The following is a 60,948-nucleotide window of genomic DNA, read 5'->3' on the forward strand; positions in this document are numbered from 1 at the left end:
AAGTGCGTACGCTGACAATTTCAGTGCAAACACTGAAAGGCTTCAAGTGTCTTTTTAGAAGATCATGTAACATGATTGAATGGGAATTGCAGTTTAAGTTTGTTTGGAGTTGATGCGCAAAAATAGTTTAGTGTTAGTTGACCTGTAGGCAGCGAAAGCAGTGGAATCGTCAGTTTAAGTGTAATTTGAAGAGTAGGAGATGAAAGTTGAAATGTCGGTCAAACTGTAAACGATGAAGGCGATTAAAATGTCAGTTGGAGCAGAAAAGGTTTGAGGTGTGAGATAGTTGATGGTTAATTCAATTCAATTTGTATTTATACTATCAAATTATAACAATAGTTATCTCAGAACACTTTACAGATAGAGTAGGTCTAGACCACACTCTATAATTTACAAAGACCCAACAATTCGCAATACGCAAGAAGTGACAGCAGGTGACATTTTAAACTAATTTGGGGAATAGTAAATAAATGCAAAGTAATGTTCATCGTGTTGGGCTACCAACTGTATCAAGTTACAGTAGATTTTTTTATGGTTGCTTTTTTATACCAGATTGAAAGGAATGGAATCAAGTGGTTGTCTTGAAAGTATGGAATCAAAATTAATGTCTATAAAGGGTCAGCAATACTGTTAAGGATTTGGAAAGTATGGGATTTGTAGTCAAGGGCCTATGCAAAACAACATACACAATTAGTGCAGAATGCATCTACTGTATTGAAGAAAAAACAGTTCACCTCTGCAAGATGCTTTACAACAGTGGTTCCCAACTTTTTTGCCTTGTGACTAGTGTTGGGTACCGAAACCCTGTTCCACTATGGAACCGGTTCCAACACAACCGGACGCAAATTTCAGTTCCTCATTTCGGTTCCACTTATGTGTCGACTGAAATATTTTCCCTCTGTCGCTCCGAAACAGACATACAAATATCACACTTTCTCTATAGTCTGCCGTTAGCTAGCTACCGTAAATGTAGGCTACTTTTAAAATGGCCGAAACCTACGTAAAGGCATATTAACCATTCACTTTTCAGTTTCTCAAGAATCGGTTTAGGAATCGGAATCGTTTTAAAAATACCGGTTCGGCATCGGAATCGTAAAAATCCAAACGATACCCAACCCTACTTGTGACCCCTTAAAATGAGCCATTGTCTACCAGCGACCCCCATCACGTTACATTGTGTCAATGTGTTGTGAGCAGTTCCAGAGCAGAGTGCTGTTTTTCTGCCCAGATTTTTTTTAATCAAATAACTTTCAGAGACCTAAAGCGGTAAAAGTATCCAGTTTTTACAAGAAATATGCAACGTTAAATAAATGTCAGAAAAAAAAAAAAATTAAACTAAAAATGTTGGGTGGAAAATGGCGGAAAATGGCATTATTTCCACTGGGGATGGGGGGGGCGTCTGCATCACTTTTACACTTTCAGGATGATTTTTTTTTTTTACTATGATTGCTCTAAACACTGCCCTCTTACTGTACTGTCCAGCCATCGCATGTCCAAATGAGCGAAGATCTGAGTTGATGAAAAAAGAAGGTTCATACACACATCTGAGTCGCCTTCAGTTATTATCCTGCAATCAATGCAAGGAGCTTCAACCAGCAGCGTTGAGTGTTTCGCAGGCTTTTTCTCCCTGGGTTCCAGCTCTCAGACATACAGGCTGGTGAAGGTTGTTGGGGCTGTATAGAGCCTGAAAGGAATACCAGACCTAAGACACTACTCAGGGCTTATTTACACTTAATATCGCCTAAAAAAAGACACTAAAATTAAACATAAGTCAAAGACAAGATCGTAAAGCACAACGCTCGTAAAGATGCCAATTATATAATTATATCATATCAAATATCAGTTCTGAATTTTGGAATTCAGAATCAGAATCAGAATCAGAATCAGAAAAGCGTTATTGCCAAGTACGTTTTTTACACATGGTGCATGTCACACATTCTCAAAATAAGTTAAACAAACAGGTTAAACAGAACAAACAATATAAGTATGAATATAGATATATACACACAGAATGTATTAAAAATAATAAGTAAGAATTAAGATAAAAAGAGCAGAACTGAAATTGTTGGGTCTTTGTAAATTATAGAGTGTGGTGTAGACCTACTCTATCTGTAAAGTGTCTTTAGATAACTCTTCTTATGATTTGATACTATGAATAAAATTGAATTGAATTGAATTCTGTAAGGAAACTAGAAAGTATTTAGGATAGCATAGCATTTTTTGGTATACTACTACCATAATTATGAAAAGCACAATAACCAATTTTATCTTACTTTATGAGCTAGATTATTTAAATGCATATAAATGGAGATAATAAATAGCAGATGTAGAATGTAAATAGCATATACTGTAAGTTTGGTGTTTTTTTCTACCACACAGCACTACAACGTGAGTCTGTGCCCTCAGCCATCACACATCGTCCCCTGGGCGAACACCTACCTGATGCCAGAACCTAAGAGTTGTAAAGAGGCTTTAAAGGAACAACAAGCACTACCCCACCCTTAGCCCAACCCCTCAAAACCGGCAGGTCTCGGCGTCCATCCATCCCATGATTCATTCTCCAGCTCTGTCATCTGTGACTGGTGACGCACCCTGCTGCCCGGGGCATAATGAAACCTCTTACAGAGATTGCAGCTGCACCGACACTCTTCACCATCTGATCCTGTGCTCTGGTATCATCTTCATCTCTCAACTGTGCAAAAGTGCCCCTCTGGACCCCTTAATGGCAACCTTGTTCACACGTGTGCCCTCACCCTTGGCTCAGACCAGCCAACCTCTCATGCCATGCTAATTTAATCCAAAAACACTTCCTATAGCAGCCTGTTAATGTCAAAGTGGATTTCCTCTGCGTTCTCCGTAACCCAGAAAAGAGCACCACCCTGCCACTTTGCCAGGAACCTTCCTCGGTTTAGTGTTCCCCAACAAACGGCAAATATGCTTCAAAACCAATAAACCTACCCCTGATATTTATTAGGCTGTTATTTAAGAATTCCCTCCCTACTCCACGCCAAATGGAGACGCAAATGCATGCATGCATGCAAGTGTATGCACACACGCACACACACACACACGCAGGTGGTCACACACCTTTCGTCAGACATATTAGTAATTCTAATGAGGAGCAGAAGATTAAAGAGTTGCGTTGTCTTGGGTGTTACAGTACCCGTCTAGTTTTACCATGAGGACCAGAGGTCAAGAAGAGGAACACGGAGGGAGTAAATTGAGAACATTTCTTGATTAAAGGCCTCTGGAACAGCTAACCTTTGACTGCACACAGACTTGTCAGTGCTCTGACTGCATATGCTGCCGGGCCTGGGTCATTTTTTTGTGTGTTAGAAACCTTCACTAGCACCTGGAAAGAAAAGAGGATAAAGGGGGATATTCAGGGAGTCACATTGCTCGCCCAAACATCTGGGGACAAACTGGTAAAATCAGCAGCCAGCTTGGCAGCAGCAGTTATTGTTTGGCTCATATAACTGTGTAGAATGACATCGGCATCTACAGACTCCTCTGTGTTTGTATGGAAATAACAGGCACACATTGAGCATTACATTCCCTCCTTCATATCCCTGTTGATGCTTTCAGAGTTTGGTCATTTTTTTTGGTTGTGGCTAAATGTAATGTAAAAAAAAAAAAAAAAGAATACATATCCTGAGGAGTACATCATTGCACTTACATCAAAATATATTAAAAGGTTAAAACACTGTGAATTTAAGTCTAGATTTTAATCTTGCCTTAAGCTGGCAGAAATGTTAAAAAACAATTTCCATTTTCCGTCCGACTTTATGAGGCGCATCGCCACCTTTTCCTCTCATTCAATCAAGCCACTGTCTCCTCAAGTCCTCAGACCCCACAACTCTCTTACCCCCACCCAGCAGTTGGCTTATCAATCCTCCCTCAACTCCGTCACCAATCTCTCAGTGAAAATCTCCTTTTTTATGCCAGTTGTTTCCTCGACTGCCAGCGTGTTTGCTAAGAACCTGCAAAAGCTCCTCCTTTCCTGCCGGGTTAGTCGGAGGCTAATAAAACTGTCTTGGTCAGTCATAAGACACCCTGAGAGGGGGGGGTAGCAGGGTCACGGCTCAGAACAGGCTCAGTCAGAACTTACTGGCTCAGCCGAGGGGAGAGTCTCGTTTTTTCAGACCTCCAAACCTGGAGGATGATAAATGGCATTTAAAGGAGACAATAAAACACAACTATTGCATAAAGTCATCAGTTAAAGTTAATTACAAAATATATGGGGGTCCCCGGGGAGTGATCAGGGAGAGAAGCTGCAGGCGAGCCGTAGACAGTGGTCCAATGAGCGGCAGTGACTCACACACACATTCCTTGAAGTAGGACCTGGTCTGTGTAAAGGACTTCAGTGAGCGGGGATGATTCATCCCCCGGCCGCCATAAAAGCAAAGACCATGAGCGAATGTTGGTCACTACCATATTCGATTCTTGATGAGGAACCTGGAAACATCCAGGCGATCCATTTACAGTCATGTTGTTTTATATTTAAAGCTGCGACGGAAAGATTTTCCTTTGAGTTACAAGAGCAATATTGCAAAGACTGATTAATAATCAGTGAGAAAATGACTGTACCGGCTTCATCAACACCACACCAATCAAGAGAAAACCGAGGTCCAATAACATTATACTTTGCAGACGTAATACATGTTATTAGGGGTTTGAAATTCTCAGCATGCAGTTTTTTCTTACTGCCTTTTATGCCTTTTAACAGATTATGTGGCAGGCTTCCTCCTGCCTCTCAGGGGCATGACATTTTGGGGGGTCGTGTTTGCGTTGAGCACGTAATTGACATACGCTGCTCCAATTGGACAGGTATTTTCTCATGGTGCCACCATACCGGCGCATGGCGAATTAGTTGATTTCCAGAGTGATGTGTGTCTATGCATATTTTCTTCTTTTTAAAGTTAAAGTTATATCAAAGCAAAGTGGGAAGCCATTGAGCTCAACGACCATGTGTCTTAAGGTGGTATTAGGGACACCTATGTATTTAATGATCCCATGCAGCTTCAACCCTCTGAGGTCTGAGGGCATTTTCACACATCTTCTTAAATTGAACCTTTTTAAGGTATTTGCATAAAACTGATCCCCATGTGTTGCTTATCAAAATGTTCAGAAAATAATTAGCTTTCCGTACAGTGACACCCACATTTTTTCCAGAGCAGTGCGTAAAGAGATAATTTGGCGCTACAGCTGAATCGATGACGTTCGCTTTTTGAAATTCTTAACATCTCTTTTGAAAACAAACCTTAACTTATGATGAATTGTTTCGGCGCTTGAAATGAGTTGACCAAAATCTTTTGTTTTGATTAAAATAAGTAAATGTCTGAAATGAAATTTTTGTAATATCGCTTTTTGAGTAGTAGTTTTGTCAAACATCGTTAGGACACGTCAGTGCGTCTTTCGTCCTCAGAGGGTTAAAGTTGATTGAAAGTATATATATATATACACACAATATAAATGTAAAATGTGTTTTTGGCTTATTGAAGGTGGCTCAATCTTGGAACCCATCGGCTATCGATATTTACGGTCAGATTAGCAAATTTAGATGCAAGCATTTGGGCCTAGACCTTCCACCTCTTCTCCTCTTCACACAGACTATTTGCGGAAACCACACCACTTCTGATATCAAAATCATCATCTGTTGCCTACAGATTCTGCATTCATATGCAGATATCTGTTTATAGGGATAACAGGTGGCCAAACGCATTGTTTCTCTATCAATAATATGATTCACACTCAGCCAATATTATTATAGTATTATAATTAAAGAAATAAAGTGATTCTTGATGCATTGGATCAAGCATCTTTGATAAACATGCCCATGAAAAATGGGGAATGAAAAATTATTTACTGAAAGTCAGACAACAGATACATGTCGAAAACATGGTAACAACGGCGTAGAGAGGTCAGTATGCATGCTTTGTGCAAGTGGTCACATCTGTGTTTGTGTGTAGGTGTGTGTGTGTTTAGGGGGATCTGTTACATTTCAGACAGAGGGCTTTGTTACTGCTTCTGAGTGTTGAATGTTTTTCATGCAATCATTCTGTGTTTCTTTATCATTTTTTTCAATAATTTTTTGTCCCCCTATACCTCAGCGCCAACTCACCAACACAATCACACATTCCCAAACACACACAATAATATACATAGATACAAAACAAAAACACACACACACACACACACACACACACACACACACGAAAAAACCTTTTGTAGTCCTTTCCAAGCCAAATGATTTAAGCCAGTTCCTCATTCAACCAGCAGACACCATGTGTTTCTCATGTTGCCCTGACGGTCCCTTTTCATGAGATCTTCATGTTTTATTTCAGAGTAAAAGCAACAGAAATTTGACTCTCTGTGTATCATGGTATTAAGTACAAATCAAATTTAGGGAGAATGCTTGAAAAGAGAAGAATAAAAGGCAGCGGTAGCAGGGCTGGTGGTGGTGGTGTGTAAATCTTCATGGGGTTTGCAGGGAAGGAAACTCTTATGCTGAGGAACAAGAAGCACATGTAGCGAGCAAGCTACCAGGAAATTGGTATAGTCTTGTATGATTTTATAGGGATCTTGGGCATGCCCTTCACATTAATTAGGATGTGGAGTGCTGAGGTATTTTTTACAGGAAACTAAGTATGGAACCCCTGCTGTCTGCCTCGGGGCTCCTGAGTCAAAGAACCAAGAGGACTCTGGAACCAAAGTAAAGCAGGATAATGCAGGTCATATGCACACAAACACGATGACACACACCAACAGGCGGGGACACACACATACACAGAAACTTACTGTACGCACGCATGAGGGAAACATTTTGTTGAGAACAAACAAATGAGAAAATTAGCTTTTGGAGGTTTGAGTGCAGGTAATTTTTAACCGTGGAATTTCAAGTTAATCCAATTTCTTTGTCATCGCACGACGTTGGTTGTTTGGTTTTTTACTTTGGAGTGATGTGGTTAAGGAAGGTTTGCTAATGCCACCCTGTGCTACTCCACTGTGGCAAAAAAAAAAAAGACTTTAATTTGGCTTTTCTCAGTGTGTACTTTTTATTTTATCCACATCGTGGGGACTATGTTTGCGTAGACCCATCACATATTTGGGGACCAAACATGACCCCACAAGCTAAACTCTAAAACTCTCTAAAGCCGAGACACTTACATTCTTACCTCAGATCTGCACTCCCCTTCGTTTCCCCTTCTCCCCTTTTGTGCCCAGCAAGTGTGTAAGTGTGTGAGTGTTGACTGCCCATTTGCAAACTCCTCTCCTCCCTGCCCACCCAGGTAGTACTTCAAAAGTACACAGTGGTAACTTCATCCTCTGTTCACTTAAATATGGCACTGCTGAAATGCCTGCGTTCGTTCGCCAGCCTAAACGGAGACCAAAGGGAACTCAAAAACATGTCGTCAAAATCCTAGCATGTGTATATTTTTCCTATGGAATTTAGTCCTTGAAGTTATAATCCTGAAGATTTTCATGAAATCAAACCCTGTTTCTGATACTATTAACAGTTTTATATTTTTATATACATTTTATATTTTATATATACCCCAGTTTTTTTGCAATACCCATTCAGTATATTTAAATTCTGTCAATAACTTGAATTTCCTCTCTATAAAGTGATTTCATTAATAGTGGCGGGGTCCGCCACTCTGCACTGCATGCAATTTTTCAACCTAGACACAAGGGATTCCCAGGAAACAATGCAATAGGGAGCATTACTATTAACTACTGATTTCATCACATTGATGTCTGCTGTTGATATCACAATTCAGTAGTTACTCTCCTACAGATGTATCAGAGCTGTATTAAGTTTCTGCTCATGCTAATCCAATGTACCTCATGCATGAGTTAATGCTAGAACGAAGCGTTAATATACGTTACGAGACTGACCTATGAAGAAAACATGAACATCATTAATAACTCAGGAATCACGATAATTGAGATAACTTAGTTGTTGCATTCATTAACATATTCTTCTTGCATGATTTACTGTTCGTTCTTGTACATTCCTGATAGCAGTGTTGTAGTCGAGTCCCCAGTGTTGGAGTCCGAGTCACCAAAGAAGAGTCCGAGTACCTGAGTTTGAGTCTGAGTCGAGTCGAGGGTCCAGAGAATAGCGACTCAAGTCCGAGTCCAGGACTCGAGATCTCCATCACTGCCTGATAGCTCATAAAGTACTACATGAATTCCTGCTTTTTGCATTAAGTCATGCAAGAATACATGACAATTCTTGCACCCTTATCATAAAGTGTTACCGAAATTCATACTTTGCAGTGTAAAAAACACATACAGTGTAGCAGTGATTCCCAAACTGATGGTTTTGCTTAACAAGTTAACAAATAAGTTAACAAGTTAAAAAAAAAACACACACACAAAGCTTATTCAGACTTATTCTGTTAATCTTTGATTCGATTTTACTTTTTCAAGGCTTTTAAAACTATTGAAAATCAACCAGTAGACACATGCCACCGGTGACAAGGGGCAGCGTATAGACATTGCTTTATTTAAAAGCGCCACAAGCCAAAATGGAATCACTGCTGCGTTGGCTTCACTGCTGGTGTCATCAGTCTTCATTTCTCCTACAAACACTCGCTATTACTTTTATTCCTGACCCTTTGCGATCCCACACAGACCAACCAGAGGTTAGATCTGCAGTTGCAGAGGAGGAAGAACCAGCGGAGTGTGTAGCACAGTGTCAGGACAAGCTGTGTCTAAACGTCTCGATGTATGTTTACACAATCTAATGCACAAGTTCAGAGGTGAAGGGGAAAAGGCCTTTTAATGTTTCCGGGTTTATTTATTCAGCCTAGTGTCTGGCTAAGAACTAACTCCCACCCACCCTCCCATCAGGCCCTCCTACAAGGGTTCCCACCTCAAATGACATCGCCAAGCTTGCGATGTGATTGGTGAAGAGCACAATGTGGTCTGTGTGAGAGAAAAAAAAAGAAAGAAAGGAGCTGTAACTTCTATCCACATGTTTTCCAAGGCAAGTTAAGTACACACAGTAGTATATAAGGGCTATAAATCAGCAAACAGCCGACCACAACAGTCCCACTTATTTCTGCGGATGGGGGGGGGGGGGGGGGGGGGGGTGGGGGAGGGTTTAGCTTTATTATCGATTTCAAATAGCTCATGTAATTTTCTTTACAAGCACTGAGCCAGAGGTTTAATGATAAGTTGTTTCATTTTGAGAAGAGAAGTGAAATCTGAATAATGTTTGGAGACGTGTGCAACTGTAACGCATATGCATTAAAAAAAACTAAATCTGTGTTGCTCTCATTCTGAGCAGATGTTCAAACTAGTATTACTGTAAATGGGCACACATACACACACGCACGTACACACACACACAGTGTAAAAATTGCTTTAGGTAGGTATACTCAGTATGCCAAACTTTAACTTGTTCCTGTGAGCAGTCAATCATAAACAGTTCAGCCATTTTATTTGGCCAACTCAGTGTTAGTGGAAAGTTCTGGCACTCGGAGCAGAGGCTCATAAAATTGACATGTCTGTAAATTCATGCATTTATTGACACAAATTAATAGATGCAATGCCTTTCTCCGCTATTTCATTCTGCACTTTTCTCCGTATTCTCAACCAGTTTTGACAGTTTTTGGATGAGATTCTCAGTCTAAGGGATGTGCTTTTTCTTTTTGAAAAAAAAAAAGGCAAGTTTCAAAACTTCTTAAGTAGAAGTTTGTGGCCAGACTAAACAGAAAACAGAAAAGTTTACTGTCCACAGATGCACTCAAGTTCAGTTTGAGTCCAGGAACTGGAGCCAAAGAGTCATGGCTGACTGTATATTATGGCTATCAGGGGGCTCTCTTCTTCAGACAAGGACAAACCATTACATTATGCAGTGGAGAGAATATTTGTGAGGGGACAGATTGAAACTCAGCGCTGGTGTTTTCTGTGTGGAGTCTGCATGTGGTGTCTGTGTGGATTTCCTGCAGGTGATCCAGTTTGTTCCCACAGTCCAGACACATGCAGGTGAACTCCAAATTCCAGTGTTTCAATACGTGTAAAGGGGGAATTTCGCTTAATAAATCCAATCTTTTGAAGACCCTAAACAGGAAAAAGTAGGGGTTGAAAATACAGTAGATGGATAACAAAAATAAAAACATACAGTCATCGCCATAGCTATTGTATTCATGAATACATAACCCATTTAACTTTGGTGTACATTATGGTAATTTCTGGATTTCGTCACATTCATTGAATGTGCAAGCTCCGTTTGTTGCAAAGGAATATTTGACCACTCCAATACTTTTTTTTACATACTGGGCTTTAGTGAGGTCAGAGGAAAAGAAAAAAAACATATTTTTGACCGGAAAAAATTTCCAATTATAATTTTTATTTTTTACAAATACAGATGTTGTGTCTTTGTGACCCCAAACAATGAGGAAGAAATGCCTATGTCCACACAAGGGTTTCAAAAACCGTCCATGTCTCCTAAAACGTACGTTCTTATACAATTAAACTGCATTCTCGATTACATTTCAAGGGAAATTAGTAGAAGAAGTTTTTTGTTTTTTTTTGCAATCACAAAAACGTTTCTATTCAAAGTCAAGTCGGCGTAGGGAGGAGGTCTGAGTAGATGGATGGGTCAAACAAACACGGAACCTCCCCCCCACCCAGGAGGCCACTGATCGTGTCCTGTGTCAAACCAAAAGTCAACATTGACTCATTTTAAGCGACATTTGTAAATTAACTTACATAACATCTTTAGATTACGTCGTGCACATTAAAGGTGCAGTAGGTAAGCCTTATAAAACTAACTTTCTGTCATATTTGCTGAAACTGACCCCATGTTCCAGTAGAACTACATGAAGCAGGTCATTTAAAAAATAAATCTGGCTCCTCTAGCTCCACCTACAGCCTGTAGTGAGATTTGCAAAAGTCCACCGCTCCGTGTTCAGATGCACCAATCAGGGCCAGGGGGGGGTGTCTAACTGTGTGTCAATCACTGCTCATGCACATGCATTCATTCTCCCTTGTGGGGGGAGGGGCTTAGGAGACCGTTTTGGGCTTTAGCAGAAAGGGGGGAGGGACTGAGAAGTTGTCGATGTTTACTTTTTTTGGCTAAGTCCTGGATCTTCTCAATCCTACCTACAGCACCTTTAACGTATTTGCGTAGCCTACTTAACTTAAAACAATGTTAAAACAATGGAACTGTGCTGAGAGTTTAGCAGTCTGGAGCACAGAAATAAAAGGAATGTTGTTCTTAACATAAAGTTAAAAGTGAAACTTAAAGTTTTTAACATTGTGTGCCTTGTTCCATATTGTGTGTATACAATGGTGAATTAATCGTAATACAGGGTTCTTTACAATACTTTTAATCAGTGGGCCATAGGCTCATTCACCATTGTGTTACCTCCTTGAGCGATAAATACTGACTTAACGGATATTTATTTAAACGAAAATCTTCGAGATTACAGCTTTAAGTTACGTAACAAATGTATTTATTTTAACCCAAACTATGATCTTTTCCTAAACCTAAACGAGTAGTTTTTGTTTCAACTCACGTTAACCCTGTGTTTAAAGTTGCGTCACAAAAAAAAATACATTTCCCTCAAAACGTAATTGAGAATGCACTTTGGGAATGTAATCTTTTGGGAGACAGGGTTGCAAAAATGTAAGTGTTTCTGTTGGGTTTCTTCAGCTGTGTAAGAACACAACAACTGGACTGAGACCTTGTTCAGAATCTGGTTTCTGATCCACCGGTGATCCCACCCAGCGACAGGAAGCACTGTACGTTAAGGGTTAAATGTGCCATGAATAATGGCTTAAGGTTTTATCCCGGAAGACAGTCCTTTAATGTCCCAAATTGCTGGGCTATGAAGGAAGGAATGGCTCTAACATGGCTTTTGTTGATGAGTTATGGTTCTTTAGTAATTCTGCTGTGTTAGATGTATTGAAATGATGCATTTATGCCACTCACCCGCTCTGATTTAGACCAAAGCAAACAGGCTGCAGGCTTGACAACAAAACTAACACTGCTTTCCCAATCTCATTTTCTCAATTTCACCCTCGCTCGTCCCCTCCTCCCCGTACTAACGAGATGTGCCAGTCACAAGACACCCTGCTGGCAGCAGAGAGCATTTCCTCTGTGGGACAGGTGAGGAGCAGGCTTTTGCCGATCAGCCTGGCTGGAAATAAGGAATGCCCTCCTCCTCCTCCTCCTTCCCTTCCTAATGGCTCATACCAAACTCACCAGGAGATCTGTGACCGCACCATCTTCAGACCATGAGAAGACTGCCACCAACTTCCCCAGAGGTGGAGGATTATGAGTGCAAATGCTTTGCATCTGTGTGCTTTCTATCTGTGTATGCCAGAGTGCTATTTCTACATAAGCTAAATGTAATGGGAGGCAGAGGCATGTCCACAGAGGTTAAAGTTTCATGCAGACAGCGCCAATGTTTCTGATTTGCAAACGGAAAAAAAGACAGGATACTCATAGATGTTACTCATATTTCACATCACTTCTGGAGTTTTCATTCATAAACTATCGATTGTAGCCTGTATGGGGAGGTACTGGTGCAATTTAAATGCAGTCATAGACAAGTGAATGGCTCTCTGTCACGAAACTGTGTCCATCAATGCACACGCTTGTTAAGAGGTTTTATTAAAAAATGCTGAAAAGATGTTTCACTACTGTTCTGGTATTTTTATTATTTCATTTTTATGAGAACATATTTCTTTCCTCCCTTTCCGTTTCGTTTCTTTGCCTCAGTTTACATTCTCTTTACTGCCACTTCTCCGGAGTTCAGCTGCAAGTGCTCTGTTTTCTCCACAAGAATTTTATGACTCTCTAACAGAGTGTTGAGACACAAAACACTTAAGCAGCGCTGGAAAAGACGGCGGGACGGGACTGACAAACAGGGACACAAAGCCCTGGAGGAATGAGGAGGAGAGGGATGGAGACAGACAGGAAGTGTGTGTGCGTGCGTGCGTGCGTGCGTGCGTTCGTGCGTGCGTGCGTGCGCGTGGCCAACATATTTCAGCCTGATGATGACCAAGCATTTCTACTTGTTGTTTAAAGTCATTTCCAAATATCACAGGAAGCATGCGTTTGGCTTCCAGAGGACATATGGTGTTAAATGTACCTGCTCTGCCCAGTTGTGCTCCGATTTGACGTTGATGAGCTACATCTCACGTGCTTAATGGTTCACAGCAGCCCCGCAGCATCTGTTCAATGTCTGTCTGAGGGTGGATATGCATTTTTAGGGCCAATAAGTGCACAAGTGACAGGGGTGGATGGAATAGTTCGCCCCAGATCAATCAGATTCAGTGCAATAACCCTGCAATCCTAGAAGTCTGAAGAGAAACCCCGGATCTTAATTCAGACTTGCATGTCGAACCCCTCTGAAGTAGACAAAGAGGTAATTTGCAAAAAGCATCTGGATCCGGTGGCGAAGCAGGCCGAACAGTGGAGTACGTTCCCATCCACAGCCCCTCTCCCAAAAAAAACCCCTCTCCAACCAACCCCCTTTCCCCTCCAACCACCACCCTCGTCTGTTTATCATAGGATCTCCAACACACAATCAAACATGAAAGGATGAGTGCTCGCAAGAGCCTTTTTAGATTTTGTGGAAATGTGACATCTCTGGAAACATTTAGCCTGTCATAGCTGCTGCTGCTCTTCAAAGAGCGCAGAGAGGAATAGATTAATGTCGCTTCTGTTACAAACCTTCTTCCTGTCTGTCCTTTCCTACTAAACACGCTGGCTCCCTACATGTGCTGTAACCATACTCAGATTACTGACTGTACAGCAATAAGCAGCAAATCATTTTAAGATGTGTGTACAGTATGTGCATCATCATTGTACCAGCCATGATTTCAAACTGATAAGGTTTAATTCTTATATCACAAAATTGTTGCTTCTGTATCCAATTATGTAATCTAGATGTAAAGTAATCTTTATGTCTTTGAGTTGTGCCAACTAAATAGGAAAGGCATGTGAACACATACTGGACACCTGTATGTCATAAGTGGAGGTACTTTGTATACAGCATTATTCCGTATGTTTCCTGCATCAGTACAGGTCAATCAGAGTTGTGCAGGAATGTATGTGAATGCACCAATGTATCTCTTTCAACAAACTGAACATACAAACTACCGGACACACAAACATAAACTTTGCCATCCATGTCAGTGTACCGGCGAGACCATTCAAATGATGTGATGAGGTTCTCATCACATCTTAGATTCTACAATGTAGCCTATAAAGACGAGAGGGGTACATGAGACAGAGTGGAGAGCAATGACAGAAGAAACTGAAGTTTCCGGTGAGTTCTGAGAGCAGTCATATGCCACACACACACGTGCATACTCACACACACACACACACACACACACACACACAGTCAGTGTGTACGTTACAGCCAACATCTGTACAGTCGCTACATTGGCTGTTTGGGGAGAAATAAACAGAAAATTTGCTTCGCTTTCTGTCAACGAGTAAACTGATTTGCGGTTCTGTAGCTGTTCCTGACCTTTGACCGCTAGAGAGGCTAAAATGAAGATACTCTCTTTATGGTGATCAATAAAATGAGATATCATATTATTATTACCATGGCACTTTTTTTAATTTCTTATTGTTTTATACCAATTTTGACAAGCACAGTATAGGTGTTTGAGTTAAGTACCTACCACTTTAGTCATTGGGTTAATGATGTAGCTCCAAGGCATGGACATAGATCACATAATGGACTAAAATATCCTTATTACCAGAATATAAAAAAAATGTGATGTGGTGTTAGGGGGTTAGATGGGGGCTAATCTCTAAAAATAGATATCAATGCAAAAACTGCAGGCGACGGGACAAGATTTGTAACCCGACGCACCAGATGGTTTGTCAACCCATTGTTGTTTTTAACCTAAACCATGCCCTTACTGTACCTGCCAGTAGCTCCTTACAAGACGCTGATTGGTTAGGGCCGCCCGCCACTGTGTGGACACAAACGCATTACTTGAGGCCTGACAAGATGGATTATTGCGTAATCTCGTGGTATCGTGAGAATCCAGATGCCGTGCAAAGTATTTTATATAGTATAGATTTTGGCATCAAAAGCATTCTGGTTTCTGTTTGTAGTCCTTTTGTAGTCCGAGTTGTATTGACCAATCAAGTTTGGATGGGCTTTGTTTGTATGCAGGCAAACAGTCCGTGTGAAGAGGAAAAGAAGCAGAATGCATTGGCCAAAATACAATCTCTGGACCCATCGGCTGCAGAAAATTTGGCTTTTTATTAGCTTTTTATTTTAAATCTGCATTCATGTGTAGATATCTGTTCATAGAGACGTCGTCTCTCAACTCCAACTACAATCTCTTGTCTCAAGTTGCTAATCGGACCAACGCACGGAAGAGGAAGTCTTGGTCCAGATATCTGTTATCCAGATATCCGCTGGTTACACTGGGACGCTCCAAAATATTGTCCAATGTCCCCCAGAGGCTATTTGTCATCAGACTGATAGCCAATGGGTTCCAAGATTGTAATTTCGGCCAATGCGTTCTGACCACTTTTAGCTAGTATGGATAGCAACAACACAGCACTTTTGCCTCAGAAGGGTTATATATGGTGGACTTATCTTGACCGGAATACCTTTCATACCCTCCAACGATAAACAAAAGCCTTTTCCAGCCAACAAACAAAATATACATCAGTCTTGGCTATTTCGTCACAGTTGAGCAAGGGCCACAGAATTCAGCTTTACTGACTTTTCAACTCCAAGGAGACACACTACTTTTGAGCAGCAGTTTTTTGGCTCCTAGTGTAGTGTCCCCCAAGAATGTGGTTTTGTGTACAGTGCAAATAAAAGACTGTAGACTGTATTTCACCTTATTTCAATAATGAGACACATCTCCCATATAAAAAGTAACTATCATAGGTAAATAGGCTGATGGTTGGACGAAGAGTGGATAACAGACAGCAGACACAAACTGGGAGGTGAAGTACTTTTGCTAATATAGACAGAGTATAAGAAAGATGAGAAAGAGAGACAAAAATAGGAGTCAGCGAGGGTCAGACAGAGAGAAAGGAATGCTGTTTACTCATTGCACTCATCCATGAGAGGGCTCCATCTCAACAGTCAGTCAGCCGGACGTTGTCTTGAGTTCAGCACCACATCCAGCCAACACCCCCCTTTTCTTCCCCCAAACCCCCCAACCCTAAACCGCCACCACTTTACTAACACAAAAAGATGCAGCACGGCACTTTCCTTTTCACCCTAGCATGCAACTCCCCCCACCCCACCCGACACACACACACCCCTGGCCTCCCCCCTTTCCCACCTTTGTATCAGTTGAAAGGCATATGGTTACTGCCATCCGATTCCCCTCGGCTGAAAGTGCCTTTCACTTTACCGCAGTTCAGAAAGGGGTCAGGCACAGCAAACAGAAATATTGTGTGAGAGCTCACTTTTTTTGTGCCTGAGCTAAGAGATGTGAGAGACACAAGAGTAGCCAGGGAGAGAGAGCCGCTGATAAAGTTACATCTGGTCAAACAAACCTCACTCCATTCCTCATGCCAGAGCAGGGGAATTTATGTTGTCGTGAATAAAGAGCGGTATTTGAGAGAATTGACAGAGGCTAACCTCGGACATGGTCAGCTATACATCATTCATTCAACTCCACATCCATGCACCCAGATTTCCACACAGGTCGGATTTCCTGGTGTAGCTCAAACAGCTGCAGTAGAAATTTGATGTTTGGAGCCACAACAGTGGGATATATATATATATATATTGTTTTTCCCGTAAAGTCAAATGATGATACAAGGGGCTGTCTTGTCTAAGGTCACATCACATCATCACAATGGGAAAATCAATCATCACCGGGCAGGTAGGGCTGATAGCAGCGAGGTGTCAGAAATGTCACAGTGGCCGGTGTGTGTAACATGATGAGGCAGTGTTTCAGTCACAAACCCCCGGGTCCTTTGGGCTATCTAGTCTCTCCAGCTCTCTTTGTGCTGCTATGGTAAATCATTAATAATGAGTGTTCCTCTGCTGACCTTGTTTGTTAAAAGACTTGTACCTTACAACTTTCCACAGTTTGTGCTCAGAAAGGAAAACTATTTCTGACACAGACTGGGACCTACTCCTATTTCACAACGTCTCCCTGTGCTGGTTACACGAGTCATAGAATAAGTTGAGCCCTTTGATCTTTGTGATCTCTACCCCAGTGTCCCTATTGTTAACCTTAATAATTGTAGCCATGAGTTGAGGGTACATTTTCAATCCGCAGCCCTGTAATTAGACTGCCTATTCAGGCACCAATTTATGGCCGATATTTTTCTTGGCATAAAAGCTACTGAGCTAAAGATTCGATTTCCAAATGGGAACTCTGGGGAACCACACCAAAACAGCCTCTGGAAAGAAACCGCGCTGCCAAAGAGTCTTCAGCACTTCAAACACTTTACTGCCAGCTAAAAGAGATTCATTCTGAAAAGCTAACGGGTGTTTACTTTGCCCTTTATGATGGTTCCTTTTAGTAGGATAACATTTGGTGAGAAAGTGTCAAACTTGGTTTTGCTCGAGGTCTGCTGCTTCCCCACAGACCAGGGACTCTTCGAGGAGATCCTCCCTCCTCCCCCCTTGGGTAACAGACTGATGAAGCTTGGAAGTGTGCCTTGTTCCACAGGGCCATCAAACATTTATTCATCTCATAAGCTGCTGCTCACTCAAGCAGCATCACTCACAGCCGTGGGCACTGCAGTGAACTTGGCGAAGGGAGGGGCAGGTCAGCCTCACAGTTATGACTGCCATATAAAAGATAATGCAGTGAATTTATGTGTGTGTGTGTGTGTGTGTGTGTGTGTGTGTGTGTGTGTGTGTGTGTGTGTGTGTGTGTGTGTGTGTGTGTGTGTGTGTGTGTTTGTGTATTAGGGAATGTGGTGGTGAGGGGTTTTTTTTCACCTCTGAAAGGAAGACTGCCTAGCACCATAAATCTGTCCCTCATTGGGGAGACAAAATGAAAATGGCCCCGTCGTAAAACATCTGTAATGGCTCCATCCACCACTAACACATAATGGGGCAATTACCAAGAAAGGGGCTAGGACAGCATGAAGCCTTTAGCTGTCTTTGGTACACCACACAATGCTTTGGTGTTTGTGTCTCATATGCATATGTCTGTGTGTATGCATATGTTGCTGCTTCATTCCAGCTCAGGATCACAATGTGTAGACATTAAAAGAGGCACAGAGTGAATCATATTGCAATAAAAACACTCCACTTTTACCTGTTCATTGCCCCTGGTCCCTGTTCCCCAAGAAACCACTCTGTCCATTCTGCACAGTGACAGACGGGCACATCTAATCTGAAATTGCATTATTGATGCCTGATCTTTTGCCCGGGCCCTGCGTCTTCCACACCTCGTAATCAAGCATAATTGAGGTTAACTGTACGGCATGGCTGAAACGCTAGACAGGTAAGCCGCAGCCTCTCATGATTAATGTAGTGTGTTAGTGTTCTGGGCTCTGACCTTTTGAGATAGGCCAGGCACCATTTTTAAGTGAAAGCTCTGCCTCTGCCGAGTTGTGGAGTTGTCCATCAAGTCCTCCTGCACCCCGCCACCCTCCACCCCACCGTCATCCCCCCTTCCAAAGTCAGATCCTTGTCTTGCTGCCTCATTGCCCCTGACCCCTGTTTGTTTGCCTACATGTCTCGTTTTACAATGCAGAACCAAAACCTCTTTTTACCACCCAGGTCCCTTTTTGAATTTGGGTATGTTTCGTGTATTGGAGAGAAAAGGTTAATGGGCATTGATTGAACATGGATCAGTAGAGAAACAATTGTGCCTTTGACTCAGATTCAGATTCAGGAGTTTTCTTCACTTTTAAGCCAAAGAGGCTTTTTCAGGCTACTGTGGAGCTGCGTTGCTATTTAATTGCTGTCTTTTCCTTTGACACTGCAAGTCAAAGCATGCATTTTTGGCCTAATTTGTCCTCATGTGGGCCGAGTGCTCAGGCCAGTGAATGCCATTGTCCGGCCCCTGTTGGTCAACAACCCTCCCTCTCCACAAGCCTCCGCGGATGTGAATTGGCAGCGAGGTCATGTCCTTGCCTTGCTCCCAAACAGACGCATTGTCAGAGTGAACTGGGTAAATTTACTTTTGACTCGAGCTCATTCAGACCCTCACACGAACACACACAGAGACAAAAAGATGAACTTGCGAGCATACAAAAAGACAAGCTCCCTTTCTGTAGAGATTTGCAGGAGAATCCCAAGGTGTACTTGTTAATCAGGGATGGCGAAGGACCCAGGTCACAATCTGTAACATAGACCAGGGGCAGTAAATGGATGAGGAGGGGTGAAAGGGCACCCTCAGACATTCCTTTAGAAAATAAACAGAACAAAAGCGGGCTTCCCCGGACAGGTATTCCAAGCAGATCCATCAAGTTGACTCTAGTCTTTGCTGCTTTCAGAGTTTATAAATGCATTTCATGCAGAGATTTATCACATGCAAAGGTTCTACAGCAGCTAAAATAAGAGGCATTCGTAATGGCTTCATCCTCACATTTCAAAAGCCCAGTTGTGAGTGAGTTTAATGCAATTAGCAGGTTATCTGTAGTGAAGTGGAGGTGTCTGCTCTCTTCCTGTTACCGTATGGTCTGACAGGAATGAGGGAGGGAGGGCGTTCTGTAGGACCACAGAGGAAGAGACAGAGGAAGAGACGGGCAGATGCCCCGTTAGAGGAAACACCCTGATCTTTTGTTACAACTGTGGCTGCTGTGTTTGGGGTGTATTATCTGTCTCTGCTTAAACAGCAGCTGCCAAGTGCAACCAACCATCACTCTCTTAAACATTTTTACAGTTCTGCTTCTCCTTCGACAAATGATTTTTTTGTATGTACAAAACAAATCTTTGTTTTTCCAAAATATGTTTTTTTTAAATGGATATCAGAAGAAGAAAAAAACAACAGTGACCTCTGGCATTAAGGCACAAGCAAGTGTATTTAATGTTTGGGGCCGCCCCTGCCTTTGTGTTGAAGCCAGTGGTTCAATGAAAGGCGGCAGTAGGGGTCACTTCAGGCATCTGCTGCTCTCCTGCACCACTCATCTGCCCATCTGTGTACGCTGCTGCCCTTCTGTCCACTCATACACACTCACAGACACACATATGCAGAAAGATACACTCCTTGACGTTGCGTGTGAATGCACGCGTACTGTAGACACGTACGTCTGTCAGGGTGTTTTTATTCTGCATCTGTTTAGCGCAGGGAAGCACCACATTGCATTGGCCTGTGTTCTTGGCTGGAAAAAGGTGTCAAGCTTTATTATAGGGGAAACTACAGTATCTGTAAACCATAATGGTGGGTACTAGAAGAAACTAGAGACGGACGGATCCCTCCAGAGGCAAAAAAAACAACAAAAAACACTGTGAGGAATTCACACACATGTTATCAGTAGCATTTTAAAAATCCAGGTTCCTCTATTCTCTTCCCTTCTCTACATTTAAAATATCCTTTCAACAAATCAGAGCGAGATCTAAGTCCTCACGATAAATTGTCTAATGCGCCTTAATGCCAGTTAAACAAATATCTGCTTGCTTAGAGGTCCTCGCCGTCTGAAAGATCAGTGTGATTTATGCCTTTCCTGTCGCTGATGAGGACATCACTGATAACGGAGAGGCTAAGTATGTAGTCTCCCTACGAGCCAAGATGTTCTTTTAAATCTTGGAGCGGCTCCCAGGCCTTCCACTCGGAGCAACACCTAGTAGAGCTTCAGGTATGCAGCCTTACAGCTCTCTACAGAGGAGCCTCCATGCACAGATGTGGGGTGTCAAGACTATTTGTGTTTCTGAGGAAAAGGATCCGTCTCTTTGCCAACTTTGGTTTTCTTAGACTAATATATTAGGACAGAGTTTCAAATAAACACCACTCTCTGTTTTTGCTCTTGCTGCCTCGGCATGGAGCGGAGGGACAATAAGGCGGTTGTGATGAAGAACTTTATAGGAACATTTAACTTGAGAGTGAGGGATTGAAGCGGGTAAACAAAGCATTCCTTTCCCTTTCATCACCATTTAACTGTTCCCTTAACATTCAGTCTCACCTCCAGGCCAGTGCCCACCAGACCGGGGGAACTTGTCAAATAAATATAAATCAAAAAGGAAAGGTTTATCCCACAAGTTACATGAAGTTGCTGAAAAATGTAGACTTGATTGCGCAATATTACAGTGTTTCCAGTGTAATCCAGAATCAGCTGCGAAGGCTCATGGTGGTGCAAAGTATCTCCCATAGCACACTTGTGAGCAGCAGGGATACAATGGCTCGTAGTAGCACCCCAGCGATGGAGTACCAGACAAATATAGCCTGGAGGGCCATTTGGTTATACTCTGGGGAATGGTTGTTGTGTCAGTCATTTGCAGCGAGCGCTAAAGAGTGCACTTAGCATCCTCTGTTTCCCCCTAGCAAACATGTGGGGAGTGACATGATACTGTACAAGACTGCCTGGACAACATATAGCATTTCAAAGCAATTTCCTAATTGTTTCCAGGCCAAGGTCGACATGGAAGCCTATATGGAAGCAATCCCTTCTTTCAAACTTTTTTTGTTTCACCCACAGATTGGGACACATTAAAGTGTTAAGTAAACTTGACCCAGGCCGGCTAATTCATTGGGTTTGTGCATTCAGTGCCATATCAATGACAGTCAGTCAGTGGAATTCCTTCTTCTACGTGGATGGTCACCATATGTTTACATGGTTACAACCCTGAGCCAGCCTGTCACTAAATGATGACATTTGTTGTCCATGATGAGAGACTGTTTACAAAGGGGAGAATAGATTAGCATACCTGAAGCAAAGGCACATGTGCTCCACATGCACTGTACACATCTTATTGGGGGATTCTGGTGTTGATTTGGAGGAAACCAAAGCTTAGAAAGTCTCTATAACTACTTAGAAGGGTCTAAAATTGCCATAATATAGTAGTTTATTTTCATAAAAACCAATTCAATATGATGTTAAACTATGTTTTGTTAAGATGTGTGTGTCATTTAAGCATATTTAAGAAAAGAATAGGATTTGCTTCTCAAGTATGCATGGTTGGCTTGAGAACCAGAGTATAGAAAGTTATTCAGGCCTACATATACAGATAGTACCAGTCAAAAGTTTGGACCCGCTTTCCCATTCAAGTGAATGGGAAAATGTGTCCAAACTTCTGACTGGTACGGTATATATATATATATAATCCATTGATAAAAAGACAAGTTCTTGGCCTCCTATTCCCTCATAAAGATTGTGTGTTTTTGTACTTGTTAGGGAAGTCAGACTCTTAAAAACACTTAAAATGAATGAAATGAAAGCACAAAAAGGGGTTTGCATTAAACATCAGAAGTACCAGACTGGTAGACTTAGTTTTGAATTTTATTTGTACAGTAATGGTGTGGAATAGTATCCAGTAATATATGTATATAAATGATCTTATATATCATTGTAAAAGCTCTTTACACTCTAACTGAATGCACCTCAAAACTCAGATCCTATATGCAATTATGAGGTAGACATTAATAATGGTATTTTCCACCCTCTGCAAGAACAATATCGAATACAGCTTAAATTACTCTTATCAATGTAAGAAATATATGATTATCATGGAACTCTGTACATCACAAATAATAAAATAATTATAGAATAGAAATTATACCGATTTGAGTGCATTTTGTATATTTACAAAGAAATGCCGTTTCCTCATTTCTTCATTCGTTGCACTTTGTAAAGTTTTCGACTGTACAAATATTTACAGCTCCAAAAAAAATTAATAATGAACAGCAGTGCATTCAAAGCTAATGTGCATTTAAATATCGTCTCGTTTGCGAGTCTTCTTTTCTTATATTGTCGTCATCAGAAAAGACAACTCTCGCTGACCGGCGCGGGTCCTTGGCGCAGTCAGGCGTGGAAGTGCATTTCGTAAAGATGCAGACTTTTGAGCAAAAAGTTCGCCTCAAATTTGTGTGCTATTTTTACAACAGGGCCCCAGTCAGGCACAAGCCTGGTGTTGTGTCCTTTCTGTCCACAAAGGCGCATGACGCCTCTCCCAGCGCCTCTCAAATGCTCTCCAGTAAGGCAAAAATCTCTTGAAGGCATTACCATCACCATCTTATCTCCTCTCCTCAGACCAGTCTCTGTGTGTGTGTGTGTGTGTGTGTGTGTGTGTGTGTGTGTGTGTGTGTGTGTGTGTGTGTGTGTGTGTGTGTGTGTGTGTGTGTGTGTGTTTGGTAGATTAGACATTCACCCCCTTTATTTGGAAAACAGGCACTTGCTGGGGCCTGTAATGACTCCAGCTGGACAGTGGCAATTACGGCCTGGATGCACATACCCAAAAGAGGTCGGCCTGGCTGGCAGGATCACACGGCAGAGCTGCAACAATAAAGCGCTGACAGGCAAAGCCCACTGTCCTCTGGCCTCGGCACGAACAGGTGCACAGTCGCACTCAATAGGCCCCCGTGCATCTCGCCTTGTACCCATCCCTTGTGCCATAATGGACGCGCCTCACTCACTGGGAAACAGAAGCCCGTTTGATGAGTGATGACTTGCTGCGTGGATGGGAATGAAGGCGTAACGCGTTAAGGCAGAGAGTGTGAATTATTGTGACTGTACTGAGTCTGAATAAATAGCAGCTATCGCCACTGTGTGCATCCCTTTTCAATAAAGACAAGGCGCGTCATGCGTCAAAGCATGTCAGACCTGTGAGGGCTTTACATCTTCAACCTGGGACCCATCAAGACTTATCTTCGATTTCTCTGTCTTTTAAAGTTTTTTTTTTTTTTTAAATGTATATTATATAAGGACCGCTACCTGCACCCACACTGCTCCACCACCATGTCCTCGTACTGTTTGTACACCACGTTATTGCCCGAGTCTATGTACAGGATGCTGATGGGGCTGAGCTTGGTGGGGACGCAGCAGCTGGGCGGGGTACTGTTGGGGTCCATGGAGTTCATGAGCGTCTGTATGATGGCGTGGTTGGTCGGCTCGAGGTGCGACCGCAGGGGGAAGTCGCACACCCCCTCGCAGTGGTACGCCTCGTAATCCAGAGGCGCGATGATCCAGTCGTCCCAGCCCAGCTCTTTGAAATTCACGTGCAGCGCCTTTTTGCTGCACCTGGATTTGGATTTCTTCCCATGCCTCTTCCCGTGCCTGTTGGTCAGCGCGGTCCTCCGCCGCCGCCGGGGCCCCTCTCCTCTTACCCCTCTCAGCGCCACCGCCACCCCCACCCCCCCCCCCTCCTCCGCCGCCGCCGCCGCTTTCCCCGCCACCGCCCCCTCCTCCTTCTCGCCGACCGACCTCCGCGACTTGATCTTCTCCTTCATCTCGTTGAACAGGTTCTCCCGCTTCTTGGAGCGGGTGTAGGCCACCAGGATGGCCTTCTCCTGCTGGGGCCGGCCGCTCCTGCCCAGCCCCAGCTGCCTCAGGTCCACCTCGGTGTTGGATTTGCGGAGAGTGACTCGGAGCTGGAAGCAGAGCTGGTTCCCTTGCTGATAGGGATGGTGGTGGTGGTGATGATGATGGGGGTGGTGGGGATGATAGTGATGCTGGTGTGCTTTAAACATTTCCCACGCGTCCAACACTTCCCAGCCAGCCTTAGTGGAGTCCAGCGGGTCCAGAGACCGGGAGTCCAGCAGCCGGTCCGAGCGGCAGGGGTACAGCTGGATGTCGTAGAGGCCCGTCGTCTGCAGGGATGTCTGCACGTCCCCGGGCGCTCTCCGGAATATCCTTAATTCCGCCCCGACCAGCTCCTCTTTGTCTGAAAGGGTTGAGACATCAAACAGATACTTTTGTCTTCGCAGAGGAGAGTGCAAAAGATCGTCTGCAAGGATAAAAGAAGAAAATAATTGCAGTCAGATTCACTTAGGGTGTACAGTGTTCAGAGGGAGGGAGGTGGGGGGGGGCACATTCTACCCCAGAGGCCTTGTCTCTCTCTCTCTCTCTCTCTCTCTCTCTCTCTCTCTCTCTCGTTATTCAAATGTCCACCCTGAACCTGTCTGAAACAAACTACAGCTGACAAGTCCTCAGTTTGGATGAGAATGAAAAAAAACCTCACAGTTATAATTATTGGTAAAAAAAATAAATAAATTAAACCATATTGTGCTTTACTTCCCTGTATGTACTGTGCATTGATTACATTCTAACATCATTCTCTTGATAGTCCATGTTTTGATAAAGCTAAAGGCTACATGAGGGCTAAGTTTACACGAACCTGCTGCCAGGTTTCCTCCCTAAAATTCCAGTTCCCCAAATGTCTTGATTTCATTTCACGCAAATTTTGTTTGCACATGAACAATTTGAAATGATATGTCACGTCACATACAGGAATGTCTGGGCCAGCATTCGTTTTTGATATAGCAGTGACAATAATCCAATACATTCGAAATGGCGACATTTGAATGCCACGCCACGTTTAATTAAAGCCAGCATGCTTTAATGAAAATAGCTCTGCTTTCATTTCACTTGATGACAGATTGATTATGAATTTCCAGCTCTTTGACAGAGGGGAAGAAAACTTTTCCTTTTTTACAGTCTTAACAGGTCTTAAATCTAAGCGGCAGTCAGAACATCACCAATGTAGTTTGCTTCTTTTTTTTTGAGAGCTCTTGCAGAGTTGTAAAGCAAAGAAAGGAAAACAAAACAAGGGGCCTAGTGATGTGAAGGCCCCTGGGTGCTGCCAGACACAACGGACCAAAGGCGACATACTGTACACTCAACTGAACAATACACAATTAATGCATTATTCCCTGCTGGAGACCCAGGAGGCCTGCAAATATCCCATCAAGGCGACTGGAATGGGACTGGAATATAACACTGCGGAACAACGCACGAGAAGGCGTTATAGCGTTTACATCAACAACAACACGTTCAATCTCTTCATTTCAGTGTCTCTGGTTTTTACAAAATACGTTTTTGGATCCTCAATGATTTATGTTTAGCATATGTTATCATTCATGTCAAGCTGCAGCTTATTGCAGTATAGACACAATGAACATTTTCGCGGTTTTGCTCCCAAAAACAAGCCGCTACAACAAGCTATTTTGTAACATTTTCTGTTTATATAGCCTATTTCCTTCTTATGAAAAACGAAAACAATTCCGCAAATAGGAATGAAATGTTTTTATTTCCTGCATTTTTTTCTTTTCTTCGATTGAGCAAATGCAGAATCCGGGGGCAGAATTTATCAACAATATGGCATTAAGAAAGAAAAAGTTGATTTACGTTTGGGATGAGTGAAATCTTTTCTTTTACAGTACGTGTCCCATTGTTCTACTTATTAAAAACCCAATGTTCAAAACCTAAATACGGAATTAAATTGCTTGTTGCGATAGATGATATGTGGTCTTTTTTTCCCCTGTAAAATAAAAGCATGGTGCCTCGGGTTGGTTGTCTCCATTTCTTTCTGGAAAAAAAAAGAAATAGATGAATACAAGTGACATGCTACATCTAAACACCCCTGTGATGTGATTTGTAAAGCTTGTTCTAAAGAGATATTTGAATCTAGTTGTCAGTTTCCCTCCGTGAACCCTGCCGAGTCAAACAGTAAAAGCAGATTGAAACCTTGTGCTCGTTTCAGTGACTGCGCGTATGGTCTGCATTAGGATTCTTTTTTTTCTCTCTCTTTTTTTTTATAAGACCTCAAACAAATCGAATGCAAGTTCACCAAATAATTAACAGTTCTGAATTCCCAACTTCCTCATTAAAGCACTTCCCTTCTTATATTTCATCTCATCCTGCCAACGACAACATTCCCCTTAAAACGCTCCTGCCTGCATGGACTGACTGACTGACTTACTGAACACACTGTTGGAGTTACCGAGAGATATTCTTGTTGACAGTTTTAAAAAAGAGAGTTTTCTTAATTTCATTATTACGTAAAAAGCCTTTTTTTTTCCATTACGCGTAAGATGCTTGAAGGTGGATAATTGGGGGGAGAATGCGGTGGACTTTAGTACTAAAACGGCATCCTGTGCACTTTTATTTGACCTTGTTGCTTGTATTTGAACAAATGCAAAACATGTTTTTGTCATGTATGCCTCTGTTTAGAGAGAGAGAGAGAGAGAGAGAGAGAGAGAGAGAGAGGCCGGACTGCGCCATCTGCGCTTTAATGAGTTACCCCAAGTGCCAAAACTAATTTTCAGATTCGGGTTATTCTTTTCTGATCTTGCCTTTTCTGACCTCCAGGAAACACCCTGCCTGGTTTTATAAGCAACATTCATTTACCTACAAAAAAGTGCAAAAAGCCAAAGAAGCCGTGGATCATAGGCGCACTCAGTAAAACCTGTCTCTGCTTGGATGAATAATGCGTAAAAGACGTAAAACCTGTTACTTTACGCGTCGAACGCTGCCCCCATGTGCATTTCTTTCCTGATGGAGGCGATTTAAATAACGACAACTCCCAGCTGAGGTTCATTCTGCAGGTTAATGCAGTGCAACACTTAGGGGACGCTGGGAGGGATCCTAAAAGAAACCAAAGTCGCTTGAGCTGAAAGAACGGGAAGAACATTTTTTTTTTTCCGTAATTAAAGTGGCGGTCGCAAAGGGAGGTTCCGCAGTAAAAAAATACGAACCACTTCACAGCGGAGGAAGTGCTCATTCATTTTTTTGGTGATGTGCCCATCGTGGCCGAGCTGGGTCATTATGGGAGAATAGACAGTGTTTGATATGTTATGACATGAACACTCAATTAGATCACCGAGTTCAAATACTCCAATCAGCCGTTCGATGCCAAGCAGCTCTCAGAAGGTCCAGCTCGGGGTCAGAGCCAGTGACACATCCCATCAAAATCACAGGAGAAAGTGAGGCGTTTTTCCTATCAAATCAGTTCACACTGCAAGAAATGCCCACACGGACGAGCCTTTTAGCTTCATATTCATTCTTAAAACGTCTTGTTTTTCCTCTGAAAACGAGCAACTGTGTGAGAGAACTCCATCTATTTTCAATGCAGTTAGTTTATTTTTAGCAATAAGTATCAAACCTTTTAATAGTTTTTTTTTAAAGTACATTTCACTGAACATGACGCTTGAAAAAAAAAAAAAAGAGTTGATTTGCATTGGAAATAACTGCAGTTGCACCTCAACAAGTAGGCAGATAATAATGTGATTTACTCAGGACTAAATAAGTCGTAATGATGGCTATTTTTAAGCAGCGCGCAGTCTCGGAGTGTTTCAGACCGGAGGGAACGCAAACAAAGATAGCTTTTATTTCCCCTGCAAAGATTAACTCGGCTGATGTCCCATTGTGTGTGTTGGATGTGTTAGTGTTTATCAGATTGTGTTTGTCCTCGCAGGCCAGTCAAATCACTTAGTAACACATGTTAACTGACCCAAACACCTGCTTCTCACACCGAGCCGCTCTGCCAGGGCCCCCGGCTCCCTTTGTCAGCACAAGTTGGCCCAACTGGGCACCATAATGGCAACAGATTGTACTTTTCTAATATGTGCCGGATTTGGGGGTTAACCTCGGTTTATATTTAAAAATGTTCGGGCTTATTTCACGGTGTTTGCGTTTGGAGATTTAGTTATAAAAATCGAAAATGAAACAACCACCTAGTGCTCTCATATTACTGAAAAAAAAACTTTCCTCTGTATTCACTTGGAGGTTGGGAGCAGAACAGTTTGGGCTGCAGCCTGCACTGACAGTGATTTACAGCCTTCATTTAGAGCGCCTTAATTAGTGTTTTACTGTCGTGTTGCCCAGAGGTTAATTTAAGCGTAATATAAGTTAATACTTGGAAAAGGTTACGTTTCGGCGGCTGTGCGGCAAACATATCCGAATACAACCACAGCACTGCTCATGAACAACATATAATCTTGCAGCTTTCTAGACTTTTCTTTCGTTGAACAGTTATTCTTATTTTTTATTGATATTTTTTGCGCGTAAAAGTGCTTTTGCACATTATTCTGGCCTGATTTAAAACGTGCGTAAAAGTTGCCGCTGCGAGCGTGTTTTTCTATACTTTTTATGCATGACTGTAGTTTTTAGTCCCATTTGGTTCAGATCTATACAAGAGGAGAATATTAGACAAGTCAGTTGAGGAGAAACTGTGCCACAGAATTATGCAAGAATGAGCTGATGGAGCTGGCAGCGGACTGAAACCAACCTGTTCCTCTGTCCACAAAACTTGTTATGGTGTTGGCAGATTTAGAGGAGCGGAAAAAGCTTGCGTTTAGTCCGAGCTTCTCTGCAGCCGAGTATGTCCTGTATATGGAGAGCATGTATTCATGCGGCACAATAGAGTCCTTTAGGTCTTCTTTGTGATGGCCCTCGATAGGGTGCGTAGACGCGAAGATGTCTTTTAGGATTTTGGATGACCTTTGTCCGTCCCGATGAGAGATCCGGGCTCCCCTGTGTCTTCTCGGCGCAGAGGGAGAGATGATAGCAGCAGACTGGAAACACGGTATATTCCCAAGGAAAAAAAGGAGCAGGCACAGATATAGCGTTACGAGTCGAGATGCGTCCATGGCTGGAAGAGTCACCGGGAGTTATTGAGAAACTCGTTATTTCCCGCTCAGTGAAGTTGGATTCAGGGGGCCGCCGGAGTTGGAGATGGTGTGCGCGTCAGTGTCGGAGAACTGCTACTTTTGCGCCCTCCGGTCGCACCAGAAGAAGTGCGTTTTGCGCTCTGGACTACACACAAGAGCGGAGACTGCTAGGCCGAGTGAAACACGCCCACATGGTCGCTCAGTGCAGGGCTTCCCAAACAATTCCATGTCACAGACCTTCCAAACAGACGCACTAGAGACAACGGATCGCCACAAGATACAGACACGAGAGTTTTAGTTGGTGGTGGGTCAGCAGCCAATTGCTGAACTTATATACACTGTCCATAGGGAATAATGGTTAACTTTATTTTTGGATGACAATGATTTAACTTGTGATATCAATTAGTGAATCAAACTGAAATGAAATTAAACTATTGTCAATGAGGATCCTTTCTCAAAGACTTAGACTATAAGCACATAGAGCTACTTCCGTTACTTACTACCAAGTTTATAAAGTTGACCAAAGTATATGTAGGTCCACACAATTTTCAGAGAAACTAAAACAGAGTTATAGTGCTCCTTATCACAAAGTCTGTGAGAGTCTGTAAACTTCCAAGGACACGTCAGATTAGATTAGATTTTACGCACAGATAGACTGAAAACACTGTGTGCACAAGGTGATCATAAAGCAGCGGTGCTATTTAAAGACATGCATTTTGCAACTGGGTTTGACACGTTATTTAGAGATTTTCGTAAACTCTATGGAATGAATATATAACAAGGCAAATGGAATTTCAGTAGTTGCTTTAGTGTTGAGCGGAAGGCATTTAAAGAGCAGATAATCGACTTCTCAGAAACAGAGCCACGGTTCGATAAGTTGCGGGTAGATGTCTCGTGCATTTAAATGTAACCTAAAGGTGTGATCACAGTAAACCCACTTTAGCTCAGATGTGGAGTCACTCCAATGCATAAACACGTTTTAAATAACATCAGGGACCTCTAGTGGATATTGCCATTTATTACAACCCGATGTCTCCCATATAAACAAAGAAATGAGGACAAACGCTGCATTCACGTCCTCTGGGGAAATCCGATCGTAGGACACGGTGTCAATTGTGTAGTATTAGGCCAGTACTCCATCGTTCAAATGGTTTTAACGTCGTCCGTTAGTCACGATCAGCTTTCACGCGCGGACTTACACGTCTGATTTTGTTTTTTTTCATAGCAAAGGGAACATGTCGATGTAAAAACATAAAAAGTAACAATGAGTTGAGGGGTTGTCATCTCAAATGGTAAAGAATAAGTCGTTTATTTCATTAAATCCGAAGAGAACATATAATTCCCAACCATTCTGCACAGGTCTCTCTGTGTGGCCAGCATTTACATTTCAGGAGGCGACACCAGGGTTCACTGCAGAACGTAAGCCAATGAAAGAAAAATCAAAAAGGAAAATGTTTTCTCCATGTTACCTAAATGCATCACCAGGGCTGTGTCTGGATCATAGACTAACAGTCTATGGTCTGGATAACCAGAAAGATGCAACGTGCCACCAACAGATGGAAGATGTGTAATGTATTTGTAGGGCTACATTTGTAATTTCCAAACCGTGCCATACTGTGTTTAGATAAATATTCTAAAGGTTTTCTGACTCTTTAAAGTAAACTCCGCCATATCAAATATTATTGTAACACGCAGTCATTTGCCATAGCCTATTACAGTCCTTTGCTCTTTTTAACCGGAAAAATGAAACAAGGCACAATAATGCAAGATCACGGAGCAACAACGCTAGGCATGGGTTTAAGATTGGCGTGGAGGGCTGTGTCACTTGCTTCAGGCCATACAAAAACAAACAAGGCGTTGTGAGTTGCAGTGATCAGAGGTCATAGTGATGGGGATCTTCATGGCAATCCATTTAGCTGTGTTAACCGGCAGCCTCCCACTGTCTGACATTATCTGGTTCCAGCAGAGGGCCTCAGTGATAAGAAGACAAACTGCTGCTCATAAGTCACATGCTAACAATTGACAGTGTCCAGTGCTTCTTTAGAACCCAATCTGACACACTTGACGAAGACACAACATTAACATTAACGTACGGCATACTGGTTATTTCAGAGAAATGGCGTTATTTGAGTCCTACTATGGGCTAGAGCTAGAGTGACTGTCAATCGGGCACTACAATTCCCCTATTTTTATTACATGACGCAGTTGCTCAGGCGAACATGATGTTTCTATATTACAGAATATGCAAGTGCTGCGGTGCAGGCGAATATAAATGATATATACATTGGGACAGGAGCAGCACCCACCTCCCTGATTTCAGCACCATGGAGAGCAAACACGCTCTCACACTGACAGGAAGTCAACACACACGCACAAGCACGCAGGCACGCACACACACACACACAGACGCACGTACACGCGCACGCACACAAACGTACGCAGGCACACATACACACACGCGCACATACACGCGCATCACTGTACAAATGGAGCTCCTGTGTTGTGTGTTGAACATATGCTGGGCCTACATGTCATGCTGTGCATTTTAGCGTGACTCAGTCAACAAAATAGCCTTAAAGGAAATATTATATCCCACAAGTCCATGCAAGAACTCAAAACATAGTATTGATTTTGGCGATTTTCACATATTCATATATTAGAATGTGCATTTATGAATAACGTATTGTGGCGTATGTCATGTGGTAAAAACACTTATTAGATTGAAAAAAAACAACAACATAGGGACAACGTACATTTAGATTTACATCATATATTGACAGACATGCCATGTGCCCGATTTTCATGTAAATATGTCACATATAACCTACGTGTGACTGTCTGCATCGTATGGCTCTATATGATAGAGGGGAGTGCGTGGTTAAGTAACGCCTCATGCGTTATGTAACACACTATGGGATGGTCGTCATATTGCGCGTGCACTGTCAGTGGTTTCGCTTCTTGTCCAATCGTGTGTGTCCTCAGTGTGCACACAGCTCTCCTCCAGCCGACATCCGAGCAGCAGAGAGGCAGAAAGGCAGAGAGGCAGGCACCCCCAGAGCACCAGCATCCTTCTGAGAGCAACCACCATCACACATCCAGGCAAGCATTTCATTTATTCTCCTTTCACCAAAAAAGTATTTCAAACCAATCCATTATTACCATTAGGTTAAACAAAATAAAAAAAAATAAAACGAAATGAAATTAAAGTATACACAGGGTGGGAACAGTTTGTCTGAGGAGGAGCTGTTTACAAGTTCAAGAACGAGTCTTTTGTCGAGTCATCCAAATGTTCGCACACATTATGAATGTTGTGTTCTGGGTTAAATGTGGACCCATCAGGTTTGAAGTTGGATGTTTACATCACCATTGGTTAGCCTATGTCGTAGCCTACTTCGCGTGCCTTTAGTCTTGAGGCATCTCCCGGGGGAGAAAACATGCCCAGGCAGCAAGTGTGGAGGCGCCAGATGAAGCAAAACAAGATCCCCATCGCTGGATACAACACGATAGAATATGTCGTCATATTATAATGCTGTCATTGTCAGTGGATATTAGGACATGAAAATCTCATTATAAACAATGAAAATGGCTCTGAAGTGATGTGAAAAACAAAGGCAGGCATGTAAACATGGAAACACATGGGAGGGTCTTTTCAACGGTAAGAGCAGTGGTTCTATTTGATGGCTGATATATTCTTTAAAAAATGTTACATTGAGTTTATTATGATAATTTCATGTATTTTGTAAAGGTTTTAGCGCCATAAATTGTCCATGTGGAAGCATATGATGCATCAAAAAAGATTCTGTAGGGTTTATCATAGCAGTCAGCTGTGTTTTTATGTATGATACAAGCTTGATAAACATCTTCTGGACTATCAATACTATGGTATTGGTTGCAGTATGCTTTATTATGCTCCCTGGAATGATGATGTGATTACTCAGTCATGACATCATGCAATGATGATGCAGTCTGTTTAAGGGTTGATGAGCTCACAACAAGTGTTGCCAACGACGTGCTGCTCAAAAAAGAGTGAAATCGTTCCATTTTCAAAATGCCAATTAAAATCGATTTTTTGTTTGAGTGATAGATTCAAAAAAGTCAAGAAATCGATCTTTTAATACATGCGTTTTCACCGTGCATGTATAAGAAAAAAAAGTACTTACTTTATGGGGGTCGATTCCTAATGGAAGCATTAACATGGTGCATGATTAAAAAATATTTGAGGGTTGCTTCTTGCTCGTGCAGTTTCCAGCATAAGTTCTCTAGGAAACTCTTTTATATCCTAGCAAAATTGGTATTGTAACTGAATTGTCTCGACCCTAAATGATATCGAATCGGAAATGTGATCGAATCGGGACATTGTGAATCGGAAGCGAATCGATTTCGGGACATCACTGCTGATACCCAGCCCTAATTATTGTGTTAGAACATAGATGTTCAGTTAAGCTCCCACCTTTTAAAACTGTACAACAGTCTGCCGCCTAGGAGTTTATCAGGCTGCTTTAAATGTCGTCATCACTGGGGAAAAAAAGCCTCCTTAAAAACCACGTCAATAGAACAAAATGGGCTGAGAGCATCATGGGGTCAATGTTAAATTGGAATAAACAGCTTTAATCCATGTGCATGATCAACATTAGAAAGCACATAGACTGGGATGGATTAAGGGAATCTATTATTCACACCCACTCCATGCTGTTTTAAAAGTAGACCATCTGGATCAGGGAAATAGCTTCAGTTGAGGCTTAAAGACTTGTTTACCAGTCATATGTACGCGTTATCTCAGCATCCGACTGACAGCTTTTTCCCAAGTCTTCCTTTCCCGGTATTTCTAGTTCGTAAATCAGGGCACTCCTGTGTTTGGTTGAGTTGTAGGAGTGATTGTGTACTGCTTACGCAGGTAGTGTGCAGCAGTTTGTCATGCTTAAGAGAGCTGAAAATCCTGTGTTCGCAACTTAGATAATGCTTAGCCTGTCGCTCAGTGGGCAGCCAATCAACATTGTCTGGAGTCAAGCAGAGGATCCGGGTGCAGACCTGAAGACATAATGCTTCTTTACAGGGGCTAGTTCAGGATCAACACAATGGGAACCACAGTTAAGGTAAAAAAGAAAAGAAACATCTAATTATGATAACCTGTTAACTAACTAGAGCATGCATGGGCAGGCGTCTGTGTCCAACCACCTTACTGGGTTTCAGGTTACAAGCCTACACTATTGAGTGACTATCAGCTTATTATTTCATCCAGCCACCGGAACAAATAATAGGAAATGATTTATTTTTAAATGATTTGGCTCCAGGACGCTACAGCTGATCTTTATTTTTCAAGTTCTGATGTCACCGCCATCCTGCACTTCCTTCATATGGCTGCTTATAGTAGCATGGAAGTATAAAAGTCACTTCCTAAGAAAGAAAAATGCCGCTCTCTCAACGACACCCTGTTTATTGAATTATTTCACCCAAAATTCATTCGCATCGGATCTTATTATTTTTCGAGCACTTTACTAGTGCACATAGTCCTCCCAGGCTCATTGGAAGATTTAATTTAACACCCATCATCATGGCTAAATAACCATGATGCCTTCATCATTAGTTCATTTTCTCTGATAAATGGATCTATTGCACCCTTTGGAAGAAAAATCTATTTTGAAAAAGCGACATATTCCAAAGTATTATAAATTAAACCCCAATCTTAGGCAACAAACAGCTGAAATACAAGTCCGTAGTACTTGGACAACTATATAGCATAGAAGCTAAGCTGACACCCGCTGGCTCAAGGACACAATGTTTATTCAGTCTGAGAAAAACACTGTGCAGCTGAATGGTGAACACCCACACACCACCTTGACACACTCCAGATATTTTCTCAGTGAAGAACAGCATCTCAAGGAGAGCAGCAGAAGCCTACACTGTGTACTGTGCAGATTTACACATAATTGGGCCCATCTAGCCTGAGTCCTTCGTGCAGCGTTTTTTCCCTTGGTTGCTACGACTGTTGCTAGGGCAAGGCTCTGCTTGCTCTTCCCTGCTTTGGTGCCTATAATCTGATTCTGCTGTGCCAGTGTGCCAGGCAGCTGTACAACGCTCCAGCATAATGATACTGTGGATGCCTGAAAATAAAAGTGAAACTGTAGGCAAGGTGACGCAGGCCACCCAGAACGCAAATCTATTTTTTGAGTCTGATAAAAGGAGGTTTCAGCTTGATTCCCACGAGTCTCTGCTCTATTTTTGCAATCCTCTTTTGGGCCTCGGTATGGAAAGAAAGAGGATTTTTGCACGAGTCTGGGCTGCTCAACAAGGGAACATCGCTTATATTGGGTCAAGTGCTGATATAATTCTGTTATTGATTGGGGAATTGTTGGGGAAGTTAGATGATCAAGGCAAAATGTAAAACAATGTACCACTTGGACGGAGCAATGGAAGACAGGCTCGGGTTCACTGATGCGACAGCCGCACACAGGCCTTACATCATTCCCAATGCAAAAAAAGGCAAGAACGCATGCACTTACGCAACTGACCCCTAAGGCAACGCCGCTGAGAGGAAATCAACAGGCGAGAGGAAGTTAAGTGATTGTATGAAGTTTATTCAAGCATGAGAGGAATGCTGCATTATTTAGCTTCAAATCATCAATAAGAAATATGTTTCTACCTTGTTTAAATGTGCACGTACAGAACGAAACGTTTTGCCAAGAGTTTATTTCTAGTTTGGTCTCTACTTGTGGCCTTTCTTTTTAAAGGGGATATAATATCACTCCATCATCTATTATCTGTCAATGCTGGGAGCACTTTCTAGCTTTTGGCAGGCAGCCCCACAGTCATGGCACAGAATGAGGATGAGGAGAGTGGGTGTAGTTTTGCTTAGTTTAGAGTGTTGTACTGAAGTTGGACTCCTTTCATCTGCTACTGCGCTTCTTCTGATCATCCTAATCCTGGATGACTTTGACGAAAAAAAGCCAGAATATTAAAAGAGTAATAGCAATCTTTCTTCTTTATAGCTGTATCTGTGTAGTCTCTGAACTCTTCTCTGTTATACTATTTTTGGAAACGCTAGCATGGTTCTATGGAAATGTCCGTCTATTGGTCGGCATACCACTTTGGTCCAGACTGAACAATCTTGACAACAGTCAGATGTAATGCAAAGGAATTTTGTACAGACATTCATGGTCCCCTGAGGATGGATCATTAAGACTTCCCCAGACTTGTGCTGTAGTGCCACCATGAGGTTGACATTTGTGATACAGAGCTCTTCATATACAGACTACGATTCAGAGTGAAATATCTCTGACTATTAGATGGATTGCCAGGAAATTGTGAACAGGCATTCATGGTCCCCAGACAATGGATCCTTAAGACTTTGGTGATCCCTTGACTTTTACTCTAGTGCCACCATGAGGTTGACATTTGTGAGTCAGCGTGAAATATCTTACCCACTATTAGATGGATTGCCGTAAAATTGTGTACATTCATAGTCCCCAGAGGATGGATCCTAAAGACTTTGCTGATCCCCTGACGTTTGCTCTAGTGCCACCATGAGGTTGACATTTTTGTTTTGTAATGAAATATCTCAACAACTGTTCAACTGTCAGGTCAAAATGATTTTTTTATCAAATACTTAATTAATGACCAAATACGTGCAAAGCTAATGACATTCCTACCAGCCTTAGCTGTACTTGCTGATTCACAAATGTTAGCATGCTAACACGCTAAACTAAGATGTTAACAATATACCTGCTAAACGTCAACATGCTAGCATTATCACTGGCGGGGATGTAAGCATGCAGATATTTAGCTCAAAGCACCACTGTGCTTCAGCCACTAGCATGGCTGTAGACTCTTAGTCTTGTTATGTCATTATTTTTACACTTTTTATTTGTTTTTGCTGTTAAATTCATTTGCCTTCATTTGACTGTTAAATGACTTTACAAATTCTGGTTTAAAAAGGTACTTGGCTGTTTATTTCTCTGGGTTAATGTGGTTAATATGTTTCATAAGGTCATAAATTCAGTGTGTGTTAGTCATGCTCTTGGCTTCTTGTGCCATCTGTACCAGGCAGGCAGGATGTGTGTGTGTGTGTGTGTGTGTGTGTGTGTGTGTGTGTGTGTGTGTGTGTGTGTGTGTGTGTGTGTGTGTGTGTGTGTGTGTGTGTGTGTGGTGGGAGGGATTTAGTGACGTAACAGAGTTCAGACAGAGGGCCCTTGTTTGTTGAGGGTTTGAGCGCCACGTCAAAACGCTGCCACATATGAAAAACACATGACAAAATGACTTACCTGATTTTTCTCCTCTTTTTCATTTGACAGAGGAAAACGCTGCGTGAAGCACAATGGGACCCTTCCAAGAATATGAGGTGAGTCTTATTTTTGCAGCTGGCCATTGGTGATAGATGTCTGCATGTTGTATTTGAGTCTTTTCCAAATGGAAGTGTTTTTTTTTGTTTTTTTTAAAGCAATTTAATATAGAAAAAGACGAGTAAAATGTGTATAATCAAAAGGCAGACAACCAACAATAGATACAAAATGTAATCTTTTATGACTTTGAAAATATTGCCATCCTGAAAAAGATGGTACACTGAGTCAAGGTGGGTGGGTGGTTGCATTCCTGCCTCCAGCTCTGACAGATGTTGCTTCGAACAGGAAAAGAAGTCACCGGAGAAAGGAAGCCCCCGCAGCCGCATCCCGCGTTTGGTCCTCCATCCCTTCCGACCAAAAGACAAAGGTTCGCCTCTGTCCGATTCACCTTTTTCAGAGGAGGAGGGGAAGGAGTGTGACAGCTCAGACCTCTCCAAAAGGACCATCAGCACCAACAGCTACTGCTCTGGTAAGAAGTTCAGCTCCTGTCTGAGGACAGCTGAGTTCATGGCGGGAAAAGGCAGTGGTGTAGTCTACGTGATACGCAAGTATACGGAGTATACCCACTAGGAAAGGTCAAGGATTTCAGTATACCCACTTACAAAAACGCAAGGATACCGTTTAACGATGATTGTTTTGTGAGAGAACTTTCACAGTTGCTTGGCAGTCATTCTCTGCGCAAATTTTGAAATTAACAAATGTGAATCACTAGAGTAGATATATGAAACAAAAGCAAATTTAAGCTACACTTTTCAGTGTTTTGGTAAGCCTGCCCCTGAAGCTATACTGCCGCTTCGGATGACACTGCAGCAGACGTTAACGTTACAGAAACTACAGAAAATGAGCCAGATGAGGCTAATGCTTTACGCGATAATGTTACAAAAACCCTATGGAGTCGTCGCTCTGGGACACGCCGCTCTGGGACACGCCGCTCTGGGACACGCCGCTCTGGAACGGGCGAGTCTAATGCTGGGAGGGAAAAAAATACACTATACTCACTACAAAAAACTAGACTACACCACTGGGAAAAAGGCATTTACAGGCTGTCAGGTGCAAGATTGTATTGCAATGCTCTTGATTAGTTGGGTAAATCCTAGTCTATATCCACGACGTTCCACTTCTGGGATTGCTCCGTTGCCGACAGAAATACCGCCCGATTTCACTCATTCAGGCCAGATAGGCCTTGGGCTTCCTTTGTGTTGGCGTTCTAAACTCTGGTGGATTTGTGAGGACTATGGTTAACTGCTCCTCAGATCTCTGCAGGGTAAATCCAGACAGCTAGCTAGACTATCTGTCCAATCTGAGTTTTCTGTTGCACGACTAAAACTACTTTTGAACGTCCACATGTTCCACCAAAACAAGTTCCTGAAATGTGAGTGTAAGTAAAGTAAAAATACCTCAAAATTGTTCTTGAGTACAGTGCCTGAGTAAATACTTAGTTACTTTCCTCCACTGACTGAAAGCAGTTACTTTGATTCAGATATTCTAACTTCTTTTTTTTAGCACAGCATGCCAGATTATACAACCTCAAACAGAAAATGTAGTTATGTGTATTTTATGATCCCCTAAATTGGCCTTCTTAAGGGAAGGCAAGGCAAGCCAGCTTTATTTGTATAGCACATTTCAGCAACAAGGTAATTTGAAGTGTTTTACATAAATCATTAAAGAGCAGTTAAAAACATTTCAAAATATTAAAACAGATAAAATACGAGAATAAAAGTTACAGTGCAGTATAAAAAATGGACAATTATTTTAAAGAAAGGCAGCATCAAAAAGAAATGTCTTGAGCATTGACTTAAAGCAACACCAAAGATTCTTTTGTAACTTAAAATAATGTTTCCAAAATCCTTTCAGTGGTTCATCAACTCGTAACAGGAACGGCACTTCAACTTCAACATTCGCTTTGCTATAACTGCACTATGCAAGTTTGCCAGATCGGGTAGCGGATCAGTAGTTTGAATGCGAACAGTAATGGACAATTCCGCTTCCAACCTGTAGGGGGACCGAAGAGGAAAAGTGCTTTGGTGTTGCTTTAAAAGAACTGAGAGTTGCGGCGGACCTGCAGTTTTCTGGGAGTTTGTTCCAGATATGTGGAGCATAAAAACTGAACGCTGCTTCCCCATGTTTAGTTCTGACTCTGGGGACAGCAAGCAGATGACCTGAGAGGGTCTGGGGGGTTCATAGTGTAGCAGCAGATCAGAAATTTATTTTGGCCCCAAACCGTTTAGTGCTTTATAAACCAACAGAAGTATTTTGAAATCAATTCTTTGAGGGACAGGGAGCCAGTGCAAAGACTTCAGAACTGTAGTGATGTGATCCACTTAACAACAAGCAAATGAAACAAAAGGACTACACATGCACACTGTGTGCATGTAGGCTACAGTATGTGTGCATGTGTATACTGTGTATTTTCTGAGAGTGAGTAGCCATTGTGAAAGCTGTCGCGTTATCTGTCAGATAGCAGCCAGGCTGGACCTTGAGCTCTGATTGACTGCCTGTGTTCGCTGCCTGCCCCTCCGCTGCCTGTTCTTGGCTATTACTGTCTGTGTGCCTGTCTACAATAGATGACACCGGCTGCCCCACTAGTCAGTCTGTGTCCCCCTCCAAAACCCCGCCAGGCTCAGAGCAGAGTGCCCACGGCTCGCCCGTACTCCCCGAGCGCAAGACCAAAGTGAAGAGGGTGAGGATGATGGCCGAGTGGAGCGGCGAACCACGGAGCGCCCCGAGGCACAAGAGGGAGCTGAGGTCGGCCATGAAATCCAGAGGTAAAGACGAATACACAGATACAGATACAAATTGGAAATCTTCATCTCAGGCCTGCACTATCATGATTGGAACCTATAATGTGTGAAAATAATCCTTTTTATTTTTAAAGGCCAGTTATTTCATGGATCCAGGACACTATGCATCATGATAAAGTTCCCTTGGCCTTTGGAATTAAAATAGCCCCCCATCATCACATCCCCTTCACCATACCTAGAGATTGGCATGGGGTACTTTCCATAAGATCATCTCTCTATCATCTCTTTATCAGGATGCATAGTATCCTGGATCCATGAAATAACTGGCCTTATTTTTATAAAATAAAAATCTGCCTGCCTCTATGGGAATTTAACATAGGGGTGTACTTACTTCTGCCCCCTGTATTTTAAGGAAGAACATTTATTTATTTTACGATACATTATTCATTCACAAAGAAAATTGGTGTCCTTAAAGATTGGATTTTTCCTCATTTTTTTAATTAATGCATTAAGATCAATTTCCAAAAGATTTTGGAAGAATTTTTATTCCTCTTTTTAGTCAACTTTAGCATGGATGTATTGACTTGTGCTTAGCACTGTATATACTTATGCATGCCAGTGGTTCCCCAAAGACCAAAGTACAATAACTGTGTCTTTTAAATGTCAGCAGCTAGCAGATTCCCTGGCATGTTGACTTGAACAAACACTGACCGGGAAGCAGCTGCTTGCCTTAAAGGAGAATAATAACCAGAGTGAATTGTCATCTGCGCATCTGTGCTTTCTTAACATGTATTTTAGAAACAGCACACTCCAGTCTTTATCCTGAAATCTCCCCCACCCCTACTTTTAATCTGAGAAAGGAGAAGAAGAAATAAAAAAAACTGCCTGATCAAGAGTCAAGATGGAGAAGAAGGCTGATTGGTTGCAGGAAAGGTTTGGGAGCTTAGCCAATTAGGCTGATTAGCAGGAGGTTGGTATACACTGATTGAATGTGCACAGACCATCAGTTGACTCACAAAGTGGTGGAGGATCACTTACGTTTTGAACTATTTTGTTTGTCACAGTCGTCACTGCACACAGTAATATGATTTTGTTTGATGGCAAAAGATGCTACTCAGGTATGGCTTTAAATTTCGTCTTTACTAATGAAGAACACGCAATGAGATGTTCTGTGCCGAGGCCTTTTATATAGCCTACAGTGTCTTGTGACATTTGAGCAGCTTGTTTTACTCATAATGAGTGGATGTTATTGGCTAATTCTGGAGTGGTAATGCATTTGTAAGTGGTTTATCTGTATGTCCTGCTCTTCAAACTCCCATTAATCTAAGAAAGGGTATAGATCATGGGGAGTAGCTGATCCAGAAAGTGTTGTATTAGAATGATAGTGTTTATCCATTTGGTAATGGGGGGTGGGAGACTTGATGGAAGCCTTGCTTACAGAAACCGTAACCTGATAATTGTGCTTTATTTTGCACATGATCCTAACAGACCTATATGTTAGATGGTGCTTAATAAAGGAGAGGCTAGTGTTAACACAGGAAAACCGTGAAATTGAAGGGGAAAAAAAAAGGTCAGGCTGAATGTTGAGGCTTCAAGTGAGACTATAGCTTTTTTTTCTGAACAGACAGTAAGAGTGGAATGGGACCGAAAGCAGGCAATATCAAACACTTCTTGGTGAGGCACAATGTGTTTTACTTTGTTTAAATGTATATATTTTTTAAGTGTTTAAATATGGTGTAAACAAGGAGAGATATTCTATAAGCCAGCAAACGGACTCAACATCTCTTAAGTTTGCCACATTAGCTAATACACACTCATTAGCCACATGGTCAAGTGAGGCTGCAGCGGAGTGAGCAAGGGTGCATTTTATTTCTGATGAATTCAACTTTTCATTCAAGGAGGAAGATTGCATTATATCAGCTTTTTAAAAATGACTCTCGTTTGAGTCTGCTGGTGGTACTAAAACACTTGACGCTTCTCCCTGCAGGTAGTGAGGCCGACTTTAGCTCCTCCAGCAGCACAGGCAGCCTGAAGACCAGGGAGCGCCTCGCCTCCCTTTCAACTGGAAAGAGAGCTTCTTCACGCAGGTATGAGCAACGCCGGAAGAAGTATTCAGATCCTTTTACTTAAGTAAAATGACTAATACCACACTGTAAAAATACTGTTCCAAGTACCCAAAAGTCCTGCATTGATGATGTTACGCAAGTAAAAGTATGTAACGTCAGGAAAATGTACTCAAAAGTAGTGAAAGCAAAAGTACTCGATGCAGAAAAATCCTCCCATTTTAGAAACTGAAAACGATCCGAACAGTTGTGTTTAATGGTCTAATAATTTCAGCTGGACTTGTAGGCCGTTATATTGTTCGGTAGTTCAATTTATAATAAAGCATCATGTTTTATAAACTACACGTGTTTTGTGTGCAAAAACTTTTATGTGCAAAGTAACTGGTAACTAAAGCTGTCAGATGAATGTAGTGGAGTAAAAAGTACGATATTTCTCTCTGAAATGTAGCAGAGTAGAAGTAGAAAGTGGCATGAAAAGATTTAAGTAAGTACAAGTACCTCAAATTTGTACTTAAGTACAGTACACCACTTAGTTACATTCCACCACTGGGTATGAGGTTCATACTGTATCATCGGTATCTGCTGGGTTCACCACTAGATAAGGCATAAACTAAACCACACTAAAACGGAAGTGTTGATGCATTAAGATGTCAATTTCTCCTACTTATTTTGCTTTCTTTTATCAAGTCGCAGCACCCACATCAGACCGCTCCCAGTGTTCAAACCAGCCGGGAGCCCTACAGCCAACCGCGATGCAGAGCTCTACGCTCCCTACAGGATTCCTCCCACGGCTGCCTCCTCAACCAACAGCAGCAGCTGCAACTCCAGCCCCACCTCCAGGTCGCAAACATGGCTTATTAAAGGACAAATCAAGCGCAAAATGTAAACGCGCATGTACACCGAAGCATTGAGAACTTTGTAAGTGTACACAGTTTATTAAAAATTAGTTTAGAGAGACCGTACCGTTCACGTGTACATGCGGCCGCCATCTTGGGGAAAACGGTCATGACCAGACAAACGCCGTGTAACCAGTAACATAGCTCAAGCACGTCGTTTTCCCAAGATGGCGCCTGCCTTTATACATGAATGGTACAGTCTTTCTACAGTATCTTTTAATAAACTGTACCTTACAAAGTTCTCAATGCTTCGGTTTACATGGAGGGACCCTCATTATGCTACTGTGGAAGTGTGGTGCTATTTTGAGCCTTGTTAGTGGTGTAGAAATAGTGATTTCTTTTTACTTTAGCATGCCCCAACGACTAGCATTACAAGCTCATTAGCGGTTTGCGCTAAAACTGGTCACATTAGATTAGCATAAAAACATATCTCAGAACGGTCAATTCGGTACACGTGTTATTAACCCCTAGGTTCATTTTGCGCCAGATTTGTCCTTGTCCATGGTCGCATAACAAAGATTGTGGTTTTGAAGTTGCTTCAGGGAGAAACAAGTCAATGTTTGGAGAGATTTGGACTGTGGCTCAGGCTCGTGTGCAGCGTAACAATGAGTCAGTGGGTGGCTGGATTAATCTCAGACTGTTTTATCATTTCCTCTCTTGCAGCCATCTGGGATTAGATGATTTGGCTGTGGTTGGGATTAATGAGGATTTAATAGAGCAAATGTCCAAATATGGTACCCAGACAGTGACCCCACGTACTTCATCCAATTGGTAACAGGATTGGAGTGAACACACCTTGGTTTAGAGAAGAGAACAGGGACCTAAATATTTCAGAATGTATGTGTGAATTTAATAGCCTGAAGCTCAAATGTGTGGAACCACCATGGAGTTCTGACCTGGTGCTCCAGGCTCTGTATTACTTGAAAGGTTTACTTCTTAGGCTTTGTTTGTTGACAGCTCAGCCCTGCATACGGTTTAACCTAAAATCCTCTCTCAGCAGTATAAATTACAGTCTTGAGTTTTTATGCAGCAGCAGAGTCTGCCCTCTTATCTCATGTTTAAAGCTTCCATAAATGCTTAAAAGCCTCCACTGTTGTCACTTTAGGACACCGCTGCCAGCAGAGTTCTGTGACACGTCTTCCTCTGGCATGTTACCTTCTCCTGGGCTGCTTCTATTTCTGGCAGTGATGCAGAGCGCTCGCATCAAAGCCTCAAGTATCCCAGGTTGCTAGGATATTGTGCTAGTGGAAGAGAGGGGCTTACATGCTGCTTTGCATATTGTCTAAATCCACCCACTCATCCTGTACCCAAAAAAACGCAAACCCTTTTATCAGTTCTTTGAGCTTAATAAAACACTGATCATGGGACATGCAAAAGGACATTTGAATGCTAATGCATGTTTTTTTTCCGTTAGGTGACTTATTTCCTTGCCAAACAGTGCTTGTATTTAGATAAACCAGCATTTTAATTTTTATTTTTTTTTTTGCTCCTAGTCTACATGCCAGTAATCCTGTGTCAGACAGTAATTCCAGGCTTCAGAGAGCATCTGCCCTGACAGCACTCTCTCAGCCAGACAAATTGTCGTCAGCAGGGCGCGATTTTTACTTTTTACGTGTCGAAGTTGGGTTTGTTTTCTACTGCGGCTTCAAAATGTCTGGTTGGGAAGTGATGGGACAACGTTGGTTTTAAAAGGGGTAAACCTTGCCTTTTAACCGTCATTACGTCTCTCTGACCAACAGAAGAGCGAGCCTGGGCCGCTACCACTCCTGTGGAGACAACCATGGCATCAGAGCCCCGAACCCAGAGCAGTATCTCACCCCTCTCCAGCAGAAGGAAGTGACCATCAGACACCTGAAGAGCAAACTGATGGATGCAGAGAACACGGTTCATGACAGGTTGGTTCAGATTTAGCAGCACAGAAGCTCCTTGTGTAGCTTTTTATGGGTTTAAGAAAAGATGATGGTGGTTGCATCGGGGGGGGGGGGACTGAAACCGTGGTTGATGTCATCTCCACATACTGCAGTCAACTTTTGAAATCTTCCTGAAATGTGAAGCTACTGGAAAATAAGCTATTAGATTAAAAACCTGCATGATGCCACTAAAGTTATAACTTGCAAAAAATATGCAATGTAGGCCTACGTAAGACATTCCACAAATTGTGAATTAAACTGCTTTTTTTAATCCAACACATTTTTATCATAACCTTAAAGTATCCTTGAACTAACTGCAGCCATGCAGCATCACTCCTTCCCTACTGCTTGTATTATTATGCTAAGCTAACTGGCAGCTAGCTATAGCTTCATATTCAGCATATACGTAGATGGAGTGATATTGATCCTCCAATCTAACTCTGGGCAAGAAAGATGAAATTGTATATTTTCCAAAATGTCAAACTATTACATATACTATTGGACACTTTTTCTTCCCTCTTCATTAGAGAGACAGAGGTGGAGGAGCTTAAGGCCCAGCTCGGCAGGATGAGGGAAGACTGGATTGAAGAGGAGTGTCACCGGGTGGAGGCTCAGCTGTCCCTCAAAGAGGCTCGCAAAGAGATCAAGCAGCTGCGTCAGGTGGTGGAAACGATGAAGAGCAGCCTGATGGAGAAGGATAAGGGAATACAGAAGTATTTCATTGACATCAACATTCAAAACAGGAAGTTGGAGTCCCTGCTGCAAAGCATGGAGCTGGCCCAGAGCGGCTCCAACCTCCCAGACGAAAACACCTTGGATTTCATCTGTGACAGCCCCGATAACGGTGGGAAGAAGAAGATGGTGGGGGAGGAGGAGGGCGTGATGGAGCTGGGAACCCAAGGGGCGGAGGCGATGGCGGACAGCGGGCTGCTGGTCAACGATGAGATGGCCAACAGAGCGGACATTTTGGAGCAGGTCTTCATGTCCACTGCGGTGGATTATAGTCAGGACTCTAGCGGCAAAATGGGTTCAGGGACAGAGTCTGGTCCTGAGGTGTCCATGCTGTCAGAGGGACAGTGGATTGACGAATCCACTGAACCTCTCCCAAACACCGCTTACGCCACCATCGCCCTCTCCTCGAGCACGCATTCCCTGCTGAAAGCAGAAGATAAAGGAATCCAGACCGACATAATGCCCCTGTCTCCAGACTTGCAGGCTCTGCTCCTCCAGCTGCTCAAGTTCCACGAGGCAACCGCGGGGGACACGGCGCTGTCAGCCTGCAGCAGTCTTCTGGGTCTCCCAAACTTGCCCGACTTCGCTTCCAATCCCCCTGACCCAAGACCTCCCCTACCCAGCATGCCCAGTCCTGCTCCCCCAGAGAGCCCCGACACCTCCACCGATTCCGGCACGTGCTGCTCGGACCCTGCAGAGAGCCGGCGGTTCATGGAGGAGCTGGATTTTAGTGTCTGTGAGGAGAAACCTTGTCGTCAGTCGCCAGGACTGGATGTGGCCGGCAAGCGTTACTGGAGCAACAGCTTCCTGGTAGATCTGGTCGCGGTGGCAGCGCCCGTGCTACCCACGGTGGCCTGGCTGTACTCGCGGCACGGTGTGGACGGAAGCGCTCCGGTGTACAACATTGCTGCTCTTATCAGGGGCTGTTGCATCATGGGATTGCACTCTCTTCGTCACGTCGCTCACAGGCCGAATGCGTAAAGGCTTCCACCCCGCATGCACACGCCTAACCTTGAACTAAAAGCACTTAAGCATTTGTATTTGTGAGATTGTTGTTTTTTTTTGTTAACACTTGATATCAATGCAGTTATTTTGGTTCCAACACTTACTTTTGCACTGTACAGTTGCCATGAGTTGAAGCAAAATGGTGACATGAATGGGATTATTTATGAAGGGGGTTATTTATGTATTTATCATTTACATGTATAAACTGATCATCTGGGTAGATGGTTGTGTTATCATTGTCCTGTGGTGTCCCTAGGTGTTTGTGTTTTAAAGAAGTTATTTTACGTTATGACATTTTTCATTCAAAGATGATTTGTTACTTTCTGTTTTGATGGGTTTGGAAATTCAAGTTTTTTGAGTTACTGTTCAAAAAAAATCTTCAGCCAAAGTTGATGTGATTTCACTGTTCGTTTTGTGAAGAAGTGTACATTTATTTATTTTTTTCCTGGGAGTAGAGCTTTATTTAGCCTGTGCATTGTTCATAGAAATAAGCTAATGCTTTAAAGCAATTGACACTTGTTATGTGCCTGAGCTATGTGCAATACTGGTTTGTTTACATCAAATGTCCTTGTATCTTTATTATTAAAGCATGATCAATTCTGGCCATGTGTTGTGACTATTTTTTTTTGGTGTGACATGTTTGTTATTGGGGGTTGACTGAACTGGGACAAACTGTTAAAGACTGGGAGAGCACAATTTGCGCAATATGTTCACATAAATTAATAAAAGGGAAACTATCAAGACTGAAGTCAAGTGCAACCAAGCAGTGTTCTCATGACAGCGTCTTACATAAAAGCTTTTCCTGGCTTGGATTTTCAGACATCCCTTGGGTTGTGGAGCTGACAATGTAAAGTGCATTAGATCCACTTTACTGTCGTCTCTCAGAAGCCGTAAAATGTCGTCTGTGCCCTTATGCTATTAAAAGCTGCCCACAAAAACTACCATTGCTTTCTTTAGTCAACACATAACATCTACTCTTTCAATGAAAGAACAAGGCGATTAAGATGAAATGAACACTTGGCATCTTTGCCATGATTACTCCATTTTCCACTCCTGCCATATGGTGATGCATCTTATGTTGCATAAGCATGACCTCGAGACTAGTGAGTCGTCAGATGCTGTAATCCTCACACTAGTCAGTCACTAGTAATCACTGGATTAAAATGAGTGGGAAGCAATGGTTGCAAATCAAACCAGCTGAGAAAACACCAGTCTTGTACTGTATAATCAGTATATGTGATTCTCAAGCCTTTCAGGACAATGTATCCATTCAGCTCGTTCTTTCTGAAGACTGATGACGCGTTTTTTTTTCTCTTTTGGAAGTGGGTCAGTCTCTGAGTGGTTTTGGCAGGCAGTGTCTCCTGACAGATGGGAGTGACATCATTATGATGGGGGTCAGATGAGTGATGACAACGGTCCATCAATCCAGGTTAAAGACCACCTTATGTCATACATATTTTAATGATTTTAACAAGACTAGAGTCTAAGCTTGCAGCTCTGAGGGGGAGCGTGCCTATGTTCCCACATTTTTAAGATTTCTTTTCAAAATTAGGCCCTATGTTCCCACATTTCCTATTTCATTAATTTGTATTAGATTGTGCCCTAAAAAAATGTTGGAGAATAGGGCTTAAATTGACGGGAAATGTAGGAACGCAAGACCTAATTTTGAAAATGTCCTAGAAATGTGGGAACATAGGGCTGACCCCCTGTAAGGCTGCAGGTACAACTGGGCTTTGAGCTAAATGCTAACAAGCTGGTGTTTACCAGGTATAATGTTAATGTGTGTACGAAATTTCATGGCATTCCATCCAAATAGTTTTTGACACATTTCAGTCTAGATCAAAGTGTTGGAATGGCTGACCGACATCACTGGAGCTATGCCACTAGCATGGCTAACAAAAAGCCCAACCCCATATCATGTTGTACACATAGCAAAGCTTAATAATCATGTAATTTGTCATCCATCTGTAATGGTGTATATTGTTCCCAAATTGCACATCAGGTAGCAGACTTGTGACTGAAGTTATTCATCTTCAGAGGTATGAATCAAATCATTTTATTAAAAACCTGTGTAGAACTGACACAGCAGGGATACAGTCTGCCAAACCTTCTGGATTGATTGAGCTTGTGGTCCTCAGTTGTGCTCATCCGTGACATTTCTTATAACAGGAAGTCTTACACATGAAGGAGATAAATGAGTGAGAAACAAGGGGTACTCTGCCATTCATTTTTGGAAGAACTCAAATGTGCAAAATGACAAAACTGAACATGCAGCTTTTCTTAATGAAAAAATTTAATTCCTAAGAAAACACAAATCCATACCGATGAATTACCTGTCTTAAACCTGACCATGCACTAATAATCAGTCATTTCATCATTTAAGTTTCAGCAGAATCAGGACTTTTGAGGATCAATAAATCAGACATCAACCCAGTATTTCTTTGGAAGCATCAAATAACTTGCAAAGCTTTTCCAATTGCAGCATTCAGTATAGAAGCGTGCCCCCCTCACCTCCACCCAAGTCATGTATTAGGCCTTTTTTTTTCACTTTCCAATGTTTCCATGACAACAGCTTGCCTATTGGCACTGGTACGGATTTTTCCCAACACTGAATGGTAATTTCATTATAATGATGCAGAACAGGATGTTCAGTCAAAACCTTTAACTTATGCCTTACATTTTCAGATGAGAAAGTAAGCAAGAATTTATTTTTTTCATCTTGGTATAGGCCAAGATAACCAGTCTGAGATTACACTGTGACGGAGATCCATGTTTTTGAAAAGCAGCGTCTGTGCAGTGAGCGTATCAACTATTGAAGAGCAAAGTAACACTCCCAGCCCCTGGAAAAGAAAAAAAAAAAAATCAAAGCAGTGATCACTGGATTTTCTCTTTCTTTCAATATCAAAAACTGACAAAGGAGAAGAATGAATGGCAGACCAGTAGCCATGAGATTACCATAGGAACCCACAGCTAACATTTATAGTTGGGCTAGATTCTATGGTCATTTATCCATACTCTTATTGAAAATCTTCAGCCTTCATTTAAACCCAGATTTCCAGTGTACTAAGGGCTGCACAGCGCAGGGAGAGAACGTGAAATATCTAGCAACATTCATTAGAAAAAAACAACGAGAGACATAATTATAAAGACACAATAATCAAGCAAACCAAGGGATGTCACTGTTATACAGTGATGCTTAAAATTAATTACACCCCTTTGTCCTTTGAGGTTATAAATAAGACAAACAAAGGGAATTGTACTCCCTATTTGAGTTTCAAAAAGGTAGTACAAGTATGTTAATTTACACGTTCCTGAAAAAACCCCAAAATGAACATTTTTCTACGCTACCTGACAGATTTAATCAGAGTCTAAATGGAACCCTCTGATGCTGTAACTAACCATATACCTACGATGAACTGGATCATATAAATACAGCTCTCTTGAAGACCAAAATGACTTTTGCCACATGAACCAGGTGTACACCACGTGTGTTATCTCCCCTCAAGAATGATGCACTTTACACTGCTGCAGCTTGAAAACGGACTAAAATGGCTGCTGGTGGAAACAGGGTGGAGGAGGAGGACAGTTTTGCTAACAGATAAGTTGTGTAGGGTGGTAATCCTGGTCGGTTTGATGACTTTAAAGACAGGGTGACGATGGATTCTGTGTCGTTGCCCCCTCTCATCCCTTTGGCTCAAAATTGAGCATTTCTAAAAATGTTACGAGAGCTTGACGGCAATCTTCTGCTCCTTCTTCATCATCCTCTGAGCATCTTTCTCCATCTTCTTCCTTTGCTGCTCCATGGACCGCTTTTCTCGCTCAGCCATCTTCGTTTGTCTGTTAAATTTAAAAAAAAGAAATGAAAACATACGATCGCAAGCAATGTCACTACAGCGCACATTGACAGAAGCTCGGTCAGCTGGGAGTGGGGGGGGAGACGAGATTTTGTTCCTTGCTCTTGTGCGTTTGTAATTAAGGCATACACTGTCATCTGCTGGCCATTGTGTGAATCTACATCCCTCCAATAGAATTATTTATAGCTTTCTTTCAACTAAATCCACAGAGAGAAGAGCAGACCAAGCCCTGTGTACGTCACACTGATATGACTAGTCTGGCATTGCCAGACCTATCTCCGCAGCGCTGCACAGTAAGGTCTGGCTACACCACACATTACAGCTGTAAACAAGGCCCGAGCCCAACAAGTACATTCTGATTGACAGTTTTTTAAAAGCCCGAACCCGTTTACAGCCCGACAGTATTCAAATGTGCGCACGCACACAGCTCTTTTACCTTTTGTCAAGAATGAATCATTTATACATTTTTTAACATCATTTATTCATGACTAACGGAGGCTATAGGCCACTTGGAAGTTGGAACAAAGAAATGAAATAAGTCCTCCAGAGGCCAGCCTCCGTTTCACCTCCTCAGCATCCATTTTCACGCTAAACGAAGCGCATCACCTGACCGCTCATTTACCGCGCAACCCGGAGCGCAAGCCCGAGCCCGTGTAAAATGATAGAAATTAAGACCGAACCAGGCAAAGATCTTCAGCTCTACCACACATACATTTTAGGATAAGGGGGGGGAAATGCTCTGGGTTGTTTGCCTTTCTTTAAACCATCATTCACTGTCGTCTTAGGCAACGCTAAGCTCCGGACGCAGCGCCGGTGCAAGTCCGTCTCGGGAAGGAACTTGTTCTTGGTGGAACATTTGCACCCCTCAAAAAACAAAACAAAAAAAGCCACGTAAATATTTAATGAAGTTAACTGTTGACACAATACAGTAACGTGAGCTATTTAAATGAGCTGATACATGGTTAAACCTCATTTGTTCTTACCAGTGTATCTCCGTGTGTACTTTGTCCACAACAACCCCCCACCAATGGGTCCCAAAGTGTCCCAGTTAGAGAGGAAATGTCGTAAACATATTCTTTGTACAATCATTCCCCGAAAAAAACAAAAAAACAAGCAGGCCTGCCTTGTTGCACAATAGAATTTTCTTCAAAACTTTCCATTTTCAACGTGTAGCTTGCTAGCATGGCGGTTGTTGTAGTTTCTTGTTGCGAAGGGACTTTGGGAACGGCAACACAGAAAGCAGAAGGTGTGGGGGGGGGGGGGCTTGACATTAGGCTGATGTCAAGCTTAATAGGTCTGATTTTCCCTTTGTTTGACATACAAAACAGAACGCATGCACACGCTCCTGTAACTGTTTAATAACTGGCTGGTGCTTATTAATGACGAATAAGGAACTTGGTCAATGGAAAACTCCCGACAAACTGGTACTAGTGCACGTCTATGTACTGTGTATAGGCACAGAAGCATTCTTGAAATATTACCTGAGCACCTCCTCTGCCTCCCAGGCAGCATCAGACTCGTCCTCCCAGGCATTTGTGTCCTCCTGCCAGTTGTCCATTTCTCCCAGTTCAGCCTGTACAAAAGGATAGCTTCATTATATTTAAAGAGGGTGCTACTGTAACTAGAAGGCCAATCGGAGAGTGCAGGCCTCCGCCAAGCCATGCCTAATCTCACAATGTTAATGCAGTGTGAATTTTCCCAGTCAGAAACTCATTTTTCTGATTATTCTTACACCACATGAATGCAGCACAAATGCCCTTTTTCTTTTTCTTTTTTTGCAATGCCAACTAAAACTGAAAAATGATGTGTATCAGCCCCATGATTCGGATGTGCTGCAAAATTGAATGGGTTCTTCTTTGGCCCATGCTACACCCTTCCACCAATGATTATGGAAATCGGCCAAGTAGTTTTTTTCCATAATCCTGCTGACAAACGCACAAACAAACGAAGAAAAGGAAATAAAAAAATTAAAAACTGAGCGGAAAACATAACCTCCTTGCCGGAGGTAATTACAGCATTTCTATTGCCAGAGCTAAAACTGTACATCTTAAAAACATCTTTCACAAGCTAGTTTCTCTCATGAAAAGTAAAGGAAAACTTAATTTTTACTTCTTTGTCCATTCAATGTGTACATTTAATTAAAAAAAAAAAAAAAAGGTTTGATTTGTCATTTACTATGGCCTGTATGGCCTACTATGACAAATATCCATAAATGATCAATAGGATGAATAAAAAGTAATATGATGCGCTTTGCAGATATGGTTTCTTACATTCAAGCGTTGCCTCCTTCTTTACAAGCCTAACAAATGACACAACCCGTTTTACTTTCCTTTTCTATCTAAGCAACATTCCCCCATTCATATTTTGTAGCGACAGCTGATAAATATGTATTTGCAAAGTAACACGCAGAGTTTGTAAGCTATATAGTCTTCATGCACAAGACTACGACTGGGTTCCCCTACACATTGTTCAATTTAATCTTTACCCATTTTCCAGTCCTTTCTGGGTTTGCTTTGCACTTTAATGATTTTTCACACACGCATTTGTTGCGGAAATGTATGGCCATGTATTTGGACTGCATTTCATTTTATACCACTCTACAGACAAGTAGACACTTGGCGTAGGCTTCGGATGGTACAAAAGTGTAACTTACTGAGGGCGGATTGAAGGTCATCATATCCTGAGAAGCTGCCAGTCTGCTGGAGAAACCTGCTGAGCCATCAGGCACCAGGTAGTTCAAAGGCTCCCTTTTCTTCAGCACTATCTGCAATCACGGAAACCACAGAGACAGGAAAACTTCAACGGAAGCACAGATTTATGCTTTTGCAGTTTTTAAACTCGACCAAATTCAAGCAAATGTAATCATATACACCTTTAACGGTGCAGATGAACTATGCCATGCTCTTATGCATTTACATTATATGTACATAATGTACGCAGATTATAAGCATCTCAAGGAAACCAGGAACAACAAGCAAAGGGTGAGGAAGGAAGCATTCCAATCAGTCAGCTGTTCAGTCATCCCTATTTCACTGGAGATTTGTAGACTGACCTATTCATTGGTCTTACCTGTTATTTCAATAAAAAGGTACGAGACATTTTGTGAAACGGGTTATTTGCCGTCTTATCAAGAGGTATGCGAGTGGGTTGGAATTTTATTTCACCTTTGTGAGTCCACTACAGGAATAGAGCAGAGGCGTGCTTTGTCTAGTTTTGCACAAATTTAAAGCAGGAGGACACAGCTAGCCAGGGTCTGTCAAAAGGGACTTCTAACAATTTAAACCAAACTTCGGATCTACACGATTCACATTGCAATTCACTGTCTACTGCATTTCGTTGTCTTTGTACTTTGTACTCTGCACAATGACAATAAAGTTGAATCTAATCTAATGACCTGGTTGACAATACAAATAGTAAAGTTTGCTGGTATGGCATATGCACTAGTGTGGATAGTGCTTCATCAACTAACTAATTGGTCAAAAGATGGATGTGTCACGCTCTGAGTGGTCTACCACCTTGACTAAAGAACTTCCTGGGTGAAACCATGCATTGCTAGAAAGCTTATCCTACTTCCAGTCTTTGGGATAAGCTAGGGCGAACACATCACATAGTGATGTAAGTATTGAATGTGCAGCAATGAAAAGGCAGCAAATAAACATTTCCCAAAATGTCTGAGTATTCCTTTAATTATATGCTTAAAGGTGCTCTAAGCGATGTCACGCGTTCTTTAGGCTACAACATTTTTTTGTCACATACAGCAAACATCTCCTCACTATCGGCTAGCTGCCTGTCCCCTGAACACACCGTAAAAAAACATCTCCTCACTATCCGCTAGCTGCCTGTCCCCTGAACACACTGTAAAAAAAAACATCTCCTCACTATCCGCTAGCTGCCTGTCCCCTGAACACACCGTAAAAAACTGCGGTCTCTGTAGACAGCCCAGGCTCCACAAACGCCAACAAAAACAAACTGCGCCAACCTGCACCACCAAACATAACAAACAGTGTTCCAGACAATAACCGACAAGAAGGAGTTGGTTGAGCCCTCACCGCAGCAGTGTTAGCACGTAGGCTACTTCCACAATGCGTTCATGATTCATTCATGTTTCAGGAAGCACGGAAGGGAGGGGGAGGGGACGGGATGAGGAGGAGGGAGGGGCGAGCTTGTCTCCGTTGTGTTTGACAATACTTTGAACGTCAACAAGAAGTGACGTCACCCAACATCACTTAGAGCACCTTTAATCTATATTTTAAGCTGCAACATTTAACTAATGTCACCAACTTACAATAAATTGTGTGTTCAGGATATTCTGTATTAATGTTGCATCTGCTGGGTAATACTGGATCAGCTGCGCTGTCTGTGGACATACCTTCTGTGTTTTCCTGATGGTGGGAGTCATGTCTTTGAAGTAGTCGGGCTCGTCGTCCATCTCGTTGGGTGAAGGGGAAAGGTTTCCGTTGCCACCTTCGATCTTAATGCTTGTAGGAGCATCTTCATCCCAAGAGCTCCATTCCTCAATCTCTGGCTGTGCAGACGAGACAAGAAAACATGATTTGAAGCCAAATGTATTCATAGGATTTAAGAGGAGTTTGTGTAGTTTGTATGTGTAAGTAAACACATTCAAGTTTAGAATTTTGGTCCAATGATTATATCTGTAGTTTGCCTTTCCAAATATTGAACGCCAGGTTCTGAACTTCTCAGGGAAGGTGCTGTTGATTGATTGACACAATACTGACCTGTTTTGGTACCGATGATGAAAAGTCCACTGTTGTTGGAAGAGTTATTTGATCCCCACTGAGCTTGCGGCCCCTTCCACTCCTGCAGAGTTAATACGGCAAAATAACAAGTCAGAAAGGAACTAATTTAACGTTTGTTAAATTAATTTAACATTGTTATCAGACAGAACGGTCAGAACTCTTTAGTGTAGAGCGATTGAACCACTGACAGATATTTAAACTGCCAATTTTATTGTCTTCAAACGTTACAGATGCACTCCCTTAAAAAATCAATTGAGACCCTTCCTAAAATGCTACATTCCAGTGGTAAACCAGCATGCATGTTACCCACCAAGCAATGTGCAACATTTATCAGTATATGCAATTTCTCAAAGGCATTAGGTTACGTTTTTGACATTGTTATGCGTGTCAAAAAGTAGTGTTGCATTGACAAGATTTTCATAAAATAGAATGGCATGTTTTAGGGATACTGGCCATTGCAATTTTATTAAAGTGTTCAGTTGTGCTCACCTGCATATCAACCTTTTAAAGAAAGAAAGTAAGCTGGCTAGACACGTGCAGATCTTGAAAAGACGGAACTGAGTGATGGCCATGATGAAACTGAGCTGGTGGGGAAGGAAAGAGAAAATATTAGCATTTGGATTTACAATCAATTGTATAATTGATCGTCATAGCGACGCAGTACGAAACTGCTGTGACATCATCTTACGGCTGGGCGATATGGAGAAAATCAAATATCACGATATTTTTGACCAAATACCTCGATATCGATACAGCAACGATATTGTAGTGTTGACTATTGGTGCTTTCACAAAAATATTTACACAATGAGATTTTAGATAAAAAATCATCAGTAATGTGGATATAATGACTAAGTGGGTAAAGGCAAATAATAGAACAGTTACAACAGTCTGGTAAGTTCAGAAAATTACATCACCTTACTGTAATGCAGCCTTTAAAACCAGGAAAAGACAACACTTATGCCATATTACGATATCCAAAATCTAAGGCGATATCTAGTCTCATATCACGATATCGATAAAATATCGATATATTGCCCAGCCCTACATCATCTTCAATGCAACACTCACTGAATCCTTTCATCGGCAACTAACAGAGGAACGTCTGCACTTCCGTCAAGTGTACGGCGTAGTGTAGGGCGTTTTACGGGCTGCCTTTCAAAAAAGAAATCTGGGTCGAAGTGAATAAAACAAATTGTGCTGTTTACAGTAGCTTGGCTATTTAAAAATGGCGGGTTTGTGCTGGGAGGCAAAAATGGAGAAGTCACAGCGGCATATCGCGTCATACCATTGGGATACAAAACATGCGCAATAAAATCTGGTCTGCACAGTTTGCCAAAAGGCTCAATAGCTGGCGCACCATCACAGAACAGGGGGATGATAGATTTGTTTAATTCAAGCGTCCGCAGTCGGCCTTGGGTCGGAATATATTTTATACGAAAAATAAAGATATGTACATATATTGCCTGGCATCCTTTGGAGCATAGCTAAAAGGTTCCATCACCCAAAGACCCAGAGTACACATGTATTGCACTGTTTACACTGGTGTTGTAGTCAAGCCACCAACTGTCGAGTCCGAGTAAAGTCTCAAGTCCCCAGTGTTCAAGTCTGAGTCACCAAAAGAGTCTGAGTCAAGTCACTATTACCCGAGTTTGAGTCCTAGTCTGAGTCACTAAAAAAAGAGTCTGGAGGTAAAGTCGAGTCACCATTACCAGCGATCGAGTCCAAGTCTGCTCCTCAATTGTGCATTCACAAATGAAACATTTAGCGGCGCTCTTTCCAGCAGTGGATGTAAGATCATGTAGTAGGAGGCGTGTGCACTTCGTGAACTACAGTCGCAGGTGGACACACGCCCTGCCCCTGCATTACAGTTACAGACTATATATATCAAATTTATATGACCTATTACACATAAAAGTACTCTGAGACTTCATCCAACTTCCGAGTCCTATTTCATAAATCCTTGAGTCCAAGTCATCAGTGCGCGAGTCCAAGCCGAGTCATGAGTCCAGAGGCTGGCGTCTTGAATCCGTGTCCAGGACTCGAATACTCCATCACTGGTGTACACTATGTACTCACAGGGTAGTAAGTTGTGCACAGCCGTTATGCACTGACCGGAGAAGACTCCTCTTCTTTTTTTTTTTTTTTTTTAAAACGGTAAATTGCAGCCGGGCAGAGCATTACTGCCACCTATTGTCACACGCCAAATATACCGGCTTGTTTTCTCAACTATAAAAAACTTCAAAAACGCATATATAAATTACATTCGTATAGTTTGGCGTTCGCTGTTTCAATCGAAACCGATGCAGCTTATTCGCCCGCCATTTTTACAAGTTTGAAAATACGTTGGTGGTCCTGTGGCTTCCTCTCCGTAGCAAAGACGGCAACCATTGAGGGCGAGAAGTGTCCAGCATTCCACAATTAACGCTTTGGCTGTTTTGAGTGCAGCATCCAGGTAGTTGTAGTGCACTGCATTTTGACAACCAGCTGTGTTGGCGCCTGCGCAATATGCCCGTGTTGTCATTCGCTGGGTACAATCTCACTTCCCTTAAATTGCATCCACGGTTCCTCCACTTGCTTCCCTTCCTCCCACTTGCTTCCGATCTTCTTCTCCCAAGCATGGGAGAGACGGAGGAAAAGCATGCGAATAGAGAGGAAACGAGGAAATGTTTTTTTAGAGGGATGAGTTGCCTTTCCTCTGTAGCCTCACATGAATTTCTCAGCTGTATTGGCGGAGTTAGCAACGGATTTCAGCTGCAGGGCTTCCAGGAAGACTGCTCTCGTGTATCCTCGCTCATAGCTCCTCGGAGATCCCTCCCCCATCCTTGATCCTCGAGTCAAGAATTAAGAGCTTTAAAAGGTGCCCTTCACGAAGGAAGGCCGGAACAACTTCCGGTTCAACTGAGGAGCTATCAAATAAGGGAATTGATATTCAGCCTTTTGTGCAGGATAGCGACGATTCTCTGACCAGTGGTCTGCAGTGTTTTAACTCCACCTCACAGTATCGGCACAGCTCACTTGGAACCTAGACCGAGGGGGTACCAAAAAAGTACCAGGTACATCAACAACTTTTGCTAATGGAAAACCCAAAAAAGAGCGAGTCGAGTTAAGTAGAGCCGTGCCGTACCATGCAGAAAATGATGACCATGACTTGTTTAGCTCCAAAAACAGGATGTATAGTAAAGCAAGTATCCAGTAGACCAATACATATGCAGATTAGCATGAAATTGAGATAGTTGGCCACCAGGAATCAGTCCTTAAAAAAGACACGTGTTGTGGTAACGTTAACTTCCATGAACATGTCGTACCAACAACCAGTCATAATATTCATAATCTGGAGAGCCGTGACACCAGCTAACGTTAGTCTCTTATTAAAATGCTAACGTTACCCTGCTTGTGGGTAAACGGATAACGTTAACGTTACACTTTACTTAGCTAACTAGTAGATTGTATACAAATGTAATAATAATAATAAATAAAACTATACAGAAGAAACGGTATGCTTTCGCTTAGGCTAATACGCAATTGTCACCATAGAACAAAAAACATTGAGCTTAGAGTAACGTTAGATACAAGTTCTACCAATGTGTAACGTTATGCTAAATTAACGCACCAGATTTAGGAATTCACATTAGTTTTTTTGCACATCTTATCACACTGATAACGTTACTCACCTTGCAAGATGTCAATAGACCGTATTCAGAGCAGCTGTTTTCTTCTTGTATGGTACAAGAGACAAGTTCATGTATTTGCTAACCGTTGCTTGCTAGCTTAGCCCACAGGAAAACATGATATTCTGAATCCTTTAATTGTCTTCGTAAGACGACACGTTGACAGTGATAAACTATATCGCTGTCATGTTAAAAACATGTATGTAACAGCTGTACACCCCAATGTGGTTTCATGACAAAACTCCTAAATTCATGTCGTCGCTCATCTCTGTCCCATGGCTGCCATCTTTGAGCTGGGAGGAGCAGGAACGGGGAAGTGCAGTACGGCGTGTTTCTGCTGCATTCAGGTACTGTCAGAAATTGAGGGCGCAACAATGCTCGTCATTTCCTATAGAGAAATTCCAGATTGTAAACCTTTAAATTGGTGTCTGAACAAATATATTTTACTCGTTTTTCTATACAGTTTATGGTCTGAACTAACTTTTTAAAACACATACAAGTGGGAAGGTCTAGTATATTAGGTAAAATCAAGGAAGTGATTGCAAAAATAGAACGGTGGTTATATATTTTAGGGTTTCTGCAAGTAGGCTAAGTTTTGCTGCTTTGTACAAGAAAGACAGGGATAGACAATCGGAGCCTGAAGTTATATGGACAACCATGAACATGTTTACAGTCTATGGACAACCATGGAAAAAAAGTAGATCATTTTAATGTAGGAAGATGAAAAGGGGACATGGAAAATGCAAGTTGAGAAGGTTATGGCAAAAAAGTTGCTAATGTATGAGAGCTATAGTGTGGTAAGAATGTTGAACTGACAAACAAGCATGTACAGGCCTATAGGGCTGCAGGATACGGCTATGATGAGGTCAACAGCAAATTAGAGTGCAAAACAAATGTGCTCCAGTGCAGTGAGGTCAACGTTGACTAAGGCAATCCAGGTTTAATAAGGTACGTAGTACCCTTAGATCTAAGAAGAGATACACTTATGCTCACATATTGAGGCTGTCTACCAGGGTGTGGTAATGAAAACCAAGAGTGTGATTCAGGAATGCTGGGAATAGAGCAGATTCCCTTAATGGCTTTGGCTGGGCAATGAAGACTAAATCAGAGAAGTATCAGCTGGAGAATAATTGTTTAACTCCCCTACCGCCATCATCAGTATTGTTGATTGCAGTCATTCCCAGTATACACACCATGTGAGCCAATAGGTAAGGTTTAATGTTGGGAATCCAGTAACGTTTAGATTTAGATTAGGCCTATATAGGACAGGGGTGAAAGTGTGGGTACCAGCTCATGTAGGCAAACAAAAATTGCCCAAAAAGCAAGCGGGATGAAATATGTCATAGATTTACCTTTTGGTAAAGGAGAAGCTAAGGCAATGCTCAATACAGAAATAATAATGAAATGGGAGGACAAATGTGACATGGATAGCAGAAAATGAGTGCTCTGAATGTAAAGTTACAGAGAATGCGGAAACATATGCTCATGCACTGTCGGAAGTATAAGAAG

At 42.2% G+C, this 60,948-nt stretch overlaps 3 protein-coding genes across 3 annotated transcripts; 1 reads left to right on the forward strand and 2 right to left on the reverse strand.

The window, feature by feature from the left end:
• Positions 1 to 22,968: 22,968 nt before the first annotated feature.
• On the reverse strand, positions 22,969 to 29,557 carry gdf6a (growth differentiation factor 6a). The gene is made up of 2 exons (XM_078251940.1): positions 29,094 to 29,557; positions 22,969 to 24,812 (listed from the first exon to the last, which is right to left on the reverse strand). The coding sequence occupies exons 1-2, from the start codon at positions 29,452 to 29,454 to the stop codon at positions 23,797 to 23,799; spliced, it is 1,377 nt and encodes a 458-aa protein (XP_078108066.1). The 5' UTR covers positions 29,455 to 29,557; the 3' UTR covers positions 22,969 to 23,796.
• Positions 29,558 to 37,786: 8,229 nt separating this feature from the next.
• sybu (syntabulin (syntaxin-interacting)) lies at positions 37,787 to 47,151 on the forward strand. The gene is made up of 7 exons (XM_078251941.1): positions 37,787 to 37,810; positions 38,097 to 38,280; positions 40,376 to 40,576; positions 42,540 to 42,639; positions 43,303 to 43,455; positions 45,251 to 45,406; positions 45,949 to 47,151. Exons 1-7 carry the CDS (start codon positions 37,787 to 37,789, stop codon positions 47,132 to 47,134), a joined length of 2,004 nt encoding a protein of 667 aa, XP_078108067.1. The 3' UTR covers positions 47,135 to 47,151.
• A 2,282-nt stretch (positions 47,152 to 49,433) lies between these two features.
• ebag9 (estrogen receptor binding site associated antigen 9) lies at positions 49,434 to 59,744 on the reverse strand. The gene is made up of 7 exons (XM_078253676.1): positions 59,443 to 59,744; positions 56,259 to 56,353; positions 55,749 to 55,830; positions 55,382 to 55,537; positions 53,666 to 53,776; positions 52,494 to 52,585; positions 49,434 to 50,995 (listed from the first exon to the last, which is right to left on the reverse strand). The coding sequence occupies exons 2-7, from the start codon at positions 56,339 to 56,341 to the stop codon at positions 50,878 to 50,880; spliced, it is 642 nt and encodes a 213-aa protein (XP_078109802.1). The 5' UTR covers positions 56,342 to 56,353; positions 59,443 to 59,744; the 3' UTR covers positions 49,434 to 50,877.
• Positions 59,745 to 60,948: the final 1,204 nt, after the last annotated feature.

Source organism: Sander vitreus, chromosome 6 (genome assembly GCF_031162955.1).
Source record: "Sander vitreus isolate 19-12246 chromosome 6, sanVit1, whole genome shotgun sequence".
NCBI classification, from domain to species: Eukaryota; Metazoa; Chordata; class Actinopteri; order Perciformes; family Percidae; genus Sander; species Sander vitreus.

Coding starts and splice junctions, on each gene's coding strand:
- gdf6a (XM_078251940.1), bottom strand. CDS start 29,454: ATGGACGCATCTCGACTCGTAACGCTATATCTGTGCCTGCTCCTTTTT. Junction 24,813..29,093: donor TTTTGTGGACAGAGGAACAG/GTTGGTTTCAGT, acceptor TTATCCTTGCAG/ACGATCTTTTGCACTCTCCT.
- sybu (XM_078251941.1), top strand. CDS start 37,787: ATGGGACCCTTCCAAGAATATGAG. Junction 43,456..45,250: donor AACTCCAGCCCCACCTCCAG/GTCGCAAACATG, acceptor TCTGACCAACAG/AAGAGCGAGCCTGGGCCGCT. Junction 45,407..45,948: donor GAGAACACGGTTCATGACAG/GTTGGTTCAGAT, acceptor CCTCTTCATTAG/AGAGACAGAGGTGGAGGAGC.
- ebag9 (XM_078253676.1), bottom strand. CDS start 56,341: ATGGCCATCACTCAGTTCCGTCTTTTCAAGATCTGCACGTGTCTAGCC. Junction 55,831..56,258: donor TTTAAAAGGTTGATATGCAG/GTGAGCACAACT, acceptor TTAACTCTGCAG/GAGTGGAAGGGGCCGCAAGC. Junction 50,996..52,493: donor GAGGCAGAGGAGGTGCTCAG/GTAATATTTCAA, acceptor TAAATTTAACAG/ACAAACGAAGATGGCTGAGC.